The 72,089-nt window shown below is 41.3% G+C and overlaps 1 protein-coding gene and 1 non-coding gene across 2 annotated transcripts; one reads left to right on the top strand and one right to left on the bottom strand.

Annotated features, from left to right (window-relative positions):
• Positions 1–22,250: 22,250 nt before the first annotated feature.
• LOC108442723 (BTB/POZ domain-containing protein KCTD1) lies at positions 22,251–61,098 on the bottom strand. Its single transcript, XM_017722902.2, has 5 exons — positions 60,665–61,098; positions 43,378–43,556; positions 33,445–33,589; positions 29,916–30,221; positions 22,251–23,466 (listed from the first exon to the last, which is right to left on the bottom strand). Exons 1-5 carry the CDS (start codon positions 60,671–60,673, stop codon positions 23,308–23,310), a joined length of 798 nt encoding a protein of 265 aa, XP_017578391.1. The 5' UTR covers positions 60,674–61,098; the 3' UTR covers positions 22,251–23,307.
• A 10,310-nt stretch (positions 61,099–71,408) lies between these two features.
• LOC119262715 lies at positions 71,409–71,598 on the top strand. Its single transcript, XR_005129852.1, has one exon. It is a non-coding gene; the product is annotated as a U2 spliceosomal RNA (small nuclear RNA).
• Positions 71,599–72,089: the final 491 nt, after the last annotated feature.

Here is a 72,089-nt window from a genome sequence, read left to right as displayed (position 1 = left end):
CTTTACCCATGAAATGTGGCTTGTAGTTGTACATTCTTATGATTATGCAGGAATTACATTTCATGCATTTGCAACAAGTTCAACATGATGTGAGTTTGAGTGTTTTGACCACTGAGTACAAATACAGACCCCAACAAGTTCATTAACTTTCACACCCCCCAACACACACACACACACACACACACACACACACACACACACACGTATGCACTGACACTCTCAAACAGTGATAGCATTAGCACACGCTGATGCCCACGACTGTTCACATGACTGACTTTCACTGTTTCTGAGTCCACAGCTCACACACTACAAGCATGGCACATATGCTAATGTGCAAAATGTTTAGGCCTAATGTTTACCACACACACACCCACCCACCCACACACACACACACCCCACACACACACACACATGCACGCTCAACCCTCCTTGACTAAATATGACCGCAGGGGCTTACCAGAAAATGCTCCCTTCTCCCCTTGGCTGCTGTATAATTGGAACATTAAGTGTTTATGTGTCCATGTTCGTTTTATGTCAGAAATGATCTTTCAGGGCATTTCCATTCGCTGCCTGGATCTGGATGCAAAACAGATGCTTCAGAATGAATATTCAGCCTAAATGAACCAATTATATTTTACACCTTTAAAATATTACCATAGGATTCATTAAGACTTTGGATTGTAATATTTTTTATGCTTTTTTTTCAGAGAATAGGGCTACAGTATGGCCAATAAAGATAGTGGAATCAATATTGTTCATTTACACACAGGGGTGGGCAATCTGATGCTATTTGGATGATATATGAATAGTCGAATTAAAGTCATCGTATTCGTAGTTTTATAAAATGTGAACCAATGCTGGCTCTTTTTTGCCTTTTCATTCTCATCTAGCTTCAGAAAAACTAAAGCTTGTAATTCATATCTTATATTGAGGAAATGTCTCGAAGTATCTCGTAGTCTCTCAGCTCGGACGTTCTACAATATTTTTAATACCGTTTCTCCTGCTCCACTTTCTGCTGAGAAGAAAAACATGCAGATTTGTTTGTTTCTTTGGTTACTTCGCCACCAATTCCCAGTTCACCTTGTTGGTATGAGCGATTAGGAGAGCAAACTGTGCTCATGTTAAATATTCTGTATTGGTTTAATGTAATTCTTTTCTAATTCTTGGTTTATTCAATTTCAGCTGCTCAAGGCAGCTGGATATGGTAATAAGGCCCTTTTTCTTTTTTTCCTTCCCCTTCCTTGTGTAAATTGCAGCTATCACCTGGAGCCTTTTGAACAAGATTACCCAGATGGCCTAGCATTATGCGCCCCAAGTTTTATTTTTCCTCTCTTCCCCCTCCCTCCTTCCCTTCTTTTCCTCCTTGGCTGGAGGGAAGAAAGCAGTGGCAGGGCCCACTGAAGGCTTGGGGCTGGCCTGCGAGGCGACAGCTGTGGTGAAGGAGAGAGACAGAGAGAGAGAGAGAGAGAGAGAGAGAGAGTGGTGGTTAGGTTCAAACCTGAGCTGCCTCTTTAAGACACACACACACACACACACACACACACACACACACACACACACACACACACACACACACACCCCATCTTATAGTGCCGAAGGGTCTGGATTAATCATCCAAGTAGTGTCTACCATGTGTGGCGAGTTAGATAGAATTAAGACCCATTTACCAACAAACAGTCATGCTAAGGTAACATGGACTCCTGTATTTATAATACAATTGAGTCCCATATTAAAAACAGATTGAAACTTTATTAATCCTGAAGGAAATTATAGCAGCAAAATGTGTTAAAAGGAATGTGCCCAAGTTAGAGCTGTGCCCTGAGACGGTTAACCAGGTTACCGCTGTAAGAGTCCCCAGTGACAGTAAAAACGCCTTTATTGCTGGTTTAAAAAACATTGTTTTTTACCAAGTCACCAGTATTACCCCACATTAGCTTAACTGAACTGTAATACATGTTGTGTTTGATATGATATCCTATACTATTACCACACTTCTTGTACTTTACATAGACAAAACTATTCTAGAAACTGAGCTGTTGAGCTGCACTGGTTGAATGCACTCAGTGGGGAGACTGGCTGGAGGGAGGGGAATGTAGGCAAATGTCATCCCTGTACAAAATCATTCTACCAAACTGGTTCAAAGTCAGAGCTCAAAACACCTTTTGGCCTTTTAACTGACTTGGACTTCGGACTAAAATCATTTTGCTTTGTGTGGCCCTATGCAATATGTTTATTTTATTCAAATAAATAATCAATCAGTCCATTTTATCACTACTGATACAATAATAACACCTCCAAAACTTCACTGAATGTTCTGCTAGTGGCAATTTTAGCAAATTTTAAGCAAAACTAAAAAATCACTAGCCGGTACATGACTAGCAAACACAGCTTTCAGCAGTTATACACACATAAAATCATAATATTTTCATGAAAACACAAAAAAGTTTCCTTAATGGCAGAAAATCTGTGTTTCTGTTGTGACCGTTCTTAATGTTCCACACTGATTCTCAGACTTTTGGTCACGTTTACTTCAAAACATCTTACTGCTCACCATGTGGCCATGAGAGACAGGGATGCAGTCTCACTTCCTGCTCTCAAATGCAGGGGTGTTGCTGAAATAAGGCTCCAACTACAGACTAAACCTCTTTGTGTTTCAGAGGTGAGAAAAACATAGGACAAATTTTTTTCACTTTAAAAGAAAACAAAAAGATTTTTTTTATAAACAACATGCAAAAAGACGTGAATTTAGATGTTATGGGACATAAACCTCTCAATAAAAAGTACCCTATAAATTATACATTTAGCTTACTGTTTATGTTTTTAGGCCTGAATATGTAGCAGTTTTTAATAGTTTTGTTTTGTTGCCGTTGTATTGCAGTTTGAACCAATTCTGTAAAACAGTGCATAAACAATTTAGAACATCCTCAGACCACATCAGATAAAATGGCTTTGAGTCTTCGGAAAAACAGTGTCATGTCTCAGCTCTCGTACAACAACCTGCTTGCACTAAATAAAGTCATCCACTAACAACATGCACTAAATGTAGGTTTACTGATTTAGCTATCAGTGTTAAGAACAGTCTAAAGAACGAGGCTTGGCGCTGTATTTTACTAGCACTAATTATTGCCGTTGTAAACTCACATTTATTTCATAGCTTCAGCCTGTAGTGTTGCACACATAAAATATTGTATCTTTACAAGAAGTCAAAGTTTTATCATTTCATGTAGAGCTAACTACAGTGCTTTGTGTCACAGTTGACTGTATAGTCCAGGAGTTGGCAATACACGGCTATGGAGTCGCACGCTGCTCTTGTACTGCCCTGTTGCAGCTCCACAGCAGAATTACATTTTTAGGTAAAATTAAAATAAAATTGCAGAATAAAAAGCTCTGCTGGTCGTTCAACGCAGTTTAACGATAAAGTGTCTTAAACACTATGTATAACTGTTAAATCACCCTTTAACCCTGAAGGTAGGTACGCAGACTGCTGCTCCCACAGCAACACAGACAAACTCACCTAGCTAGTAATGAAAAAACAAAGAGAAAGATTTAAGAGAGACATTAATAATTTGAACATGAATGAACTTATTTGTGTTTATAATGACTCCAGACATTTTACAAGAATCTCTTCCACTTTTGGAAAACTTTTGGAATTTCCTGCTGGAGATGTGAGAAAAGCGGAGCTAAAGTTTAAAGCAGAGCAAAGTAAGTCAGCATTTTTGTTTATATTTCTTAGCCTTTACTTCACTTTACTGAGACATAAACGTTGTGATTCCCAAGGTGGTCTGATTTTTGTTGAAAGGACAAAATGACTTAACGTTTGTGTGGATAACCTCTGGTATAGTCTTTTCTACCGTGACTACACTCTGCCAATAGGAAGGTGCTGTTTCCACATTAACATTCACAATTGCCATGGTGGTGTGTGATACTGGTATAGGCTAGCTCTAACAGTGCTCTGTGGTCAGAAACCGGTCATTGAAATGCGGCACAAGCTGCGCATCAACAGATAAGCTTCAGTCTCAAACCCTACACCAGCAAGGTGCAGCAACATGAGACTGGTTTCAAAGCAAGGTGGGCTTCTAACAAAACGGCCAGTGAGCAATATGCTGTATCCAAATGTTACCTGTCATTGACGGATAGTGCTTCCTTTCTCATGACGTCCCAGTGCTCGACCATTTTGCAGCGTCTCATTCCCTTCAGCTATGCCGTTTGTGTCCCTCATATATTCCTGTATACGGCAGGCTTATTATAGGCAACCTCAAAATGCACAGTGGCACCGAGGCTGGCTGTCACCTTATCTCAGCTATAATTCCTCTTTACCTCCACAAGCTCCACAGCCCAGAGTCACATAACGTATATAAACACAAACACGCTGTTGTGTCTCGCAGTGCTGTTGCCACATTACGCAAGATGGCAACACTCACCTATTTAACATTCCCCCGTGCCGCATCACGCAGCTAATCTGCCCGGCAACAGATGCCGTGATTGGTGATCTTGGCCTGAGGGCCAGCGAGGGAGCAGACTCTCACCTGAGATAGGTGCTGTCGGAGGTGAGGAGAGCAGCCGCCGCTGCAGACGCGAGGAAGGCCAAACTCATCACTTTCCTCATTAAAGAGAAAGAAAAGGACAAGGTTGATTGTTAGCGTTAGCGTTTGTAAATGCTGTGAACGTACAGCCCTTGAGGTCCGATGAGTCAGTGAGTAAGATACACTCGCAGATAGAGGCTTAGGCCCAAGGTCCGCTCTGCTTTCATGCCAAAATAACACGGGTGTGAATTTATTCACGGCCTTCTGTAAACTTAGCATTAACAAACTGCTCCCGAACGAGCGGAGAGCAGATCATTTGGAGAGGTCTGGGATTAATGCTCCCAGAATAATCATAAATATAAGACTTAAACCGTGCACAATAATGTCTTTTGAAGTAATAATTACGAGTAGAATCTCATTTTTTTTCTCTCTGGACAAGATTTATGTACAGGTGTCGCATAAAATGTGCCTTGTTGCAACTGAAGTCTGCGTCCATCTAAATGTTTTCTGAATTGAATTCATTTAGTAAAACCGAGGCCCAGGGTTTATAGGCTCTGTGACATGTGGAGCCGTCAAGTAGCTGGAAACAAAACAGAAAACTAACGCTCACTGAAGAAGATACGACGTTACTAAATGAGGTTCTTTCCAAATAAAATATTAAACAGGAGTGGAACTCTACTCTCCTTTCTTGAGAAAAAGGAGAAGGTTTTTTTCACATGTGTGCATCTGGACCAGAGTCTAAACAGTGTTATCCTCTCTCAAACACATGTTTGAGGCTTTTGCCTCCGTCTCGCCACTGGTCTGCTGCCATTGTTAACAAAAGTCTCTCAACATCACATTCTTTGAGACACGAACACAAATTTACTCCTGGTTCTAAAAGGCAAAACAAACTCAAAAACACCAAGTTACTCTAACTTTAGTAAGCAGAGTAGTTCGAGTATGTAGGATTTCTCTACCGACTTCTTTGCATGACCCTCCCATGTTTTACCACCCCTTTCTCAGATGCTTACACAGAACAGAAGTGCATTATTGGGCATTTTTTCCACACACACAGCCTGTAAACTACACATTTAGCCCTATAGGCCATACATATCATGCATGCAGAATTAGTCAGAAGCTGGTGTAAAACGCTTGGATCATCAGGCCCTCAGTTTTCCTTAGCCCTTGCTCTTCTGTCAAGTCCACACTTTAGTGATGTCAACAATATGCAGACTTTCAGGGAAAGAGTCCTTGAGGGTATATTTTGGACAGACTTTGGGAAATAGAGGCAATGCAAATATCATACCTGGCAAAACTGCGATATCAATCAGTTGTACTAGTGTGTTAACCTCTTAAACTCCCAGGCTTTTTACGTACTTCTTCTTCTTCTTCTTCTTCTTCTTTCGGTTGCTCCCTTTAGGGGTCACCACAGTGGATCATCTGCCTCCATCTTGCCCTATCCACTGCCTCCTCTACTTTTACACCAACCATCTCCATGTCCACCTTCACTACATCCATAAACCTTCTTCTCCTTCTACCCGGCATCATCTCCAACATTCTTTGACCAATTAGCTTTTTACGTACTACAGATTATTATTCAGTAACTACAGGGACTTACGGTATCTCACAATACTTTGCGCACTTTGAGCACAATTTGGACATTTTCACTGTGAGGTGGACTCACTTGTGTTGCCAGATATTTAGACATTAATGTCTGTGTGTTGAGTTATTGTCAGAGGATAGTAAATCTATAGTGCTAGACAAGCTGCACACTGGCTACTTTAAGTTATAGCCAAGTTTCATTATCATAGTGTTGTCCTATGAAAACATATAATAAAATATTTGCAGAAATGTGAGGTCCTGTAAGTGCAAACCAGTTGAGCTATTCTTAAGTTATGAAAAAGTAATAAAACAGCAGCTCCTGACAATTTATGGGTTTAACCCCTTAACAAGCCATGAAAAATTCTTATTACACACTTCGATAACCTAAGAACAGCTCAACCAGTCTTTGCATGAATAAAACTGGAATGTTAAAGGGATAATTAGCTTGTTGTTCCATAGAGCAAGCACAATGCAGACGAATGACAAAATAAGTCATCTTCTTCTCTGGTGTCTTGGCCTGGAAACTGGAAACAACCTTGTTTGTTGCGATTGCTACTAGCCTGTATCTCAATGAATTCTGGGTAAGAGTCCACTGCTGAGTACACATTAACGAGCACGCTGCAAGGGTGCATAGAGAGTGCTCGAGAGCACACGATTGAGCTCCCAAATGAGAAATTGGACACTTAGAGCACTACTTTACTCATGGGCAGCTGAAAATTAGGACAGGGCCTCACTGAACTTTACACTTTCACCGTGGCAGGGAAAGGAGGGTCTCAGTGGTGTGTGGAGGCAATTTACTGGTTCCAGTCACAAATAAGGACATTGACACCTGCTTACAACTGATTACTGATATTTTTAGAGCGAGATGTTAGGATGATACCAGAATTGATCAGGCTAGTTAACAAGCTGAAAAGCACTTGGCTACCTAGACCTCCATGTTTCTACAAAGAGCTTAAGCAGAGCAACTGTGGAACTTGGCAAGTGGCAAATGTGCAGGGAAAGTGCTTACCTACATCACGGTTGCTGGTTGCAGTCAGACTAAATTCATATAACAGCAGAAAGACTGTAGTGTAGTGTAAAGATTACAAAGCAATGGATCTAGCAAACCCATGGCTTAGTGCTAGTCCAGCTTCACAGCACGTTTGTGAGGAGCTGGTTATCTAACGCAAAAGTCACAAACGCACAAAATGATGGTGAAAGTTTTATTTTATTAAATATATATGACTAGAGTACAAAGTGGACTTGAATTTAATGTATATCGGCCATTTTTTAAGCTTATTGGCAAATTTTCCTGTTTGCTTTTCTAGATTTTTCTCTGATCATGGATCTGGTGTCCATGTAGATCCACACGCTAGTCAACTCTGCCAGTATATATTGAATGGGCTACAGATGCACTCTCAGAAATTAAGACTAATTAAGCTAAACTGCCACTGGGGCAGTGCCCCTCTTGTCACTGTGGTGGTACCCTCATGGGAACATCTCAGCACCTTTAGTCGGGGAACATAACTGAACCAGAATCCATTGAAGTGAAATTTTCTAAGCTGTACTGACTCCACACACCCCATCTTTTTATTTAGTTGTTCTGTTTTAAAACATTCGGCTATGAAAAGGAACAAATACGTACTTTTCACCTGGGAAAAAAAACATATATAAGTCTCACAACTGGACCTCAGAGCCACTGTTGTACCTTAGAGGGTACATTTGCACTGATTGTTAATTGATGAATGAAAAATATACATGAACAGTATCTTTATTACTAACAGTGTGAGACAAAATGAAGGCAGGTAGGTATAACAAGAAGATTCATTCAGCTACTCTGAACCAGCCTTGACTGACCAACCCTGCCTCAATGACAAATCATCTATACAACACCGCATCCCGAAACCACATTCCCAAGGACCATCTGGCCCATAAGCGAAGGCAGTATAAGTCTGATGCTCTAGCCCCTTTTTTTCGGTTTTTGGGAAAACAGCCTCATCCCATTGGATGATGACATCCAATAATAAAAGTGAATCGTTAATGAAAAAGCAAGAGGCATGTTTACAGATCATACGGAGCCACAGCTCTGTCGCTGACTTTTTCGAGCCATTTTAGACGTTTGGGTGACACTGCAGCCATACGATGTCATGTGATCATTGTCTCCTGACTGTCAGGCACATTATTTTTGAAATTCTCCACATCATCACCAGACTGCTACACTCCCTCAGGACCTGTTGATGGTCAACAGCATTTCTGGCCTCTTCTAATTAGGTTGCTTGGTTATGGTTTTGCTTTCAATCATAATGAATAACCCTCCATCTCTCTTTTTCTCTGCCTCTGTTCTTTCCCCCTTCCATTCTCCTGATATTTAGTTATTCACATGACTAGGGGGAGAGAAGGGGAGAGAGAGAAGGAGAGAGAGAGAGAGAGAGAGAGAGAGAGGGAGAGAGCTGTGGTTTGATGAGAGGTTGAAATGAACTGAGCCTCAGCCATGGCCCCGAGCAGCTGAATATCTTAACATAAGTGATGGGCCGCCCGGGGCCCAAGCGTTAGCCGCCAGCGCCTGTGGGCGCGCCGCGCTGACAGATCATGTATTTATAGGTCTGTTGAAAGAGCGCCATTGTGTCCCACATAGCCTGGGACCATGTCTGTCCTCTGTATTAGAGGAAAGCCTCGGGGCCGGTGCTGCGCCGTGATGGATGGCTAGTCCCTTGGATGGCCAGCAACAGAATTATCCCAGCACACACAAAAACACGCCGGACAAGCAGGTTTGGGTGCGCCTGCACACCAGCTGCAGGGAGAGTCATTGACCAGGTGATCCAGTCCACTTACCCTCTCAGGTGAAGGACGAACACAGAGCAGGACGGTGGTGGGGAAATGGTGCGTTTACTGCACAGGATGTTATGAGTGTTTGTACTGTTTGGAATCACTTAATAAGCCATATTAACTGTTCTTCTACATGAAATGATAAATCATACAGAGTCAATCTAAATATCCCAAACTGGATATGAGAAGGCATTTTTAGATTTTTCCTTTTTTGTTGTATTTAATGTTTCAAGAATTTGGGGAAGAACAAGAGGTTATTTCATAATCAATCATTTTCTGTAATTTATCAATTTACAATACATTCTAGTGAAGATTCGATTACCACTTCTTATGTACACATCGCTGTTGTCGGAAGAAAACCTTGTATCTCCAAAATGATAACTCTACAGGAGAAGGAAAAAACATATTTTTCATGTAAGTCAATGGAACCAGACTTTTTTTCCAAGTCATTTTGGCTCATTTCTTTTGGTCTATTCATCATAAAATGTATATACAATGTAAAGGACAAAAGGTATTTTCAAAAACTGAAAAACATCAAAAAATGAAGATGCAATTATATCTGTACATGTTAGTTGCACGGGGCTAACAAATTTGAATCTGGAACCAAATCAGTTTAACATATTGAAAAAATTACATGCATACATTTGAAAGCTTATTCCAAAATTCTGAACAGTGCTGTACATGTGAGTATGTGCGTACATGTGAGTGTACGGGTGTGTTCTAGTGTTCTTGCAAGATTTTGCTGGAGGGTGCGGCTCAGACAAGGCATTCAAAAACACAGAGCCTGGGCCGCAAAGCTTTTATCCCATAAACACACATCCAAGTGAATGAGTAACTCCGCTGGAGCGCTTGCATCAGTTAGCCTTCTCATTACTATGAGGGGGCACCGCGCCTGGTTTTGAGGAGCAGCCAGACTTTCGGAATCTGTAATAAATAACTATTTTAATATTCTCCATAACATACCAGCTCCGCGGCCCTCAAGCGCCCGGGGCCGATTCGAAGTGGAGTTTCGACTGTCTCCCCAATCTCATGTTCCTCTCTAACCTCAAGAGTGGAATATAAATGATTCTCGGGAAAAAAGCACATGCCAAGCAGCCTGCAGCCAATGTGCTCCAGCCCGAAAATGTCTCAGCGAGATGGCGGCGAGACCCAAGGCAACGTTGATAAATAAACAATGCAAAATCCCTGCAAGTTGACTATTAGCCCTCTCCCAACTCCCCACCCCCCACCCTCTGCTTGGAACCCTGCCACGCATGTTGGAGCTATGGGTCACCTCGGGGATGGGCTTGGCCCCGGGTGCTTTCACGCCACGACCAAATAGCGCAGGGGCAGGTCTGGGTTTCTGAGCCTGACGATCTGATTGGCTCTCACCTGCATGCATTGTTTGTGCTCCAGGCAAACTATTGGCTGCAGGACTGGAAAAAGCCGCATGTGTGAAAACTGTAGTGCGCTTAACCTTTGTGTGATCAAAGTGTCCCTCTAAAGCCCTTCATACAGTATGCATACTTTTTATATCATCAGAAGTTTAGAGACACCATGCCCTCTTTTAAAAAACTGAGCATAACGTTCGATTTTCACCGTGTAGGTTGAAGGTGAAGGTGTTGCTAACATAAAACAGCTGTTTATACAAATATGCCAAGGCTTTAGGTCGACTTGACTTCAACTGCTTTATGTTTGGCACAATGTCTTACCTGTTATTCAGCTCATTTTTTTTGCTTAAACAAAGATTTGACTGCTTTCTTTTCCAAATGATTGTTTAAAGCACATATTAATACACTTTTGCATCAAAGGTGGTTTGAACACCTGAACGATTTGAGTGCTGATGAGTGCTGACATCACAACAAGGGACTAAAATGTGTGGCGTTTGGCTTTTTTCTCGTAGCACTGTCACAACTATAGTCTCAAATATTTACACATGTGTGTAAAATAAACCTGGTTAGTCTTTAATGTGTTAAAACTTAACCAATTTTCTGTGATTAAAACAATCTGTGATCTCTCAGCTATTTGGATTTGGACAGATGTTTCAAGTTATTGTCTTGCTCAAAAATCCAACCACAACCCAGTTTTGGATTTTGGCTGGAATTTTCACTCCAAAAAATCTCCTGATGCCATGGATTCCAACAAGGTTCGCAAAAGCCTGTGGAGGAAAAACAACCCCCAATACATCACATCCTCCACCATACCTAACAGTGGGGATGAGGTTCTTATCTGTACAGTCATCCTTCTTTTTTTTGCTATAAAACATGGTGTTTGTTGGCAGAAAGCTCTTATTATTGTCTTGTCTAACCACACAAGTTTCAGTCCCATCTAGCAAACTCCAGGCATTTACATTTGTGGTTAGATAAGAGGAAAGTCTTCTGGCATGTTTTTGGCATAGATTATTGGCATGGCGGTGGCATCCAATTGTAGTTTTGGGGACATGGTGATCATAAAAATGCTATGATCTTCTGCAAATGATCCTTGGAGAATGTTTGCCTCTCTAACCTTCCTCCTCACTGTCGGAGGGTGTACACTTTCAAGCAGGTCCAGTACAGCTGCGTTTGCTCTAAACATATGAATTATTGCCCTAACTTTTATAGATGTGAAGCAATTGCCTGATTCATGAATGTCAACAAAATGTTCTCTCATTTCATTTGCATGTTCTCTAATATCCTCCCTGTTGATGAATGAATGAAGGGATATGGCCTCTGTGTCACCTCATATACATACTCAACTGAAACAGGAGGCAGGGCTGGCTCTAGACTCCTACAGGTCTTAAGCACGATGTGATGATGTGATGTTAGAACTGATGTGCTGATAGAACATTACTAATAACAATGACTAACAGAGGCTGTCTACATATATACATTTAGAACTGGCTAATTTGTGTTCTGCTCAGTTATAGTAATTTACAGTTTAAATTACAGATACGATTCCTGATTATAATAATAATGATAAATTACAGATAACCAGGGTTCTGGCTCACCAAGCAGTATTTCTCACCTACTCAGCTCATTTTAAGCTTAGTCTGGAGTCTAACCCTGCAGGCCAGGCCACATTTTTAATCATTATAAATGCTTATACATTTTAAGTGATATGATTTTTTTCCTTCTTTGGTTCCTCCTCATGTTTCATGTGACTGGCTGTCATAAACATCATACTTTCATGTGCTTGCGCACAAGCATTAATAATTTACGATAACAGTTTGAGTATTTAAACCTGGCTTAATCACAACCTGAGTACCTGCACCTGGATTAACTGAGAAATTTGTTAACCATGTGTTAAAACTAAAACTCAGTCAGAAAGTCTAAACTGAACTGTTTTGGAGCTGCAAATTAGCTTATGCTTGATGACATATATACACATGTTGCATTTTATGTAACAGTGTTTATCTGCATTTTATCAGTATTGTCCATGTCAAAATATATAAGTTAATTAATTAATTAATTAGAGAGACCCCAGATCCAATAGCCAATACATTAATAGCAAAAATAACGAAACATACCTTTATCTTTAAGCTTTTCCTCCTTGTCTTCTCATTTTTTCAGTTCCAGATGTGTACATTTCTTTTTTAAACATCACTATCCTTCTTTCCCCTCACTTGAATGTCATAGACAACTTAACGATGCAGTAGTAACTCCAAAATGTGGCCCCTCTGGTGGCCTTGTCACCCTACATGGCTGCTTATGTCACTTATTAGGTAGAGTCAGCACAGCAGGAAGTGTTAAATGACCACCTAAGGGTTCCTTAACATTTGGGTGGACCTAAAGAAAAGTGAAAAATAAAAAGGAACATGCTTCAGCTTAAGTTAAGACTCAGATTTTTTTCTTATTTAATTGTAAGACTCAGCTCATTAACACATTTTTCTAATAACCTTTTTTTTTATATACCCATCTTTACCAAGGGTGCCAATAATTATGTAGATCTACTGTATGTATCTTGTCCCAGCCTTTTTGTATGTGAAGAATGATACTGGATGAACGAAGAAGGTCGATTTGTTGGAAATAGACACACAACTGCCACTCTAGTAGGATTGATTTTGACTTTGTGCTAATCTAAAGGAAAAACAGCATGATCTTAATATATCAGTAGGGATGGCCAACTCCATTTAGCACTATATTAGTCAGTGGGGCAATTATTGCTTGAGATGTGATCTCTTAATCTACTTTGTGGGGTTAAAAATGAGGTACTGTCTCGAGAAGGGCTGAATTTGGTTAAATATTCCAACAAATCACAATCTGACTTGGAGTGCTAGAAGGCCTTAGATGATCTGCCAATGCATTAATCAAGAAAATGAACAGGATGCCCTTGCCCTGATCCGCTGGAATAATGAATGGATATGCGGCCAATACATTCTCATCAAGGTATTTATGAAACCTCAACTTCTCTTCTTTCACAGCGTGGGGGCTTCTAAAAACCAACCTCCGCAGGCACATGCTTCGTCCGTGTGTTGAGGGGGATTACAAATCCAAGGAAAGTCAGTGGTAGATTTTTCAAGAAATATGTACACCTACTCAACACGAGTTGGGAAAATGAGTCAGAAAACATGGTGTGGAAGAACAGGGCAGATTTTCGGCTGAATTTAGATAAAAAAAGAAAGTTGTTTGCTGATTATCAGTTGGGGAAAGGCACTCCTCAGGGGTTTCCCATTTTAGCAAGTGGCAGTTCTGAGGAACATTCTCAAATTAGCCCTGCTCTTCAAGTCCACACATACTCTTTTCTCTTTGAAATGTGCTCACTGTCAGAGCAAAAGCTGGGTTTAAATATTCTCTCAGAGCTGTAGTCTCAGAGTGAGCTCCATTCACCGCGAGTCAATAGCTAATTCTGTTTCAACTCACTGCAAATCCTGGAAACATAGCCTAGCAGTGGACCTCCACTGATCTTTTTGATGAGCAAAATGCCCACAGTTAAAGATTCAGGGCGAAAGGGGCTGGGAGAGATACCCATCATTTAAGAGCATGGAAAAGTTTCCCCTGCTAAATGTTTCATGGCCTTAGAAAACTGGCCTGCTCACTGCCAAAAGGGCTGTTTTATAGCTCAGCACATTTGCAAAGTTCATATACGTTCTTCACCAAAAATAGCTCACCTGGAAGGCCTTTGTATTTTTTTCCTGCACGTGTCAAGCTCTGAAAGTCAAATCGATGCCAGCGATGCTGAAGAAAACAGCATCAAGAAGGAATCATCTGATGAAATGCCGGCTTCACTGAATGTGGTTCAAATCAGATCTGATTCCTGTTTTATTTTGTTGCTGCTCTTTGAGCGTCAAGAACATGATCAGACTTTGTATGTATCAGCTGTGTGTGTGTAAAAAAGAAAGCAGATTTGACTGCTTGTCTAACCGTAGCCCCAAGTGTCTCACAGCTCCTGCTTGCTTAGCACTGCCGGCAGAGTCTGTGTCGAGCTGAAATGGAGACAAATAGGAACTAACGTGAAGGGGGTCTAAGAAAGAGGAGATTCTGCCAAAAGCAATTAAAGACAGACAACGGGCCCCCGGGTGGGGTTTCACTTTGGATCGCCACACTGGACGGAGACGGCCGAAGCCATCTGACAGGGCTTGCGTGTAGCAGTGCTCCTTGTTCGTCAGGGCCACATAGAGACACGCCATGGTCGCTGATCAATCTGGCATCATAGACAGGCATTGCTGAGCTGAAGGTTTCACCTCAAACATCACCAAACATCAGCATTTGCAGATTAAACAGTATAGGCTATTGCAGTGGTTCCCAGTCCTGGTCGTGGAGGAACCCTGCGCTTTAGTGCTTTCCCTGCTCTAAATATGCATGAAATTTAGACTGGGTTTTAGATTTCACTCCATTGTGGTCATGATCAATTCCACTTGTTGGTTATATCTCCCCATATCACAAGATGCTGCCAAACTGGGAGCATAATGGTAGCATTTGATTCCTCTGAGACACATAAAGCTCCAGTGTATTTTTTTCAGACTATGATTGGATGAGAACGCTAACAACTAATGCTGTAATGTCAGCTAACAGATGCCAGGGGGCGTAACAGCATAACTGGTACTTAGCATTCAGAGAAGCAGAGTAATATGGGCTGTTAGCAGACACAACATATCCGGTAGTTAGCATTCTCCTCAGGGAACCAGAGTCATGGGTGCTGTTAGCTGACATAACTAGTAGTTAGCGCTCTGCTTAGCTAATGTAACATACTTGTTTGTGTTCTCCTAAGAGAACCAAGAATGATGAGAGCTGTCAGCTGATGTACTGGCGGTTAGCGTTCTGCTCAAAGAACCAGTGATGGGGACTGTTAGCGGATAACATAACTGGTAGTTTGCTTTCCCCTCCGAGAACCAGAGTGATGAAGGCTGTTAGCAGACATGACTGATAGTTAGCGTGATAGTTAGCTCTCTGCTTAAAGAAACACAAAAAAAGAAAGTGATGGGGACCGTTAGCGGACAACATAACTGGTAGTTTGCTTTCTCCTCAGAGAACCGTTAATGAGGGCTGTTAGCTGATGTAACATGACCAGAAGTTAGCGTTCTCCTCAGAGTCATGCGAGATGTTAGCTTAACTTGATACATAGCATAACTAGGAGTTAGCGCTCTGCTTAAAGAAACACAGTGATGGGGCCTGTGGTTAGCGTTCTCCTCAGAGAACAAAGAGTCATGGGAGATGTTAGCTGATGGCATAACTAGTAGTTAGTGCTCTGCTCAAGTAACCACAGTGATGAGAGCTGTTAGCCGATGTACTGGAAGTTCAGAGGAAGAGTGATGGCGGCTGTTGGCTAATCTAACGTACCTGGTAGTTTGCGTTCTTCTCAGAGCACCAGAGTGATTGACGGCTATTAGCTGACATAACATAACTGGTAGTTTGCGTTTTCCTCCAAAACCTGTGAAGCACCACTGCATCTTTTAGAACTGTTTGCTTGGAGGATAATGCGAACAGACACTCGCGCAATGGAGGACAGGGAGGTGAATCCTACCCACCCAAAGAGAGATAGAGAGAGAGAGGCCAAGTATGGTCTTTCAGGTAAACAGTAAAATGAGCTGGAGAGGGGTACTCTGGAACCAGAGTTGGGTAGCATTGGGCTAAGATTCAGTGAACACAACTAAGGCGGTGGTATGTACTTGGGCATCTGTTGTTTACAGATAACAATGTTGGTTCTTGGACTGAAGATGCCATATTGAGACGGCTTTTAGGGAGAATGGAAAACATGCAGGCCTAATATCGTAACATATATCGTAACGTAACATTTTGAGTTGGTGATTTAGGACATACACCAAGTCAGTTTCACACCAAAATCTGGTCAGAAAAAAATGGGTCTAACAATGTTACAAGCCGTTTTTTTGGAAATGTTTCTCATTTCGCTAACTGGTGTAGCACCTGTAAGGGTTAGGGCAGGGGTCAGCAACGGGTGGCTTTTGAGCTGCATGCGGCTCTTTTACTGCCCTGTTGTGGCTCCACAGCAGAATAAAATTTTAGGTAAAAATAAAATAATCCAGTATTGCTGTAAAACAAAGATCTGATCATTCTAACACAGTTTTAACACTAAATGGTTGTAAACGCTGAAGTTAATGTAGCCTATATCTGCTAATTCACCCTTTGACTCTGAAGGTTGGCACGCAGACTGCTGTTCACACAGCAACACAGACAACTATCTCTCCTAGCTAGTAGCTAACGAAAAGGTAAAGGGAACGATTTAAGATAAACATTGATAACTGAGATCAATGGACAGTTTTTTGCATTAACGAGCAATCTAGCTGGTTTTCTTAAACTGTCAAACACTAAAAAGTCACGAAGATGAAGTCAGCTTCTCATCCGCCAGCTTCGCGTTTGAATTTCCCGTTCCACCTTAAATGGTGCCTGAGAATATATATCAGAATATAAATGCAGCAGCATTTAAGGTGGAACGAGAAAATTTGAACGAGAAACTGACTTCATCTTCGCAACTCCCAGAAGCTAGCGAATGAGAAGCTGACTTCAGCCTTACAAAAAGCACAGTAAACTTATTTATTAAACTTAAATTTATTTACATTTCAGCCACATATTCGAGAGGACATAATCACTCTCTTGGATTACTCCCCTCAGCACCCTGTATACAACATTTCTCCACGGCTAATCATATACATGAACTGAACCACAACCAGCTTCAAACCACCTGTCCTCCGTCCCGGTGGGGCTTGGTCAAGTTGGGAAGAAGAGCATGGTGACCTCTCTGTATACCAGCTCCAGAAATAAAAAGTTCTTCTAATGGACAGGAAATTTAGCATAGTGGTCAAACTCCACAGCCTAGGCCCTGAAGCCCCTCCCAGCAGTGCTGTGCTGCTCTGAGGTACCAGCGCCCGGGGCAAGGGCGTCTAAAATAGAGCTCATCACCCAGTCTGCACAACAGGAGGGGCTGGAGGAGGGGACAGAGAGAGGGACAAAAAACAGAGAATAGCAATGTAAATTGTTTTGGTTTAGGGGTTTGTCTTGTGCTTTTTTTGGATAAGAGAGGGAAGTCATGAGATGGGGAGAAAGTGTGAAAGAAGATATGACCCTAAAGGTCAGTGTATCTCTCGTGAATCACTGTGTTAAATTAAAGAGAAAAAGAGAGTCTGACAATTACCTTTTCTCAAACTAGTGCAGACCATTTAAATTAGGAACAACTGAGTAACCACATGCACAAAAAGCAAACTGACATCCTTAATTCTTATGGTGGTCTTTTTTTGTTTACATTGACTTCTCGCCAGCAAACACTACACGGCCATAAGTATGTGGACACCTGACCATCACACCTAAATGAGCATGTTGGGCATCCCATTTCAAAACCATGGGCATTAATATGGAGTTGGACCCCTGTTGAAGCCCTCACAGCCTGCACTCTTCTGGGAATGCTTTCCACAAGATTTTGGAGTGTATCTGTGGTAATTTTTGCCAATTCATCCAGAACATTTCTGAATTCAGACACTGATGTTGGATGAGAGGGCCTGACTCACAGTCGACCTTGCAGTTCATCCCAAAGCTGTTCAGTGAGGTTGTGGTCAGGGCTCTGTGCAGACCGCTGGAGTTCCTCCACACCAAACTCATTAAACTATGTCTTTATGAAACTGGCTTTGTGCACAGGGGGCTCAGTCATGCTAGAAACCGGAAAAGGTCTTCTCCAAACTGTTGCCACAAAAGCATGTGTCTTTGTACACTGTAGCATAACTTTTCCCTATACTGGAACTAAGGGCAGGCCCAGGCCATTGTCCCTCCCCAGACGTTTCATTAAAGATGTGGGGTTGGATTCCTATTCGCCAACTGTTTTGTGGATTTTCTGTTCCACCTTAAATGGTGCCGCAGTCATTCTGGCACCTGTACAAGCAGTAGCATTTAAGGTAGAATGGAATATTCAATTAAGAAGCTGGCAAATAAGACACCACCTTCAGCCTCGTTTAAAGATGAATATCAGCCTTGCCCGTTGGGTTCGTCGTTCATACCCGTTGGGTATGAAAAGAACCAACATCAGTTTCACAATCTGGAATGGGAATCTTACATCTCTGTGCATAGTCCACCATTTTCCTTCCTGCTGCTATATTGTTTTATGTAAATTTTGAGGGCGTAAATTTTACAGAGTCAAGACTGTTACATAACAGCTTAGGGTTCTGGAATCAGCTCGTTTTACTTCCCTCTTTTGCAAAAGCAGGATTTGTTTTTGAAGGAGGAGACACCAGCGTTTGAGGTTCATGGTATGTCAGTTCTATGTACCAAACTCTCCTTATTCAAGTCTGTGAATGTAAATAAAGTTATCTGTCTTTGGCGCCTTCAGACAGATTTTTTGCTGATGTATCTTAATTCAGCTCAATTCATTTCAACTCCGTTCATCCTGTTCATTTCCTCTATGCTCCATTTATACCCAAGCATGACTGCATAACCGGTTTAAGATGTTTTTTGAACATTTCATTAACTTCCCATTCTTAAACTGCCCCGTTCCATTTTTTGGGATGTATTTCAGGCATCAATTTCAGAATAAATATATAAGACATAAATATTCAGCATTTTGTCTTTGTACTGTTTTTGTTCAAATTCAGTTCAAAGTAGATTTATAAATCCCTGCTTTTGTTTTTATTCACATTTTACCTACTGTGCCAACTTGAAATTGGATTTGTACACTCTTAAAAAGATGGTGTTGAAAATGGTTCCATACAGAACCATGAACACTCAGTGGACCCTTTGGATTTTTTTGCATCAAAAAAGGGTTCTTCAGACTGATGGAGAACATGCAGTAGATGAAAATTATTTGAAAATGGTTCTATTTAGCACCCTTAAGGGCTTTTATTGTTATGGTGTCAGGCTCGTAACAATAGAAGAACCCTTTGGGTGATGTATAGAACCCTTTTCAAAAAGGCTCTATATGGAACCATCTATAGCACATTCATGCACACCTTCCATCAATCTGAAGAACACTTTCATAATGCAAAGAACCCTTTAATCAGGAAAAGGGTTCTTTGAGTGTCCATGGGTCTATGTAGAACAATTTCCTGTACTAAAGAACCCTTGAAGAACCATCTTTTTAAGAGTATAATCTACTCTGAAAGTACTACAGAAACCTTCTATTTTTTATAGTATTATTACAGTTCTTCTTCGTAACCGTGAGCAAGCTGGCTTGTATGCTGGAAATCCCCACACCTGACAACCTGGTACCTTTAATGGCATTAAGCTAATGCAGAAGGAAACCAGGTTGCTATGGTGAGGCTGAATATCTTATTACAGTCAGAAAGCATTGCTTCCGGTTGTCAAATCATCATCACAATGGAGAGCATGGGGTACTCGTGCAACAGTAATAATTCATGAGACTTTTAGATAACTCAAAAATATCCAGCTATTACTTGTTCAAGACAGACTACGAGGTTAAACTATAAATTTTAAGTTAAGCTTCCTTAACCTACCACAGTTCAGTTCCCTTTCCCTGGCTACGACAGCAAGGAAACTGTTTCTATATGATCAAAATTTGGTCAATATCCCAGTAATTTGTCTTTCAAATCTCTTGTGTAGTCCTCTAGTTTGAAGGCCTACCTGCACACAAATAGATCTACATAGACTATATTTCAAAAGTATTCAGTCACCCATCCAAATCATTGAATTCAGCTGTTCCAATCACTTCCATGGCCACAGGTGTATAAAGCCAAACTCCTAGACCTGCAGACTGCTTCTACAGACATTAGTGAAAGAATGGGTCGCTCTCAGGAGCTCAGTGAATTCCAGCGTGGTACCTTGATCGGACCCCACCGGTGGAACAAGTCCAGTCATGAAATTTCCTCACTACTAAATATTCCACAGTCACCGGTCAGTGGTATCGTAACAAAGTGGAAGCGATTGGGAACGACAGCAACTCAGCCACGAAGTGGTAGGACATGTAAAATGACAGAGCAGGGTCAGCGGATGCTGAGGCCCATAGTGTGCAGAGGTTGGCAACTTTCTACAGAGTCAATCACTACAGACCTCCAAACTTCATGTGGCCTTCAGATCAGCTCAAGAACTGCGTAGAGAGCTTCATGGAATGAGTTTCCATGGCCGAGCAGCTGCATCCAAGTCTAAGTACTTGTCTAACTGCATTGTGCCAAGTGTAAAGTTTGGTGGAGGGGGGATTATGGTGTGGGGTTGTTTTTCAGGAGGTGGGCTCGGCCCCTTAGTTCCAGTGAAAGGAGCTCTTAATGCTTCAGCAGACCAAGCGTTTTGGACAATGTCATGCTCCCAAGTTTGTGGGAACAGTTTGGGGACGGCCCCTTCCTGTTCTAACATGACTGCGCACCAGTGCACAAAGCAGGTCCATAAAGACATGGATGAGCAAGGTGTGGAAGAACTTGACTGGCCTGCACAGAGTCCTGACCTCAACCCGATAGAACACCTTTGGGATGAATTAGAGTGGAGACTGCGAGCCAGACCTTCTCGTCCAACATCAGTGTCTGACCTCACAAATGTGCTTCTGGAAGAACGGTCAAAAATTCCCATAAACACACTCCTAAACATTGAGGAAAGCCTTCCCAGAAGAGATGACACTGTTATAGCTGCAAAGGGTGGGCCGACATCATATTAAACCGAATGGATTAAGAATGGGATGGCACTTAATTTCATATGCGTATGAAGGCAGACGAGCGAATACTTTTGGAAATATAGTGTACATTGTCTGTGCCACACTTACATCCTTTCCTAAGTGCATCTTTTTTGGTGTAATGGTGGGAAAACAACATTGTTAGCTTCACTCCATAAATGATTTCTCTGCAGGAATTTGTTAATTAAATTATGTTTCTGGCAAAAAAAATGATCTTGTTCCGTGACCGGTGTATCAGTGTATCACCAATGCTAATGCTAGCTAGCAGCATAATAGGATAATATATCAGGCTGGTCTACAGCATTAGGGACTCCCAATAGCTGTATAGTGTATTTGCAGGAAGTTTAGTGAGAGAACACTGATGGACCAAGATGAGAATGACGCATGAGACAAACAGACCTTTAATTCAGTGTTATCAAACTCCAGGCTTGGAGCCACTGCACTGTATAGCTTAGTGTTTTTCTCTGCTGTTCACACCTCGTTCAGCTCATGAAGGGATTAATTAGCTGATAATATCAGAAACCAGGGAAACCACAATCATGCAGTGCAGGGGTCGCAGGACTGGAGCTGAACTCTGCACTAACTGCACTAGCAAGCTTACAGAATCACGTCTGTCGAAACACGGCGTAGTTTTCCGACCTCGACAGCCAGTCTTATATTTCACGTTTCTGTTCCTCCATTCAAACGTCATGTAAATCTCCAGAAACAGAGAGTAAAGTTACACCGGCTGTTTGCAGCTCCGTTAGCGGGACGACTGTTCATCTCTCGACTGTGAACATTAGTTAAAGTTCTCTAAAGGCTTGCATTGTTCACATCTCTGTTAATTAGCTGATGTCGTTACCTTCCTATGATGACAGAGTGTTTTCTCCTCCTTAATCAGCACCATGGGATCCTTGACTCACCCTGACGTGAAGAGCCGGTGGGCTTCTGTGCTTTTAAATGCTTTGAGGGACACTTCAGAATAGGGAGAGGGGCTGTGTAGGAGATAAATATAAACGTCAGGAAACCACAAATTTGGTAGCTTTCTGCCTGTTTAAGTGGGAGGAGTTCAGGGGGAAACTATATAAGCATCGCAGCCCATTTTATCGGCTTAATCGAAGTAACATGACCAATTTTAGTCACCTTTAACCTCTAGTTATGTTCATGCGGAGCAGCGAAGACAGAAAAATGGCGTGACTGAAACCCGAGGATACTGGAAAGCAGTAAAACTGACCGCACTGAAAGTGTCCAAGTAATAATTAGTCATCAACATTGTCATCCTTCACATGCAAAGAACAACATTTAAGGGATCATTTTCCACTAGAATTCATTCAAGAACTTTAAGACCAATACTTGAATATAATTTGGACCAATTTATTTCACATTTTTTGCTACATTCTTCATTATTTCAGCAAGTTGGGCTTGTTGTGAAACCAACATAACTTTCTCAGTTTGAGAGATAGAGAAGAACCTGCATTTAATGCGGGCCGTTACAAATTCAGTCAGAAGGAGGTTCAATGCCAAAGAAAACACGTACATGTTCATGGACAATAAAAAGATATTGCAGCTTATGTATAAACATCATATGAAATCATAAATTAAAAATAAACGAGTGACGTTCGATGTGTTTTAAATCGGGGTTTACGTTACTGTGGATGTAAATCTCATAATCTTCATATTGAGTAAGCACAGTAAAGGTCTTATCTCCATTTTAAAATCTCACATATCGTAATCTGTAATGACACATTTCAGAAAATTGGTGGTAAATAAGTACACGGTCTTTGCTCGCACTTTCTAATATGTAAAAAAACAAGCAAAAAAAGCCAAATAATCTGCTAAGAGAAAAAAGTGCAGATTTAAAAGGAAACTTTGTCACCTTCTTGTGTTTGGATAGTCAACCAATCAGTATCAGATATCAAGAAACACCACCCACGATGTCGGCACCTTCTTTAAGGGGTTAGGAAGATTATCCATGAGTCAATTTTATATGAAATAGCAAAATATATACATATTTATATATACTGTATATAGCACTGCAAACAGAACACACTTTCTTTAAGGTTGTCTTAATGTTTGTTGTGGTTCACCTGCTGAAATTTCAAAGTTTTAAAACAAACTTAATGCGGATAAGGGACAATGCTTTCAACGAAGTCCTCAAGTGGACAGTCACAGTTGCCCCAGAGGTCATTAGGAGTTGTGGAATACGCTGAATCTTCTTCCAGGATTAACAAACCATAAAAGCTTGCCTCCTCTGGTTTCCCCTTGTTTTAAAAAAAAAATCAAGACTGACAAATGTCCGACCTTTGTGGAGAGCTTGGCAACTGCTAAAATGTCTGGTGCCTTCTGGGGCCCTTTGGGGCTATTTTTTGTTCTGTAGGCCTGTGGGGCAGTTTTTGGCCCTGCTAGGTCTCTAGTCCAGCTGCTCCTGTTTTATCCTGTTACTCTGGAGTCCACGCTGGGCCCGCCGGAGCTCGCGCCGCAGGACGTACTCGCTGAACTGAGACGAGTCCACACCTCCTCCACACGAGCCCACGATCTCAAAGCCGCGCTGCTGCAGCCGCTCCAGAACCTGCAGACATATGGACAGAGCGAGGAACACAGCTGCAGTCAGATGTTGAGAAGCTAGAAGTCTTAAAGAATCCAGACGCCGGGACCTCCACAGTGCTGGAGAGAACAGTTTCAGTGTGGAATTAACCCTTGAATGTCTAGAGTTTCTACAGAACTATGAGAGAAAAAGTGAGTTTCAATTATACGATTCAATTATTTATGCAATTATTTACATACTTAGCGGAGGTGCAACAATCAGGATTTCTGTTTCTTTTGGCTGACTTCATTATAGCCAAATTGGTTGATGGCTCACACTATATGGGCCAAACAAACACATTTGCAGTACTTTCTATTAGCTAAAGCCACAATAAAAACAAAATTATTTCCCTTTTAATGGGCCAAACTGGCATTTTAGCCCAAATTGCCAGATTTTTTGTCTTTTATTTCTTTCCTTCATGTGGTTTTATGTCCCATAAACAGTCATAATTCATTTGTACATGATCATTTTCCCGCCTCTTTTCCTTAGGCTGGCTTTACACAGTGAAACTTTTATGCTTAGTTACATGAAATTCAATTGCACTTGTGCTGCACGTCAGCTGCAACTGTCTCAACTTTATGGAACATGTTTCATGAAACATCTTGTGATATTGTTGAAGGACAGACTTTCAAAGCACTGATTTTTTTCCAGTGGACAGGAATCTGAAACAGAAGATGGTTTATCGGGCAGCTGAAAAAGAGACCTCAACAAAGGTTTCCTGACAACAAAGGTTTCTATAACCAGCTGTGTTAACAGCTCTTTGGTTGTTTTATTGTTTGGGTTATTTATTTATTTATTTATTTTACTTATTTTTTATTTTGATTGTTTGGTTGTTTATTTTACCATTTATTCTTTTTCTACTGTAATTTATGTGGCTGGATTTTTCATTTTCCCCTCTTTTCACAAAGAGATATTGTGGATCCAAAGAATGAAAAATGTTTCAGAAATGGAGATTGAGACATGGTCCCTATTCACTATAACTGACTATAACTGTTATGGCTACGTAAATATTCATTTTCAAAGGCTTAACACACGACAGATAATATATATTAAAGAACTCTAGGTAGGTATCTAGAAGAACAGCTGGAAAAACAGGAAAATGACACAAATTCTGTGTGAATATATGAATAACACCTCACAGACAACTCTATAGCGAGAGCCACGTAGTGTGTCTAAAAATATCTGCCAGTTTGGTAAACGAGTGGAGGAACTAAAAGTCGTGTACAACTGCTGTTGAGTTGCTTTGTCGGACAGAAGTCATACAGAAATGATGTTGTAGGCAACTCAAAACATGCAACTATAACAGTTTCACTGTGGAAAGCCAGCCTTAGAATGAAACACACCGTCTTTGTTACTGTACCTTTAGGCTGATATATGTAAAGGACCTCAGCAGGGATGCAGGAAGGTGTTTTAAGACGCTTTAAGCATCGTATGTGTGATGTGACTGATGATGTCATGCAAAATCAGCTTTTTTGTTGCTAATTTACGTCAACCAGAACCTGTCATTCAGTGCTACAATGAGGTGAGAGACGACAAAGTATACTGACAAAGTCTAGCTGACACATCAAACCACTGCTGCCTCATCTGGAAGAACTTCATGCAAATGAGCCGAGTGTCATCCAATCAGTTTGCTGATCGGCAGCACTGTAAACGTTTGTGTCACACCTACAATCACGCACTGAGATTTAACACTGGAACACACACAGAACGGGAGACATAACAGTTGATCACTTTATTATTATTATTACTACGTCAGATTATTTTTTTAAGTAAAAAAAAAAAACAGAATTAGGCTGCTTTGGGGTTTACAGCTAGCCTATAACTCCGCACAGACTTGCTCCCTTTTCATCTCAACCTGCGTGTGCTTGAGCAACGCGCCGGCAAAGCGGCCAGCTGTTGTCGGCTCACTGTAATGAAAACACTGAGTTCACTTAAACACAACAGCCACTGCAGATTCTGAAAATATAAATATACAAACTCTGCTCTAAAACAAGGACACATTGGTCTTTGTTTAACAGCTGAAATGCTGAAATCAGGGGGTGCAGCAAGACCCTCAGCACCCCCACTGTCTGCATCCCTGAACCTCAGTTCAGATCTGTATTATGCCTCGCTCAAAAAAAAAAACAGTCCAGGCTGAAACACTCCTTATAACTTCATTGTGAATGGGTGGAGCTTAAATTCTGCAGGCAGACTAGATTTATGTAAATATAATATATATATATATATATATATATATATATATATATATATAAAATGTAAAAAACTGGCTCTTTTTACAGTTTAGTTTCCTTGTACAGACTGCATAGCCTGGGAATGATGACACTTTAACAGTGTCTACATCAAAATAAAAAAAAAAGACTAGAATATTTAGTTTTCCATGAAATGGGCCCTTTAAATTCTTAAAAATTCAGATGCTTATTTATACAACAAGAAGTCAAATAAAGTGCTGCTATTTAGCCCAATGACTCATATATAATTATAAATATGTGTAGCACATTATTTACCTCAAAAACTGCAATGCAGTATAAAAACCAACATAAAAATAATACATGGGCTGATTGCTGATCATGCACGCTTCACCATGAGCTATTCACTATTAGTTACTTAATGAACAGGTTCTGGGCTACAAATATTGTTGCACAACACTTTTTCGTCAAAATTTAAATTGTAATAAAATTACACTTCTTCCATTTACAAACCCAAATGTGGTTTGAGCTTAGAGCTTAGAGCCTGCACTTCTGACAGAATTTCAATAAGCATTTCATAAGAATTTCAATAACATCAAACTGTCAGCTGACTGTGTGGTATACCTTACTATCTGTTGTCTACCCCTGGCTCTTTAACCACTTACTTCATACACTAAACTGGCCACTTTATTGGAAACCCCCTACAGTGTACTTTAACTGGCTGAACACAATGTCAGCACCACTTAACTAATAGATCTGGTATATAGGTGTCTATATATGTGCACAATTACAGCCCACATGGACAATAAATACAAGTAAAGTGTATCTGGTTGATGAATGTTTTTCTTGATGTACTTTAGTGTTTGGAACACATGCTCAAAATCAAGTAAGTATTTAATCTTTTCCTATTCTCTGTGATTGGGCTGCTTAATTATGGCTGTCACCCTGCAGATGTTTGGAAATGGTCTTGGAAGCAATGTACTTGTAATATATCACACATATATGAAAATACATGCTCATGTATTGTTTCCCAAATGGGAAACTGCAGACTGTTTAATGCTCAGTTCATCAGCCCCCATTTATCCCGTACGTCACTGAAAGGGTTAACTCTGCTCTAACTCTGCTCTAAGCAGACTTTGCAGCAAGCATAGCTACTGTCCTTGGCAGTTTGCACAAACAACTTGCTCCTCTTATTGGGACAACATTCTGTCCAGAACCATTTGTTCTCTTTTGTAGGTAAGATTGTCGTACACAGAGCAGAAGCCCCCCTCCCTTGGGCAGTTCCGGTGGTCCGTGAGTGTCAGCTTAGCATTTCATGACTGTTAGACAACTTATTTGGGTCCACCCTGTTTGCTTGTACGCAACAGGGCAGGAGGTGTTTGTATAAAAGAAGGAGTGCCCTTCTTTCTGTGTGCAGAAGACTTAATAAACTCTTTGATTGATTACGAGAGTGGTTCTGTCTTCCTGCACCGAGCGCGCTCGCTGAGACTGAGACTTTCCACAGGACAGGTGATCCACTCTCTGGTTCCTCTTCATAAACGGACCAAAAGCGGCCGGTCCTTTCAATCACGGGTCAGGCCAGAGGACCACTGTTGTCCAGATATTTTTTGGGTGGTGGATCATTCTCAGCACACCCGTGACACTGGCATGGTAGTGTGGGAGGTGCTGGTATGTCAGTGTTGTTACTGATAAATGAACATTGACCCAATGTAGAAATTAGAGCCAGAGTCGTATGCAAAAGTTTGGGCACCCTTGGTCAAATGGCATGTTTAGTTGATTTTCTAAGGGAAAGTAAGTTACACATCCTCCACCGAGAACACGTCTGCAAATTTTAATGCAAAATTACTGTTTATATGCTGAGTTTACATATTGGAAAAAAGTAAAACATAAAAAGTGGCCTGTACAAAAGTTACAGCACATTTCATGTTATGTTTTATTTGTCCAAATATGTTAAACTCAGCAAATAAATAGAAAATGTGCCCTAAAATTAGAAATAAAATGCCATTTTTAAGTTTGCTCCCTGATGTGTTAACTTAAAAACACTTAATTATAGGGTTAAAAAAGCAGATAAATGAATAGAAATACTGACATTTCAGTGCAGTAACCCAGTGTCCCCTAATCATTGTGCTTCTCTGAAGCAATATAAATACATCATCAAAGAACAGTTTAAAATATCAGGCAAATCTAAACATATCTGTTCAGTGCAGCTACCTTTTATGCAAATATTGGCTGATAGTGACTCCACTATCATCGTGCAACCCTATGTCTTAGATACATTTAGCTCATAGCCCCAGTACAAAACTAAAGATGTTAACCTTCAACTACAACAATCAACTACCATAAAAAGGCACATATTACAGTAGTGTGTATCTACATGCTCCACACACATTCGTGCATGTCTGTCGGGGGGGAGCAGAATCATCACATTCCATCAAAGACCCCCAGGGAGTAGAGTGTGTGCCACTTGGAAGCACAAAATCTCAGAGCTGAGCCCCCCACCCCTCAACCTCCAGACGCTTCGGGCTTCAACCCCCCACCAAAACTACAAAGGTCTCGCTCTGCTGACAGCCCCTCCCCTCTTCTGCCTCCAGACACACGCACACATCCTGACACCATTAGGCGCAGATACAGCATCCACTGCGGGCTCACTTTAATAACCAAACAGGATTAGGGGCCGTGCCTCAGGACTACCTGCCAGCGTCCGTGTGCGTGTGTCCTTATGTGCTAATGTGAAATCTCCCTCCCTTGGATACAGATGAAGGCAAGCCTTTTAGAAAATGGCTTAAACATTTGGTGGAAAGAAAGGGGAAAGAGTCCACGTTACAAAAACATGCTGCAAAAGAAAAGGTGAATTAAAATATAAGGTATATGATCACTCTGCGTTCGTTCTGTCGTGCCATGTCAAAACACATTTATGCTGGTGGAAGCAGTGCAAGAATGACATTAACCAGACACTTCGTTACAGAGAGAAATAAAGTTATAATTCTGCAAAACATGTAATGCGCACAATTTACACCCCTTAATCCAAATGTAGCTGTTACTCATAAACATAGGCAAATGTGTGTCACACACTGTCATATGAATACCTCCAGTCAATTGTGTACATGTTTTGTTGATTTGTAAGTGGAAAGACGTTCTACAGGGGACAAACTTAAATGCACCATTTATCAAATGCTGCATGAAATCTGAATGACAAAAAAAAACAAAACAAGAAATCATTAAATATTCTAATATTAGCAAAATCGCCACCATTCTCTGAACAGCTTTTTGAACCAAAATAATTAAAAGCCAACTACAAACTTAACTAGAAAATCCTTAAATGGTTTGTTATGACAGTAGTCACACTAGAATTAAAAATAGTCATCAAGTTTGAAGTATTTTTATCAGGTAGTAGTTAAGGACAGAGCAATTTTTATGCTGTGCACATATTTAGTCTGTAACTGGCTCTATACCAGAGTGGTTAACTCACTTTATATGCAGGAGACCAGGGCACTGCTCTAATATTAAACATGACTCATAATTATATATAACGTCTTAAAAGTCTCAGGCTTAGTATACTGTAAGCCTTATAATAATCACATGGAAAACAGTTCAAACTGTCTGCGTTATTCTTAAGTTATTGAAGCATGCAATTGAAGTCTGGAGATGCTTGCAGGTCCTGGCCATTTAAAATGACCAGACTTAAGTCTTATTACGCTGTAATTACATGGAAAACATTTGGCTGACTTATGCTTTGACTTGCAAATGGTTGACTTATTCTGAAGTCATGAGAGTGAAGAATCCTGGTATATAAAATAACAGAAAGTGTGAACGTCAAGCGATTTCAGCCACTCAAATGAAAGGAAGCTTAATTAAGGGGTTAATGAGGCAGTCGTGGGGTGGAGGTTAGGGATCTGGCCCTGTGACTGGAAGGTTGCCGGTTCAATCCCCAGGGCCGACAGTCCATGACTGAGGTGTCCTTGAACAAGACACCTAACCCCCAACTGCTCCCCGGCTGCCGTGGATAGGGCTGCCCACCGCTCCGGGCAAGTGTGCTCACTGCCCCCTAGTGTGTATGTGGTGTTTCACTTCACGGATGGGTTAAATGCGGAGGTGGAATTTCCCCGTTTGTGGGATTAAAAAAGTATCACTTAACTTAAAATCTCAAGAGAAAAAGTTACGGTCAATACACCCCTCATTACAAATGGCAGTCTATAAAAACACGGCTGAGAGGGCTGAGGGCTTTCACTACGAGGCAGTCTCTCTTACCTGTACGGAATTAAGGTGGCAGTAGCCGTTGAGGGGGAAGCGGATGACGTGTGTGGAGTCGTGGTTCCAGCCGGCGTTCACTGAATTACACATGACGTCTCCGATCTCGGGGAAGACGTCTTCAATCAGGGCCTTGTCCCCACTCAGCGTTATCCGCTCGCCCAGGTCCGGAGCCACACGAACCACCACGCACTCGCACGGCCGCGAGAGCCGGTTCAGCTCACGTTCGTGCCGCCAGCGCTCCAGCTCGGCCAGCAGCGGCTGCAGCTGAAAATACCTCGCTTCTTCATACAGCAGACTGTAGTCCTGCACACAAACACATACGCTGAGACACTTAGGGACACATTGATAATATCTGAGATGAGTGGACAAACTGCACAAGCGTAAGGGCCATACGAAAAGTGCCTGCTGCTTTCCTTTCTTGCATATTGAGTGCGTTTACATGCACTTAATAATACAATCATAATCAGATTTCTGCAGTTATCTGATTATTCAAATGATCCTGTAAACATCACACTCTGATTCCTTAGATCGGAGTAAGGTCTAGAAATCTGATTAAGAAATCTGATAAAGAGGCTGGATTTTAGCTCAGTAATCAGATTTCTCAGTGCATCTGATTTCTTTCCCATTTCTCAGTCTGAGCATGTGTGAAAACAGACAGCAGTACTGAAAATAAGCAGCAGTGCTGGCAGATGGCAGCACATCAATTTTGGAGCAATGCTGAAACCGACGACATGTTTGACAAAATGAATGATTTTAATGTTCTTCATCTTCTAGATGGTGTATGTTCATATTCTCAGGTAAAGTGATGTGATGTTTTAAAAAAAAGCCACATTACGTTTACGTCACGTCTTCTTCTGTGAATTTAGTGGCTGGTTGCAAAGCAGAAATGCAGACCTGGAGTTTCCCCATTATCTGATTACTCAAGTGCATGGAAGCGAACTCACTGTCACTGTCAGAACAAAACCTTGTATATCCAAACAAGTCATTTCACAGGAGAAGGGAAAAAAGCAGCTTCCTCATTTGTACATTTTCTACTTCTTCGTCTGTCTCCTTTTCTCAGTGAGGCTACTTGACAGCTACACATCGTTTCAGACCCATAGCACCGAGTCGTCTTCTCACAGTGGAAGGATGGACAGAAACACCTGTGGATGTTTTCAGATCTGATTTCCGTCTCTCTCGCAGTCTTCCGGGTCTTGCATGGTTGTTAGGAGTCCCGTTTTCTATCTTAATCATTTTTAAACTCTAGATTTTACCACTCCTGTTTTTTTTTCTTCTTTTTACTTTCTCCTCTCTAATCCAAGTGGATTATTTTATCTAATCTCATTAGAAATATCTTCTTAAAATGAACAGCATGTATTTCAAGGTTGTTTTGACTAAAATATGTCCTGAAATAAATGAATGGTGGTCTCTTATTTTGCACAGTACTGCATATCAGTCTTAAAGGCACAGTAACAAAGACAGCCCATTTCATTCTGAGAGGATGGGAAAACAGTCAGGTAAAACATTCACTATGATGTTTATGATGCATAAACAGCCACCAACGTAATAAGAACAACATATGCTAAAGCGGTTATTTTCAAAGTGCGTAAAGACCCAATCAGTGTTCCACGATAGTGTTCATCTGTGCAAAAGCGCCAAATGAAGCCTAACAGGGAAAAATGCGCGTTGATTTAAAAAGACTGGAAAAACTAAACCGTACTGCTCCCATAAACTCTCCAAGATTGTGAGTGTAGCCTTTCAGTGAACCAGGGCTACTCTTGAGTCTCTGCTTATTTTAGCTGACATACTTTCCTCACGGACAGACCATCAGATAATGGGATTATTTGTTTTCTCCCAAGGCAAATTTGTAATTAAGGGCTAAATGACACACAAGAGCTAGCCACTGGAATGCAAATGTGTCTCTTGGCCAGAATGAGGGCTGTGCGGGGTTTTTCTAAACGTTATTGCCAGATTGCATCATGTTTAATGCAAAGATGTGCAGTATGCCTTGTTTTGGATATTTACGGCGATCCACCAAGCCTGGGTCAACCACACTCTTAGAGTTATGGATGCTTATGTAGTGGTGTTCATTACCGAGAGCAGTTGCTTTAGTAAGCAGTTCCAGTGTTTCAAAACTCCTAAAGCCATGTCCATTAACAGGCTGTGAAAGGGAGATTTTGAGCCAAACTGCCATCAAGTTTTGAGTAAAGACCGATAAACTAACACTGAACCTGCAACCATCACTGTAATCTAGGCTTTAGAACAGCAGTTTAATAATAGTCTAATATTTTACATCCTCAACTTCTTCCTTAGGCTTTTTATGACTAATGGATGTTGCCTTTAACATCTTATAATCTATTAGTTTATCTAACACTACATCTTGTCTGTAGCTGTTGGACATGAATATTTGCCAGTTGTTTTTAATCATTGATCATGACAGTTTTATGAGCCTACAGTACTAATGTTAGCATTTAGCAACAATTCTACACTTTGTTTTAAATATCTCAGCGTAACCCAATTGTTACAAAGAAAACAAGCTTATTTAGAGTGGTCTGATGTTAAACTGTTCATTGTAGAGAAACTTACTGACTGTTTTCTTTACAGTGGTGTTGATAGGAACCAGGGGTTGTGATGTCTACAACACAAATCCAGCCATTTTATTTACTATCAAAAATGACCAGTGAACCTTCAGAGATCTTATATACGATGTTGATGATGGTTAAAAAGTGGTAAAAGTTTTTTTTGCCTTGAATGTAACTCTCAGCCAGGAATACATTAATAAGATATGGTTTAAGTCAAAACCTTATTGTAAAACTGTGCCTCAGGCATCAGGCAGCGTATTTCTGGGAAGTAGCCTTAGAGGCATTAAATGCTTCAGGCATTTGGTTTCTATTACCACCACTGTGAACATAGCTGAGCATTTCAGACAAACCACTCTGAATGACTTTGTTTACATTTCAGTCATTCAGTTACGTAGAGGTTTCTTTAAAAATGGTGGAAATTCCCTTTAAGGACACTATATCACTAATGTTAGCTTATGTTAAAGCTACAGCCTTGAGGCTCTCAAAGACACCCAATTACCTTTTCATGGCAAATTAAATGAATTCATTACATTTTGGGTTACTATTATTTATTTTGTCTTCATTTTTTTTATTTTTAGCTGAATGTTTGTTCATTTTCAGAAAACATAATTTACTAAATACTTGTAAATCACTAGTGTGGTCACTGGTTAGACTTAGGTTAGGTAATCTAGCCTGTTGCAGTCAGATATCGCTGTTGTCAGAAGAAAACCTCGTATCTCCAAAATGGTAATTTTACAGGAGAAGAAAAAACCTACTTTATTTTTAATGTAAGTCAATAGAACCAGACTTTTTTTCCTAGTAATTTTGGCCCGTTTCTTTTGGTCCATTCATCGTGAAATTTCCATAGAATGTAAAGGATACAAGGTTTTCTTCCTGTACATATATGTGTGGTACATGCAGATCCCATGCACTGAAAAGCTTTTTCTAAATGTTACACCACAGCCAGGCATCATTCTCCCACTCACTTTGAAGTCGTCAGGGATGAGGAGCTTGGACGTCCTGAGGAAGTTGAGGATGTAGCGGAACATGTGACCGTCCCTGTCGATGAAGTAGTGTTGCTTCAGGCTGTCCAAAACAATGGGCTCCGTGCCATCAAAAAGACGGCCAATTCTGTTCAGAGAGAGAGAGAGAGAGAGAGAGAGAGAGAGAGAGAGAGAGAGAGAGAGAGAGAGAGAGAGATTAAGATATATAGTCACACTACTATAGCAATGACCACGGCAGAAATGAGAAATTTCAATTCCATTTTCTAATTAAAACCACATTTTTCAACCCTTAGAAGCCGCAGTTAACAGCATCAGTGAAATACATGGAGAAATTATGACTTTACTTCCATACCACATTTGTGTGAGGAGATGTTATTGTATTATGATTTATATTTGATAAAAAGCTATTGTTGTGTTCACTCCTGTCTTCTGGAGCGAAAAATCATCTTTTACATTTTTGCCACAGAATAGTGTCAATGCAGAATTGAAATATAAGTGTTTACACTTAAATAGCTTAGCAAAATAACACTAATAACTCTAGACGTCTAGGAATTAATAAGGATGCTACCAATTGTTGAAAATTTCTACATGATGTGAACAGTCAGTAAACATTTGTGTTTTGATGGTGGTTTGATGCCAAATGATCCATTCAAGAGAAACTTATCGAGTCATAGTTCACAGTGGTAGTGATAGGAACCAGACGTCTGAAGAGATTTTACCATCATCAACACTGCACACTATAAGTCTACTGGAGGTTTTGAATACTAAATACAATGGCCATATATAAATGGCTAAAATGGCTCGAACGCTGGCTCCTATCACCACCGCTGTAGTGGAACCTGAGCTGTTAAGTTAATCTACAGTGAACCACTTCACATCAAAGCACTCTGAATCACTTTGTTTGTATATAAGTGACCAATACTGAAGAAATGATGAAACATCAGGAATTCTCCTTTAAGCACAGAGACAGACAGACGAAGAGACACATACATTTGTGAAATATTCCTGCGTGATATCAGGCTGACTGCTGCTATAGACTCTGCTCTAATTCATTTATCTTTACAATTCATTTCTGTAGGCTAATCCTAACGTCCACACTGAGCATATTTACACTGAAGAGAGGCTCGTTACCCGGCACGGACAAAAAGGACAGGGAACTGTGAAGTGGTTAAAAATGTGCGACCCTTGGTCTGAAGGCAGTTAAAGGGCCATCTGGAGGACAGTGTTCCCTGCTCTGCCCCAGGCCACGCCCCGCTGTCCTGGCTCTGAGCCTCCAGATGGGTCCCGGGCCCTGCGGCTCTGAAAGGCTGCTGGTACGAATGCACCCAAAATCATTTCGCTTAAATAAACAGTCCAGCAGAAATTTACACAGATTTCCCTTTTCCCCCAAACGCAGTCAATCAGCCACGACACGTTTGGTGTCTGGAGCTAGAAGTGTAATGTAGCTAACAAGTGACGGATGTTTACAGTATATGTGCCAATTAGCACCGTGCAAACTGCAGGACTAAATCATCGCACGCTTGCATCAAATGTTTGTGTGTTCAGCTGTTAAGTTATTCCAGCCTAAAACGTTATTTGTCATGTTATTTGCCATGTGCAACATTCTGTATCTCTCAAATTCAGTGATTTAATTCATTCATTTAACAAAATTCATGAATTTATATCGTTTTCATGTTTGAAAACCCAGGTTATTTCACTACAATACCCAGAATGCATGACGTGAATACATCATACAGCCACTGGGAATGACAGTGATCAACCAATCGTGACAGTCTATTAAATACAACCCACTTACCATTAGTGTGATTCTTACTCAGCTGTCAAACCAAGGTAAGGTCTCTAGGTAGCCAAGAGCCAACCTTGCCTACTATGGCTTTTAGCTAACCCTGAAGCAGTTGTAGTTTTCCAAAAGTTCTTATAAGCTACAACATAAATCGATCCTGCTTGAAAAATCAGTAAAACCAGCTTAGGTTGAATTTTAGATGCTGGTTTGCTGGTCAGCAGCAATGGAAGTCAATATATCACCAGCAAAACCAGCATATAATTAGTTTGGGATGTTGTTATGCTTAACCAGCACCAGACCAGCACTAGACCAGAACAAACCAGCTTGGAGCAGCATGCAGGTTTTTCAGTGGGGAACAGAAGGGGGTTTCTGGAAATCTCCCTCTGTAGACTACAGGGACACCACAAGCAGGCATGTTTACCACAGATATAGAGATTTTTCATTTTGGCCAGAGTGTCTGTTTAAATCATTTCAAATAGACTTGCGAATGTCTATGTGCCCTTTCGGACAGTGTTTATCATACTGTTATCTGTAAACACAGACAAAAGTAGGCACTTTCTGTAAATACAGTTCATTTTTGGCCTTGGGACCTCTTTAACCTCTAATTGACCAGGGTGTATTTTGGTTTGTCCATCTGAATTTACGTGACCAAATCGTAAAGCAAATTATTCAGTAACTGCATGAAATGAATGTATATTTTTAATTAATTTACTTATTTATTGTAAAAGCTCCCCTCACATGAACAGAACATGTGTTTTATGATCACGCATATTGCTATATGCTTACAATTTAAAGCCAAAAATCTCAGATACATTTTGTGTTATTTTATAATAATTTTGCAGAGCAGATCATTGAAGAGACGCCATGTGTTTTATAGTTCATAGCTCAGATTTGTGGAAAAATGTGGAAAAAAATGTGAGTTCAGCTTCTTTTATTATAAGAGTTTAAAACTGCATCACCATCTATTTGACTGGAAAGAAGAGTTACAGCCTCATATCACACCCACCTTCTGAATGTAGCTTATGAAATATGAACCAAACAACCTTGTATTTAAGGTGTTACTGGAATATTTTAATGAACATATTTCATGGAGTTCATATCACTGAGTTGGGGCAGCTCAAGGTTGATATAGACATATTTATTTTAGAAATATTTTTGCTATATTTCTTGAAATACACTTTGATTTATTGATTACTATTGGAATTCAAATGCTCTGGCAACACAAAGAAAAAAAAATATCTGCGGAGGTAACAGGGCTGTAGAATCCCCAGGCCAAACCAAATTATTAAATGGCCTACCTGCCTGTCTACCTACCCACCTCACAACCTTCCTACATGCATGTGCTCTGCATGTGCTTTCATATGTGCATGTGTGGAGTCTGTCATGCAGCTCTACACACGCACACACACACACACACACACACACACACACACACACACACACACACACACACACACACACGCACACACACAAACACACACACACACACACACACACATAAAGCAAGAGGTCAAGTCAGGTGGCTTTCCAACGGTGGCGAAAGCTGAGAGAGTTGAAAGGCCTGGAAAGTGACACCAAAGTTGTTTATTTTCTGTTGGACAGGTAATTACTGTGGTTAATCTGGTTTGTTTTGACTCTGGGGGAATTAGTTATTTTCCTGTATTATGTAGCCAACATGGCTAGCCAATAATGTAGCTATATCAGTCCAACACTAATATATAATATAATCTCTGTATGTATATGATAACGACGTCTGTATTGTAGTCAGACTGTGTGTGTTCAGGTGTTTTGGGGGAGTGGCTTTGGAAGGAGGGCTGAAAGTAGGTGGTGGCATTTTTTCAGCTGGATTTTTTTCAAAATCTGGCTTACATTTCTTGATTTCTACAAAATCACCTACTCCACCATTAAATGCAAAGCTTAATTATTTCATTTTAAGCTAAGGTCATTTAAATGTTCACAGAAATAAAAAAAAAAAGAAAAGAAAAAAAAAACACTTTATTGCTTTTAAGACATTTATGGGACATAAATTGAACCCTATTCAGAAGAAAGTGCCAGTATAGACAGAAGACAGGCTTCAAGATGGCCTCTCCTGTTTTTAACAAGGTGACATACTTTGTTTTTTTTTACCATAATTAACAAAAAATCATACAGAAACCGAATCCACACTGCAAATCTATTTGAGATTACTTAACAATTTAACACAGTTTGAGTGTGTGATGATTTAGGACGTATTTTTCTCAATGCTAACCTGGCCGTTAGAAGCTTCCATTGCTTGTTAGCTACATTAGCCCTGCAGCTCCAGCGCAAAAATAAAGAAGCAAACGTCAGAAACCAGACGTCTTGGCTGATCGACGACATTTGGGGAAAACTATTCAATTTTCAGTTCAATTTTCACTAAATTAATGCCTTAAAGCGCGGCTCATAAATGGAGATATTTCCAGTAACAATAGCGGTGCTTCCAAAACCTCAGTTCGGTCTGTTTTTAAGTAGGAGTGGGAATGATTTGCAAATGAGTACCACATTGCCTTAATAGCACTAATGGCGTGCTTGGGTAAGATCAGTCACTTAGCGCAGAACACAGTGCATATGCTCTTCTGCGCTTTCAGCCTTGCTGGGCTTTTAGCATTTGGGCTGCGACCAACGGCCTTTACCACATGAGCTGAGTGCGGCGGAGGAAAAGCCATCAGCCACTAATGAAGAACTGTTGATGCGAGTCATGGTGGTTTAAAATCCTGCACGGCTGAAGTGAAACGCTCCACATTCGGCTGCCCCACTTCACCCTGAGTGCAAGAAGTCAAGGCAGCATCTGTGCGCGTGAACAATGGTGGCCGCTGATAAATGCGCTTTGACACGGTGCTCCAGCGACATGGCGGGTGACATTACGCAGCCAGAGAGTTAATGAGAGCGACAGGCAGACACATCAGATCCATTTCACATATGATTCACCACACGTCCTTAAGAAGGTCTTCATCCACCCGCCTCAGTCACCATTTCCTCAATACTGACGTTTTCTTCTTAATCTGTCTGGTTTAAGTGATACTGGGGTGAATATCTCCCCCTTATCCCTGGTCATACAATAGAACAGCCAAGACATGTTTGGTGTCTGAAGTTTGCTCCTTTAATTTTACACTGGAACTATGAGGCAAATGTAGCGAACAGGTAATAAAAGCTTATTCTACCTATTAGCTTTGTGCAAACTCCATGTCTCCATGTCATGGTTGGTTGGTGTAGTGGGTAACACCTCTGACTTATATGCTGTAGGCTGGGGTTCAATCCCCTGCCTGGGTCAGCACCCTACGCTACACCAATAAGAGTCCTTGGGCAAGACTCCAAACACTTCCTTCGCCTCCCTGTGTAAAATGATCAAACTATAAGTTGCTTTGGATAAGAGCGTCTGACAAATGTAAAATGTCTACATCACCACCCTTTGCCTCAAACTGCCTTTTTAAATATGTAGAAGCCACATAAGCAAGTTTATTCGAGATTACATAACAACTCGAGACAGAAAGCAGGTGAAGAATGACAAGATTCCATTAACTGTTAGCTACGTTAACCTTGTAGCCAAGGTAATGCTGTGTTTTACGTGCTGGTATTGAAAAACGTGTCCTTCCACATCTGCGTTTGGTGTGTGAGTGATGATGTAATCCTGCTAGTAATCACTTTTCATCATGTACCTGTAATCTTGGCTGATACTTGGCTGAACTATATTTAGCTTGAGAGGAAAACTGTATGGATTTTTCGTCCAACCACTGCAGATTTCTGCATTTTTAATCTTTGCGTTCAGTCAGATTTCAGTCTTTTTTTGCTCATACAGTTGTCTATTTTTATAGATAGCAATATAAACCCAGTTCCAAAAAATCTGGGGCAGTAGGAAAAATGTATATAAAAACAGAAAGCCGTGATTTTTATATCATGTTTTTTTTTTTACTTAGTATTCTTACAAAACAATAGAAACTGTGCATTAAAATTAGCTGAAGTTTTTAAGTACTTAAGTTTTTTTTCCCAGCGAAGGACGTATTTACTTATTTTCACTTAGAAAATCAACAAAATGTGACCGGGGCGCTCAAACTGTAGATGGGGCAGCGTATTTTAAATCATCATAAAAAATGTTTTTAGCTACTTTTTCAAACACAACTGCAACTCATTCTGGCCTGTATTTAATTGAAAAAAGTACAAATACAAGATATCTTTTATTATTACTAAATACCTCAATTCTACAATGGTAACAGTACAAAGACTAAACTTTAAACACAACAACAAAGTGTGTTTACAGACAAGGGTTTTCCTAAGTATTCCTGAGCCCACGTGGTTATATCCGTTATGGAAGCATAGCAGTTTTTAATGCAGTGCTGTCTGAGGATATGAAGAGCAGGGGCATTCAGTATTGGTTTTTGGCCTTGCCCTTTACACTCACAGATTTCTCTGGATTCTCTGAATCTGTCAATAATGGTACAGACTGTACATGGTGAAATCCCTAAACTCCCGAATTCCTTAAACTACTGTACATGGAGTTTTTCTAGGGATGGCTTGAGTTTTTCTCATCCCATTCTTGCTCTTAAATGGCTGAGCCTTTCATGAATGCTCCTCTCAAACCCAATCATGATAGTATCACCTGTTCCCTATTCAACTGTTTACCTTTGGAAACAGTCCAAAACAGGTGTTCTTGATCATTCGACAAACCTCCTAGTCTTTCATTACCCCTGTGCCAGCTTGTTTGAAATGTGTTCCACGTGTTAAATGTGGAATTAGCACATAAACATCTCTTCTTTATGCTATTGTGAATTAAATACCTGTAAAAGACCGTTTATACATCACTGCTTTCTGGTCTTATTGGCATTTTACCTACTGCCCCAACTTTGCATATCATGCAGGAACTATTATCTAAGCACATCTGACACAAGCTGGCATTCAGTCCCAGTCCTTATAATCCCACAGCTGGGAATACAAAGGTTTAATAAAATTCACAATATGGTTAGATACGGTGAAGTGCTGCTCTGATTTGACCCATTTTATCAATACAACAAAAATAAAGCTATGTCTAAAAATGTAATATGTAAAAGTACAATGTTTTATAGTAATGCATTATCCACAAGCTGATATGCACTTACAAGGAGTATGATTTTCCTCCCTGCTCTTGATTTTGAGGTAAAGAGGAAGCCATACTTTCAGAGGAGGGAGGCCTCACTGTTGGCTTGCTTGTTTCACTTTTTTTGCTTCATGCAATATAATCAGTATTAAACTAAACTTCATTTGCTCCAGTTTGCTGAATGCACTGTGTGCATTCTATAAGAAGCTCACATTGAATATACTGTATTATTACACTGCTAGTTTTAACATGTCTATGCACACATATACAGTCATGTGCAAACGTTTGGCACAATTACTGTAAAAATGCATTTTATATTACATTTTTACATTTTATTTCCATGCATATGTTCTACTAACACAACAATAGAAACTGCGCACTAAAATTAGCAGAAAAGTGCCGTAGTTACTTTTTATTCTTGGACGTATTTACTTAATTTTCACTTCAAATCCAACAAAATGTAATTTCGCCAGGGGTGCTCAAACTTTTGCATACAAATGTAGATGGGGCAGCGTATTTTAAATCATCATAAAAAGTTTTTTCGACCACTTTTTCAAACAGAGACTCAGCGTGGGCTGAGGCACAAAAACACTTTTATAAGGAGAAACATGACTAAGCGTATAATTTGTGAATTAGTGAATCACCGGGGCTGTAAACGCAGCCCCTTGACTCACCAGTGCGACCCATCTATCCGAGGGTAAGTCAATATTCCATTAACCCCCCACTGAAAATGTCACTACTTTCTTGGCATGAGCTGAAGCCTTTCCACCAATACAATGATGGAATGATATATTAACACTTTAGACACTTCATGTACAAAAGGATTCAGACAGGCCCTAAAAATTAAGGTGCACCAATTGTTCACACAGCTTGTATTGTCTCCATAGAAAGGCACTGACCATTAGAAGGGGGGGTCAGCCATAAGTGAGCCTAAGCTCACCATGCCTGATGACAAGCGTTGGTTTAGGGGGTTTAATCTGCATTGAGCTGTGGAGCAGTGGAACTGCATTCTCTGGAGTGAAGGAGCTCCATCCAATAACTTTGAGATGAGCTGGAGTGGCATCTGTGATCCAGAACTAACCAACCAGCATCAGGACCTGACCTCAGTGCTATGACAGCACTAGCCAGGGCTTAGCTTCCCTTCCCTCTACAGATTTTACAGCTGTAAGATGATTTGTGAGAAACTGTCCAATGCAAAACAAATGGTCTTTTTGTAGATGCTAACACATCCTCTACAGAGAACACATTTCTGTGCAAGTTAATGCAAAATTTAGTGCAAAAATAATGGAATATTTCATATTTTATGTGTTTTTATGTTAAACTCAGCAAATAAATTGAACATTTTTGCACTAGAATTTGCAGGAAATGTCATATTGAAGTTTCCCGCAGAGGACATGTGAACTTATTTTCACACACAATAAGTTGATTGATTGTTCAAACGACTGCATAGGCTGTACGGCCTGAGAAGTGATTCATATCATTTGAAACTTTAACAGTATTAACACACTTTATTAAACCCTTATCTTAAAAGCAGGGTAAATGTACTTTTTCCATAATATGAGCCCTTTAATAATAAGTATTTTCAGTTTAATATTCAGTGTGCTCAGTTTTCATTAACATACACTCATCGGCCACTTTCTTCAGTTGGTTGTTAAGACAAATAGCTAATCAGCCAATCACAGGGCTGCAGCTCAGTGCATTTAGGCATGTAGAGGTGGTCAAGACAACTTGCTGAAGTGCAGACTGAGCATCAGAACGGGGAAGAAAGGGGATTTAAGGGGCTTTGAACGTGGCGTGGTTGTTGGTGCCAGACGGGCTGGTCTGAGTATTTCAGAAACTGCTGATCTGCTGGGATTTTCACTCAACCATCTCTAGGGTTTACAGAGAACGGTCCGAAAAAGAGGAAATATCCAGTGAGCGGTCAGTTGTGTGGATGAAAACGCCTTGTTGATGTGAGAGGTCAGAGGAGAATGGGCAGACTGGTTGGCTAGCTGCACTCAAAACTGTTCAATTATATTTCCCTGCAGAGCCGCAGAGTCACAGTTTCATGCCAGCGGGTTCAAGCCAGTGCGCTTTTCTTGGTTTTTCTTAGTAAGTTTTACGCCAATCGACATTTCAGTCATTTATGTGGGTTTTCAAAAAATTGTGATACATTTGTATTGTCAAATTATTAATTATTAAATTATTAAATGATTAATATTATTATTATTATAATTGTTCTCAAATTATCCTTCAAGCTTTAGGCTAAAGCAAATTTCTGTCTGAGTAAATACAGGGATTCACGGGGTGAATATTACACAGACTACAGCTTATATGGCCTCGGTGAACTATGGGTTATGGCTCAATTAACTTACCCTTAATACAGAGCTTTATGTATACATTTACATTACATGTAGAGGACTAAAACTTTACCCTAAGCAGCCGAAACTGACTATAATATTATGCTTTTGGCTGAAGATAAAATGTTTTTTGAACGGATCCTGGTTGAAAAAAATCCATAGAAACAATTAAGTGTTTCTTTTTGTTTCTGATGCTTTTGTAATGTGTTTTGTCTTATGGTTTAACCCGTTAGCAGCAGCTGATTCACACATGGGTGACGGTATCCCTTCCTGAATGGTAATATACATGGCAAAACATGCAACCAGCACAAATGGTCACTGTTTACATCAGAGACGTTATAAATGAGTAAACTTTGTTTTACATGGCACAATCGCACTGTCCTACTGCGCATGCGCTCCGCTGGCCTGAATCCGTTGGCGTGAAACTGCAGGTGTAAATCTGCAGCTCTGTGGCTTTGCAGTCAGATCCCCTACATGCAGTTTTGGTAATGTAGTTTGTGCAAGATGGTATCAGGATGGCTGCTACTTCTGTTTTAAGCCATGCAACTTAACCCTTGTCCAGTTTTGTAAATGTGTATGTGTGTGTTTTTTTCTTTACATCCTAAATCCTGGTACAATTATCTATACAACAGGTCATATTGTTGTAGATATAGACAGATAGCTTTTAAAACATAGACAGTTTAGATAAAAAGCAGTAGGATCCCCACCTGGACTCTGGGTACTTGGTTAGTGTGGCTAGGCTGCTGGTGTACATGTGTCCGCCCACATCGATGTGCACTGGAGCGTTGGACTTGGTGAGCTGGGCCGGGGTGGGGATGCCCTGATTACTGAGAGGAGACGCTGGGGACCTGGTGATCATCGGCCTGGACATACTTGAGCGGTTATCCTAATGGAAAACACAAAGATGGCACCCATTAGTGAAGGTACAAATGGTACTACAGTGCTGAGCAAAAGCGCTTTGCTTCCATTTGTATTTTATATCCCAAAAACAGTGAACCAGGTTTTGGAGACAGAAGAAGGACGAGAGAAGACCACAATCCAAAACCATGTGTTCTGCTTTCAGTGAAACCAGCGAAAGGTCTTTTTAAATATCTGGCGACTGGAATGTCACTTTGATTTCATATTAAACTCGCATCTGGTACTAAAATCACTGTCAGAAGCTCCCATTTACTTAAGAGCAGCTTTGCAGCACAGCTTAAAACAGTAGAAGGAGCAATCTTGAATTCTGTCTGTAAAACTATCAACTTTCATGCACAGTAAAAGCATCACAGCTGACCGGTCAATAGTGTTGGCTGTTTTAAAGCACCAACACCCGTACAACCCTCCACACAAAGAACTGCCACAATCTGAACTCAGATTTCTTTAAAGTGGTGGTGATGGGAGCCAGAGGTTGTGATGTCGACAGCACAAATATTACTATGCAAAACCACCAGTAAACCTATGAGCATCTTGGAGTTTTTATATTTAATGCTGATGAGGGTAAAACAGTGTTACATCTGTAAAAACACACCTTTGTCGGGGACTATTTTGTCTAACAACACCCCACATGTGCTTCTCTGCCTTCAAAGTATTTTTAAAAATATACATTTTATGCCAAGAACTATCCTAAAACAATGTATCGGGCATCATGCAATGCATTTATAACCATTTAATGTAATAAGGTTCTGTGTCTGGTTCCTATCTCTCCGATTCTATAAGGTGTCTCTCACATCAAACCACTCTGAATGACTTTACATGTTAACCAGTACATTATTTTGAAAACTCAGTGGATTCTCCTTTACATCATTGTCTGTTGTGTCGACTATTTGTCAATGAAATGCATTAAGAAGCTTGACTTGCCTCTTTTCAACCACAAGATGCCTTGAGTTCACTTCATGTTCACAAATATGTCATCTAAGCTAAATGTGACACGATGTAGGGTTAGATAGAGTTTGATGCTCATTGGTATCTCATAATCTTCCATTACTTGCTGGCTGCATTCGCCTCATAGCCTGAGCGGACATCTAAAGATGTTTTTGTTAATAAACTATACTCGGTGTGAGGTGACAGTGGCCTAAACTGAATTTTTGCCAAACTCCTCCTTTACTCCTCCTTTTCTCAATTGCATGGTGACATTCTGGTTAAAAGGCACCGTGTACTATGTTCATAAATGTGAAAGGAGAAGAAAGGAGACGACCCGCACGAGCACATCCTACTCAGTCACGTCACGTGAATCACGTGCATCATCAGCAAACAGACTAACGAGCAGAACGAGCTTCGCTGAAGATAATTAGCTCTGATCAGCTCTCAGCTTCATTATTAGAGCGAGATGAAGGTGAAAAGGTGAGATGTGTTCCTTTTCCACCATTTATTGGCTTTAACGTCTGTTTGGTGCTGCTGCCATGGCAACGCTGAATGATGGCACACGATCTGAGCGTCACATTAAGGTCATATGGCCGCAAATCAGATACACATCCGATCTGGGACCACATATGAAAGTGGTCAGATTTAAAAAGATCAGATCTGCGCGTCCACACAGCCCTGAAAACATCAGATCTGAGTCACATTAGGGCAAAAAAATCTGACTTGTGCCATCAGCCTGGTAACGTGAACGTAGCCTTTGTCTGTTTCAACTTACGAAACCTCAGAAAAACTTAGATATTGTGCATCTTGAAAATGTTTTAAAGAATCGTGAATTTGCCATAAAGACACCAACTCACCAACCACCAGCGCCTGTAAGCTCGAGAAAACTCAGGCCTACTTTACACACAGCAGATGATAAGAGCCCCCCTGAACGTCCCCTGGAAATGAAAAAATTATACCGCAGCCGCTGTCATAATAATTACTAGAAAAAAGAGGGGGAAAAAAAGAAGTTGGAGGTTTTCAAACCCATCCGTGTTTTCGCTCCTGGTTGCGAGTGTGGCTTTCACACCTAGATCCCAATTACCAATTAAGCCTGCCTCTGAGTGGCGGCCTGCGCCGAGCACGGCTCCATTTGCATGGCATTTGTGCTGCTGCTGATAAGAGGGCTCCGGCAGAAGCCATGCATAGTTTTTAAAAAATGTGATGTGTGCGTGTGAGATGAGGGGTGTTTGCCAGGGAGCCCTCGGGGGACAAACTGCTGCTCTTCAAAAGACAAACCTGGGTGAAACTGCATGGGGATCACACTCCCAGTGCAGGTAATTTGTTTCTTCACTAATTCGCACAGATTGCGCTCTCCCACACCGTGTGGGGGGGAGCAGGGAGGGAGCATTGTCACTTAAAGTTAGCGAGGAGGGCTTCACCAAATTGGCCTGCATGTGTGTGAGTCAGAGACGGAGCAGAGTTTGCACACGACGCGACTGCAGTTTCCTGCTTTCTAATTAACTTCAAGATAGTTACATTGGATTAGCTCATCAGGGGGGACTTCTGGACTCGTCTTCTCAGTGATAAAATTCTCGCAATAAAAGGACAGCAGGAGCGAGTTTCCAGCAGCCTGTATATCATTTTATCAGAATTTCCCTTATCAGACCAGAAACTGACAGTGATAAAAAACTAGTCATAGTTTCTAGAGAATTTGACCTTAAAAACTTTCTAAAAAAAAAAAGCTAAAAGAACGAGGTGTGTGTATGGATGAAACCAAAGTCTGAGCGCCACTGACTTTGGTGAAAAACAGTCAATGTGGCTTGAGAGAAAAACACTGGCATTGCAATAGCAAATAAAATCACAGAGGAGCTCCTTTAAATTTAAATTCTCAATCTACTGAAAACATGCTTGTTCCATTATATCCCTACTTAGGGGCAAGTCCAGCATCAGGGGCTCATTTAGTCACCAACCAGTCCGTATTCTTCATGGATCCACTAAACCCACTACTTTTATACACGCTTATACAGTGGCAGTCAGCAAAATCATAGTGAAACCAAACTTTGTGCTTCACACTGCTTGACACACGCACCCAGTATAGGGCTACATCACTCAACACAGCAGGGTTTGCGTGAATCACTTTGTTTTGCTTGTTTTTTATGGATTCACTGTACGATGTTAAACAACAAATCACATTTACATTGACGGCATTTGGCTGACGCTCTTATCCAGAGCGACTTACAATTTGATCATTTTACACAGGCAGGCGAAGGTGGTGTTAGGAGTCTTGCCCAAGGACTCTTATTGGTTTAGTGTAGGGTGCTGACCCAGGTGGGGGATTGAACCCCAGTCTACAGCGGAGAAGGCAGAGGTGTTAACCACTACACTAACCAACCACTAACCACCAAATTAGTAGATTTCTGGTTTATAAAACGGACAAACGTACATCACATAGCCGAACAGCAGTGCCAGCCATCTTTTAACTTGAACCTTGTCTGTTTTGTCTACTGGTATAGATCAAAGTGTGTCATACAGAGTCTGAAACCACAGAAGCAGGTCCATTTCAGATGACTTAACAACTCAACACAGTTTGAGGCAAGTGTGTGGTTCATGAATGTGGTTTGCACAGTGCTGTTTGGCTACAAGCTTCCAGCATTTGTGAGCTAGATCAGCCCCGTGGCTCCAGTGCAAAGCCAAAGAAGCAAACTCCAGACACCAAACAAGTCCTCAGTCCATTTGAAGGGGATAAAGAAAACGTGGGTAAATCTGATGTTTTGCCTGAAGTAGAACTTTACAGTGTTTCAGGTTTTAGGTTTCAGCTGAAATCATTATTGTAACACACAAATGCGTATAAATAGTTTAAAGAAAAGCCTCCAGTCATGCAATTCAGTAACAGAAAGAAATTAAACACAATTAAACAAAGACGGCATCTATCAATAACACTTGGTTTTCAAGACAGGCCACACATTTTTCGTTATTTTCCAGAAAGAAAGAGAGAAAGAAAGAAAGACTGGTTAATTCCTTAAACTATGGGGCTTTACGTATGGTCCACATGTCTATTCCTCAGTCTGATTGATAGGCCCGCATTTAAGAGGTCAGATTAGATGGGGGTAGCTTGTAGTCTAGTTAAGTCTGGAGACGATTTAATAATCTTATCTTCTTATGTCTATAGTCTAGATCAGGGGTGTCAAACTCAACCACTGAAAGGGCCATATTAAAAAAGCCTCAACAGGTCCATGGGCCAGCTGTTTTTATCTCATTCTTAAAATTTTGCCACTGTTTAATCAACATACGCCAAAACTGCAAGAGTAAAAAAAAGCCTTGAATATTCACAAATAATTCTAAGTCTTTTTATCTTTGACTGCCCATCTGAAATGGACACCAGGCATCTTTTCTTTTTTGTGTAACTGCTGGTCCATAGATTGTTGTTGGGGGTCAGAACGCACACGATGTTGCAATGCATGCTGGGGACTGTAGTGCATCTCAGGGTGAAATGGGCTAACAAATAAAAGAATTTTGCAGGCCAAATTGGACTGTGTGCCGGGCCTGACTTGGCCTGCGGGCCTTGTGTTTGACACATGGGGTCTAGATGTTAAAAGCCTGTTGTTCTATCTTCCTAAAGTCTAGGTGGAGGATATTTAACACTTTTATTGTCTAATATTTCCATTTGTCATTCCATGACTTTCCATTTTTCACAGTGTACATGGAACCATGATTAAAGGGTTCTTTGAATTGTGGAAGGGTTCTTCGGATTGATGGAGAATGTGCTGTAGATGGTCCTTTATAGCATCAAAAGGGTTTGTGTGTTGTTACAAGCTTGACATCCTAACAATAGCAGAAACATTTTTGGTGCTCTACAGGACACGTTTCGGAAAGATTCTATATAGAACCATCTACAGCACATCCTCCATCAGTCTGAAGAACCCTTAATACAAAGAAACTTTAATCATTTATTTTCTAAAGTCTAAAGGATGAAAGTCTTCTAACACCAAGTTTTGAAGTTTAAGTGACCCCTATTAGTCCCACATCAGGGATATTTCACCTCCGAATTTAGACCCAGTTGTGCAGTGAAACCAGTACTTGGAAGTTCTGAGAACATAAAGAACCATTTTTTAGGACCTAAAGGGGTTCCACTGTTGTTAGAAGTCTATATATATATATATATATATATATATATATATATATATATATATATATATATATATATATATATATATATATATATATATATATATATATATATATATATATATGTAAGTGTGTGTGTGTGTGTGTGTGTGTGTGTGTGTGTGTGTGTGTGTGTGTTAGTATTGACACTGTATAGATCCCCTTCTAGTGGGTAGTCATGGGCTGGAGGTTAGGGATCCAGCCTCGTGACCGGAAGGTCGCCGGTTCGATCCCCAGAGCTGACAGCACATGACTGAGGTGTCCTTGAGCAAGACACCTAACCCCCAACTGCTCCCCGGGCACCATGGATAGGGCTGCCCACCGCTCCGGGCAAGTGTGCTCACTGCCCCCTAGTGTGTGTGTTCACTAGTGTGCATGTGGTGTTTCACAGCACAGATGGGTCAAATGTGGAGGTGAAATTTCCCTGTTGTGGGACTAATAAGGGTCACTTAATCTTAATCTTCTACAAAAGGGGTAATTGCTACATTGCTGTGGAGATCTGGATGAAAGTGTGAATTATAGTCTCTCACTGCTCATCCATGCTCTTCTAAATGGACAAGGACAAATCAATGACGATGAACAGGGCAAGCAGGGAACTACAAGCACCACCCAGTCACTGCCGTTGATCTTCAAATACTCCTGAAACTGAATTAAAGCAACTTTTCAGCCAGATTTACACCCCCACCCCCAAATGTAGCTGACCAGCCAAAACATTTGGTATCCAAGGTTTGGCTTCTTTGCTTTTGCACTGGAGCTATGAGGCTTACAGTAGCAGCTAATCTCTCACCAATCAGCACTGTGCTAAAGCCACACCAGCCACAAATAGACCTGCTTGTGCTTCTGACACAGTATGATGTCTGTTACTGTTATCTAGACATATTCGCACCCCATCTCTGCACAGAAGTAATAAATGGAAAACTCTGCACATCAAACGTGGCTATAGTTTAAACTGCAAGCATTCCTGTATCGAAATCCTCCAGCATTGCGTTCATGAACGACACCAAGTTCCCAACGCTTACAGCAGCTTTGGGGCAAGTAGGCACAGTTCACTGAGAGGACATGTCTCCAGCTTCGCAGGGCAAAGGTTTTTAGCATCTCCACGAAACGGAGCGCTGTGAGGTGTTTTAGTGGGAGTTAAGCTGATGGTGCTCGGTTCACAACAGGGCAGCGATACAGTGCATTCAGGGCTTTGGTGAACAGAAGCAGCCCGTTTTAACCCTCATCTGCCCCAGTCTTAAAAATAAAGAAAGTGGCAAGAAAGTGTGACACACTTTCGGTTCCCTACGAAAACCTTTAATAGACGGTTCTGACGGTTCTATTAAATGTGTGAGAATAATAAAATAAACTTTAATACAAAATAAACTTAAATAAAAGATTAAAGGCCGTCAAATAGTGTGCAGCTGCTGTGTTCACTTACACACTTAAAAAAGATGGTTCTTCAAGGGTTCTTTGGTAAAGAAAATGGTTCTATGTAGGTTCTTTGCATCATGAAAGCATTCTTGAAATGGATGGAGAATGTGCTGTAGGTGGTTCTATATAGAACCTTTATGAAAAGGGTTCTATATGGCACTAAAAGGGTTCTTTTATTGCTGCGACGTCAAGCTTGTTACAATAGAAGAACCCTTTTTGGTGCTATATAGAATACTTTTCAATAAGGTTCTATATATAACCATTTACAGCACATTCTCCATCAGTACACTGTTAAAAAGATGGTTCCTCAGTTTTTACTGAGTAAAGAAAATGGTTCTATGTAGAGCCATAAACACTCAAAGTACCCTTTGTGAGATTAAAAGGGTTCTTTAGATCATGAAAGCATTCTTGAAATGGATGGAGAATGTGCTGTAGGTGGTTCTATATAGAACGTTTATGAAAAGGGTTCTATATGGCACTAAAAGGGTTCTTTTATTGCTGTGCCGTCAAGCTTGCTACAATAGAACAACCATTCTTGGTGCTATATAGAATACTCTTCAAAAAAGTTCTACAGAGAACCATTTACAGCACATTTTCCATCAGTGCATTCTTAAAAAGATGGGTCCTCAAGAATTCTTTAGTAAGTAAATGGTTCTATGTAGAACCAAGAACACTTAAAGAACCCTTTGTATGATTAAAGGGTTACTTGCATCATTAAAGGGTTCTTCTGTTTTTATATTTTACACAGTACAATATACACAGTAACAATAGCAGAACCCTTTTTGGTGCTATATAGAACACTTTTTTAAAAAAAAGGTTCTACATAGAATCATCTACAGCACATTTACCATCAATCTGAAGAACGCTTTCATGATGGAAAGAACTGCTGAATTTTGCAAAGGGTTCTTTGAGTGTTCTACATAGAACCCTTTCTAATAGAATCATATAAAGTCTTTGAAGGAGAAAGTGTTCTTTCAGTGTTCACTGTTCTGTATAGAACCGTTTTCTTTATTAAAGACCACTTGAAAAACCCTTTTTTAAGAGTGCACTAGCTAAGAACTATTTAGGAACCTTTACTTTTAAAATAGGGAGCAGAGAAATGCACAGAGAAGGTGCTAGAGCAGTAATAAGACGATAAATCTAGGTTCTAGTATGAACACTACGGTTAACAATCCTAAAGACGAGCTTGTCTTTTTTCCAAGCCAGGATTATTTAAGAACCTCCATTTTTCTGAGTGAAAACCAATTTGCAGTCCAGTCCTCACAGACCCTCAGCCATGAGGACATTCCCTTCCAGCTCCAAACACACCTGAGCCAGCTGATCAGGTGCTATAGAGGGATCCTGATTACCTGGCTCAGGTGTGTTTGAATGTAACCCAGAATTGCGGACTAGCTGAGGGTTCTCCAGGGGCCAAATGAAACCAAAAGGACGATCAATAAAGGTTTCTGTTCACTGGCAACAATGAAAAAAGCCTCCAATAATATTCAGAAGAAAAAGGGCCTGCTGCTCCAGAAAGAGTCCAAAACCACGGTTCTCTTCAAACAGTTAATGAAAAGAACCACATCTTCAGTCCCATTCAACTCCAGAGGCATGGAGGGGTGAGGCCTCTGATGCAGGTCAGTCAATTGAGATCCCTCACGGACGATGAACAGGTTTATTTACTGCGCTCGAAAATGAGAAAGGCATTAAAGTTCAACATTTCCTGAAGCTTTCATCTCCTTCATCTCCTGGGACGTTTGGAGATGACCACATGAGTACGTTGTTACAAAGGCAGTTAAGTAAACAGGCAAATCTGATACTTTCCACTGTAAATAAAGCCTCAAACGCAGCCGACGCAACCAGACTCCGCAAGCAACGATTCGGCTTTGGCTTCCCTTTGATATTTCACGCGTCAAGAAAACACTGCGAGGAACTCTGGTCTGCGTGGTAATGAAATGACAGGCAGTGAAACAGAAACTGTGTGAATCTGCAAGATGTTCATCGTCAAACGCTGAAAATTTACGGGTTGACTAGTTTGATGTGGTGGTCTGTTCATAAAGATCCACACATACTTAAATGCGTTTTACTACATATTTGGCTTGGAGGACACCTGCAGCGTGGTTTAGATAAATCTGTGAATAAAAGGCGTGGAGGGTGCACTTTAGTCAGGCTAGCCCTCACTGTGAGTTATGTGCATGCCTCAAAACAGCGCTACACACTTAAAACAATGGTTCTTCAAGGGTTCTTTCGTGAACAAAAATGGTTCTATATAGAACCATGAACACTCAAAGAACCTTCTGCGTGTTGAACTGGTTCTTTGCATGGTGAAAGGTCTTCAGGTTGATGGAGAATGTGCTGGAGATATCTGTATATAGAACCATTCTAAAAAATGGGCCTATATAATAGCACCAAAAGGGTTCTGCTATTGTTACGATGTCAAGCTTGTTATAATAGAAGAAACCATTCTGGTGCTCTGTAGAACTCTTTTCAGAAAGGTCATATATAGAACTGTGTACAGCACATTTGTGCACTTCTTCCACCAATCTGAAGAACCATTTCATGACCCAAAGAACCATTTAATCATGCAGAGCGTTCTTTGAGTGTTCATGGTTCTATATAGTTATTATATAAGTTAATATATAGTTATATAAAACTGTGGTTTTCTATCAGAAGGGTAGATAAAACAGTCTAGATGACAAACAGCCCAGTAATGAGAAACACCTCTGATGAAAGGACGTTACTTTCATGATACACCAGCACAGCTCAGGGTGAGTTTTGAGAAATATGTGTTCAATTATTGTCAAAATCTGCATAAAAGGTTATTATAATACGGGATGATGGCTAAAATACGATGACTGATAACTGCATGAATCTGCAATCTGTTCATCATCAAAAGCTGGATCTGTTCATCCACATAAAACATCTATGACACATTCTGCCCTGCATCAGATGGAGTCAGAGGAACACAGTGCACATGCTTTAAAAACGGTTCCTTCCAGGGTTCTTTAGTAAAGAAAATATGTCTGTATATAACCATGAACACTCAAAAGAACTCTTTTCATGACTAAAGGGTTCTTTGTATCACGAAAGGGTTCTTCAGCCTGATGGAGAATGCGCTGTAGATGGTTCTGTATAGACCCTTTCTGGTAAAAAAAGTTCTACACAGCACCAAAAAGGGTTCTTCTATTGTTACAAGCTTGACACTGCACGGATAGAAGAACCTATTTTGGTGCTATGTAGAACCCTTTTCAAAATAATTCTATATAGAACCATCTATATCGGCCTGAAGACCTATTTCACCATGCAAAGGATCCTTTAATCATGCCAAGGGCTCTCTGAGCGCTCATGGTTCTATGCAGAACTATTCTCCTTGCTAAAGAACCCTTGAAGAACCATCTTTTTGAATGGTGCAGTACAAAAGTGCCAGAATCAGTGTGCAGTGCATAGGAATAAAGCATGTATGTGGTGGTTGCATAGACTAGTCGACTAATAGTGCTGGTGTATTGGTCTATAAGCCTGTCAGCACATCTATAAATCATCATCATCATCATCATCATCATCATCATCATCTCCATAATCAATCCACACCTCAGTCTCACTCACTCAAACTCACTCTCAACTTACTGTAACTTCACTCCAGCAAATCCATACCTGCACATATAGATTGACATCTTGTACATGTTCTATCCATTTCCATGTCTGGGAAAATCTATTATGTACACCGACCAGGCATGACATTCTGACCACCTCCTTGTTTCTGCACCCATTGTCCATTTTATCAGCTCCACTTACTCTATAGGAGCACTTTGTAGTTCTACAGTTACAGACTGTAGTCCGTCTGTTTCTCTGCATACTTTGTTAGCCCCCTCTATCCCTGTTCTTCAGTGGCCTGGACCCCCATGGACCCTCACAGAGCAGGTGCTATTTGGGTGGTAGATCATAATGTTACGCCTGATCTGTGTATACCTCAGACTCACAAACTGCATATATGGAAATGTGTGTAACTGTATATATCATAGCTTTTATTTCCCAGCTTTCATATATTCCTGGTGCAATACTGGTGTATGTTCGTGTGTATATTGTGTATGTATTTACAGTCTAATCTGTATAAATATTTTTATCTCTTTTTTTGTTGCATATTTAAGTACTACACCAGAGCGGCACACCAAAGATTTTCACTCACCATCGCACCTGTGTAAATGTGACAAACGTGATTTGATTTGATTTAATAAGCTGCTAGTTGAGGACAGCGTCTGAAGTACAGCAACAGCACAAACACTGTGAACAGGCAGAAGGAGAGTTTTCCAACTAAACAAAAAAAACATATTTGTGTGAAAATACTACAGAAAATGAAACAAAATGCACGGCAAGCTGTGCGAGAAATACAGGCTCGTAAGGAAGACCGGGCAGGTTCTATGAACTGCCTGAAAGGGCCTTTTCTCTGACATGCGAAGTCACCGGTCACATAACATCGAGCACAAAGTGCAACAAAACAAACTTGTGTTAAATAAGGCGGCGGACCAGGCATCAACTCCACGAGGATATCTTGTTTCCTTGTGGCCTACGGCTTCAAACAAAATTCAAGAAAAAACGGGAAGGTGTGGGCAGAGTGCCTGAGGCTGAAACTTAAAGAAATACAACAAAAACTACTCAGAGTGCACATCTAACACCTCAGACTGCAGCATCCGCCCCACCCCGGCCCCCTACTAACAAGCTACTAACAGAATACTTCTGACAGGCGTCGGAACACTTTTTAATAAGGTAATGACACCTAGTCAACTACTCGACTGCTATTTTGACTTAAAATTAGTTGCGCAACCTCTACTAGTATGTAGTCTAGTACTAGTCTACTATGCATGTAGTATGAACTTCAATAAGTGCTCAGTATTGATTACAGACACACCGAATTAAAGAGAACATCTGCACAGTACTGACCACCCCGGGAAGAGAGGGAGCGTGGCCTGCTGCCCTTGTGTTGTCAAGACCACTCGATAGTCAGCAGTTATTTGCTTCTGATTAATCCTAAAAAAACAGATGAATTAAATAATCCATAAATCATTTGCATGGCCTCTAATTACAGCACTAGAAATCAATGGGAACTTGGAGAACAATGATGAGTGTAGTATATTGCAGAAGCAGATGGTGGTCCAGTCATGCAATGCAACGCAATGGAAATTGGGGAGGGGCGGTGGTTTGGGTGGGGGTGCACCAAACTGTCACAGTCTCTGCTAGTCTCTGCAAATACACCCACTTTTCTTGGAGAACACAGACCCTTAAATGCCCAGAGAGCTTGACCGGGTTTTCATTCACCCCAATACAGCAGCTGGTACAGCAACAACAGCGACCTCTAGCGGATTCGCCTTGTTTGGCCACGACTTGCCAACACACGTTCGACGGTCAGCACCCACTCTCGTGATTTTAACACGGAGTTGCTATAGGACACATCAGGACCACCACTAGTGCTTATTTAGACCTGGACAGAAACAGGCGCCCCTGGAACGACCTGGACACGGTCATTGTGCCCCATGTAGGCCGAAGTTGGCTTTCTTCGAATTTCCCGTTCCACCTTAAACGCTGCAGCAGCGCGGAGTCAGAGCGGGCGCCACCATGTAGCCGCCGCACCGTTTAAGGTGGAACGGAAAATTTGAAAAAGAGGCGGATGTTGAAAGTAATGTACCGCGATGAGAGAGTGCGCCCACAGCCTGGCACGGAGCCAGTGGGACCGATGCATTGCCACCTTATTGCTTTATTATATCAACTTGTTCTCTGCTCGTTCTCATCGCGAGAAAAGCAGCGAACTCGCGAGAGAAAGTCCAAGTGTTGTAGAAGTTTTTTTTCTACGTTAAAAGTCCCCCTTCGTCTGTTTTTCACTGTGCTGAGTGAACACAGCGCGTTTTACTCGCACCAGCCGTTTCGTTTGGACGTCTCCTGACCCGCGAGTGTGACTGTAGCTGCATTACGTCTCTAGATCAAGTTAAGGTCAGCAACCCGAAGACCTGGGCACGGCCAGGCCAGAGGACAGGCTCTGGTTTCAAAGCGCTGCTACAAAAGGGCCGATTCACTGAATCAGCACTGACGTGTGTGTGTGTGTGTGTGTGTGTGTCTGTGTGTGTGTGTGTGGAGAAAAAGGTGCCTCCTGTCTTCAGAAAAAGCCTTCAGGCACATTTACTCCACAATGGCGCCTTTCATTTGCAAAATCTGGGGCATCCAGGAACATGGAGCCGGTCTGGGTGAGCGAGGGAAGCTGGAAGTGGGTCAAAATGACCCGAAATGTGGCGGTTAGGAGCCGAAGCAGGGAAGCCACACAGCAGCGGCAGCAGCAGCTGCTACAAGCACCACAACGAGAGAGAGACTTAAAACACACAGAGAGACAGAGACACTTAAAACAGAGAGAGAGACAGAGACTTAAAACAGAGAGAGAGAGACAGAGAGACTTAAAACACACACACAGAGAGAGAGAGAGAGAGAGAGAGAGAGAGAGAGAGAGAGAGACTTAAAACAGAGAGAGAGAGAGAGACTTAAAACAGAGAGAGAGAGACAGAGAGACTTAAAACACAGAGAGAGAGAGAGAGAGAGAGACTTAAAACAGAGAGAGAGACAGAGACTTAAAACAGAGAGAGAGACAGAGAGACTTAAAACAGAGAGAGAGACAGAGAGACTTAAAACAGAGAGAGAAAACACAGAGAGAGACAGAGAGACTTAAAACAGAGAGAGAGAGAGAGACAGACAGAGAGACTTAAAACAGAGAGAGAGAGACTTAAAACAGAGAGAGACAGAGACTTAAAACAGAGAGAGAGACAGAGAGACTTAAAACAGAGAGAGAGACAGAGAGACTTAAAACAGAGAGAGAGACAGAGAGACTTAAAACAGAGAGAGAGACAGAGAGACTTAAAACAGAGAGAGAGACTTAAAACACAGAGAGACAGAGAGACAAAGACTTAAAACAGAGAGAGAGAGAGACTTAAAACAGAGAGAGAGACAGAGAGACTTAAAACAGAGAGAGAGACAGAGAGACTTAAAACAGAGAGAGAGACTTAAAACAGAGAGAGAGAGACAAAGACTTAAAACAGAGAATTAAAACACACACAGAGAGACTTAAAACACACAGAGAGAGAGAGAGAGACTTAAAACACACACACACAGAGAGAGAGAGAGAGACAGAGAGACTTAAAACACACAGAGAGAGAGAGACAGAGAGACAACACACACACACACACACAGAGAGGCAGAGAGACTTAAAACACACACACAGAGAGAGAGGCAGAGAGACTTAAAACACACAGAGAGAGAGAGACAGAGAGACTTAAAACACACACACACACAGAGAGGCAGAGAGACTTAAAACACACACACAGAGAGAGAGAGACAGAGAGACTTAAAACACACACACAGAGAGAGAGAGAGACAGAGAGACCTAAAACACAGAGAGAGAGAGAGACAGAGAGACTTAAAACACACACACACACAGAGAGGCAGAGAGACTTAAAACACAGAGAGAGAGAGAGAGACAGAGAGACTTAAAACACACACACAGAGAGAGAGAGAGACAGAGAGACCTAAAACACAGAGAGAGAGAGACAGAGAGACTTAAAACACACAGAGAGAGAGGCAGAGAGACTTAAAACACACACACAGAGATAGAGGCAGAGAGACTTAAAACACACAGAGAGAGAGAGAGAGACAGAGAGACTTAAAACACACACACAGAGAGAGAGAGACAGAGAGACCTAAAACACAGAGAGAGAGAGACAGAGAGACTTAAAACACACACACAGAGAGAGAGAGAGACAGAGAGACTTAAAACACACACACAGAGAGAGAGGCAGAGAGACTTAAAACACACACACAGAGAGAGAGGCAGAGAGACTTAAAACACACAGAGAGAGAGAGAGACAGAGAGACCTAAAACACACAGAGAGAGAGAGAGACAGAGAGACTTAAAACACAGAGAGAGAGAGAGAGAGAGACAGAGAGACCTAAAACACACACAGAGAGAGAGAGACAGAGAGACCTAAAACACACAGAGAGAGAGAGAGACAGAGAGACTTAAAACACAGAGAGAGAGAGAGAGACAGAGAGACCTAAAACACAGAGAGAGAGAGAGAGACAGAGAGACTTAAAACACAGAGAGAGAGAGAGAGACAGAGAGACTTAAAACACAGAGAGAGACAGAGAGACTTAAAACACAGAGAGAGAGAGACAGAGAGACTTAAAACACAGAGAGAGAGAGAGAGACAGAGAGACCTAAAACACACAGAGAGAGAGAGAGAGACAGAGAGACTTAAAACACAGAGAGAGAGAGACAGAGAGACTTAAAACACAGAGAGAGAGAGACAGAGAGACTTAAAACACACAGAGAGAGAGAGAGAGACAGAGAGACTTAAAACACAGAGAGAGAGAGACAGAGAGACTTAAAACACAGAGAGAGAGAGACAGAGAGACTTAAAACACACAGAGAGACAGAGAGACTTAAAACACAGAGAGAGAGAGACAGAGAGACTTAAAACACAGAGAGACAGAGAGACTTAAAACACAGAGAGAGAGAGACAGAGAGACTTAAAACACAGAGAGAGAGAGACAGAGAGACTTAACACACACACACAGAGAGAGAGGCAGAGAGACTTAAAACACACAGAGAGAGAGAGAGACAGAGAGACCTAAAACACACAGAGAGAGAGAGAGACAGAGAGACTTAAAACACAGAGAGAGAGAGAGACAGAGACTTAAAACACACAGAGAGAGAGAGAGACAGAGAGACTTAACACACACACACAGAGAGAGAGGCAGAGAGACTTAAAACACAGAGAGAGAGAGAGAGACAGAGAGACCTAAAACACACAGAGAGAGAGAGAGACAGAGAGACTTAAAACACAGAGAGAGAGAGAGACAGAGAGACTTAAAACACACAGAGAGAGAGAGAGACAGAGAGACTTAACACACACACACACACAGAGGCAGAGAGACTTAAAACACACACACACACAGAGAGAGAGAGAGAGACTTAAAACACAGAGAGAGAGAGAGAGAGAGAGAGAGAGAGAGCGAGAGAGAGACTTAAAACACACACAGAGAGAGAGAGACAGAGAGACTTAAAACACAGAGAGAGAGAGACAGAGAGACTTAAAACACAGAGAGACAGAGAGACTTAAAACACAGAGAGAGAGAGACAGAGAGACTTAAAACACAGAGAGAGAGAGACAGAGAGACTTAACACACACACACAGAGAGAGAGGCAGAGAGACTTAAAACACACAGAGAGAGAGAGAGACAGAGAGACCTAAAACACACAGAGAGAGAGAGAGACAGAGAGACTTAAAACACAGAGAGAGAGAGAGACAGAGACTTAAAACACACAGAGAGAGAGAGAGACAGAGAGACTTAACACACACACACAGAGAGAGAGGCAGAGAGACTTAAAACACAGAGAGAGAGAGAGAGACAGAGAGACCTAAAACACACAGAGAGAGAGAGAGACAGAGAGACTTAAAACACAGAGAGAGAGAGAGACAGAGAGACTTAAAACACACAGAGAGAGAGAGAGACAGAGAGACTTAACACACACACACACACAGAGGCAGAGAGACTTAAAACACACACACACACAGAGAGAGAGAGAGAGACTTAAAACACAGAGAGAGAGAGAGAGAGAGAGAGAGAGAGAGAGCGAGAGAGAGACTTAAAACACACACAGAGAGAGAGAGAGAGAGAGACTTAAAACACACACAGAGAGAGAGAGACTTAAAACACAGAGAGAGAGAGAGAGAGAGAGAGAGAGAGAGACTTAAAACACACACAGAGAGAGAGAGAGAGACTTAAAACACAGAGAGAGAGAGAGAGAGAGAGAGAGACTTAAAACACACACAGAGAGAGAGAGAGAGACTTAAAACACAGAGAGAGAGAGAGAGAGAGAGAGAGAGAGAGAGAGAGAGAGAGACTTAAAACACACAGAGAGAGAGAGAGACAGAGAGACTTAACACACACACACACACAGAGGCAGAGAGACTTAAAACACACACACACAGAGAGAGAGAGAGAGAGACTTAAAACACAGAGAGAGAGAGAGAGAGAGAGAGAGAGAGAGAGAGAGAGAGAGAGAGAGAGAGAGAGCGAGAGAGAGACTTAAAACACAGAGAGAGAGAGAGAGAGAGAGAGAGAGAGACTTAAAACACACACACAGAGAGAGAGAGAGACTTAAAACACAGAGAGAGAGAGAGAGAGACTTAAAACACACAGAGAGAGAGAGAGAGAGAGAGACTTAAAACACAGAGAGAGAGAGAGAGAGAGACTTAAAACACAGAGAGAGAGAGAGAGAGAGAGAGAGAGAGAGAGAGAGAGAGAGAGAGAGAGAGAGAGAGAGAGAGAGAGAGAGAGACGCCAAGCGGCCAGTTCAACATCAAACCCCACGACTTTTAAGTGCTCGGTTCGGGCGCCGAGGCGCTAAAAGAGTCTTTTAAAAGCCGCAGAGACGCGAGGTTTGCGGAAGTGCTTGAATATATAAGGGCTTTTCTCGGGTTCGGCTCTGTGGCGCGCAGCGCAGCACATGCGTGAAAGCGAGCAGTCAAACGGCGCAGCGCCGGAGCGCAAAACCGCACCAAAATCCCCCCTTTCTGCCCTTACCTGAAACATGGATGGACAGAAAAGTTGCCTCGTCTTCTTCTCTTCTTCCTGCTCCGCTCCTTCTCTCCCCCCGTGTTTTCCTCCCTTTTCGCCCTCGATCTGCCTCCCGCGCCACGCCAGAGAGAAATGCAATAGCTCGGCTGAGGTAGACGGAACAAAACCGAGAGGGAGACTCGCTCCGGGGCTTCGAGACCCCTCAAGGCAAAAAAGATCAGGATACAATTAGCTCATGTCTCCAGCCTAGCCCAGACCAAACCTGCTCCCCCCTCCGAGGAGAGAAGGGGAGGAAAAGGCGAACCAGCGGAGGATGGAGGAGAGCTATGTGCGCATTCCTCACTACACTTTAAGGACGTGCCTCGTTTCTGTCCCCCTTTCTTTTTCTTTTCTTTCCTCTTCTTCTTTTCTTTCACTCCCCCTGTGCTAAACTGCCTCAGCCCTGCCTGCAACTTGCCTCCTCTCTCTCTCTCTCTCTCTCTCTCTCTCTCTCTCTCTCTCTCTCTCTCTCTCCCCCCTTCAGAAGAAAAGAGAAAGCTGATTTTAATCGTTATGATTAGTTTTGATGTAACATTCCCCCAGGCCATGGCTGCAAAAAAAAAGAGAAAGGATGGAGTGCTCCGCTGCCAGAGAGGAAAAGAGGGGGTGGGGGGCAGCAGATGATGGTAATTATATAGATTGTAAGTCAGTTTGTGATTATTCTCTCTCTTTCTTTCCAGAACCTGGGAGTCTTTTAATGTGTACGAGCGCCACGAGCACCCAGGCAGGTCGCGCGACTTGTTGCAAATGATGAGTATATTTGTCTTTTTTTTTTTTTTTCTCCCATAAAATAAGGAATGCTTAAAGGACATGTGCAGTTGGTCTTCTTTTTTTCGTTTCTTTTCTTTTAGATTTTTTCCCCTCTCTCTCTCTCTCTCTCTCCCCCGTATGGCCAACCTCCAGCAATGACGTGAGTGTGTAAAATAAGCTCCTCTCTGCCTGCTTTGCCCCAATCAAGTGTGGATCAGCGCCCCGGGGCACCAGAGCAGCTCATTTCACATGTTCACCCATGCAGAATTACTCAAACACTGAGGCTCTTCAAGCTTTCAGTCTCGAACTGAGACCAGCCTGAAACTGGCTTTCTTCTTCCAATTTCCAGTTCCACCTTAAAACGCCGCAGCCGTTACATTCCGGCGCCCATTTTAAGGTGGAACGGGAAATTCAAAAAGCCAACTTCAGCTTCATGAAACGGCCCGGCACCACAACAGTAAAGGTTTGTTTCGAATATGCACACATGTGGTAAGATAATGTGCCATATTTGCAGGTGTTGAATTGTGTTCATTATTAGTGTTTATGGAGAAAAGCGCAGATGAATGAGGAGTGACAGAATGATAAGGAGTTCATGATCTCGCTTTCAGTCCATCAGACCCTTTTCAATAGATTTACCCCACCCTCCCGTGATTTAGCATCTGAGCCCTCTCTTTTGCCCCCTGCTGGTCAATGGCATTAGTCAAGAAGGAGCTGTTGAACTGATTTACACTCTGAACTAACAGGGTTTTTTTTTTACTATTGTTGCCAATAGGTTTAAACAAATATTATATCCTGGCTCATCATTGCTTATTGATGTCTTAAGTCTCCCACAGATGTTGAAGTGACTCTCCGGGCACAAGGAAAAATGGAACAGTCGCTACATCTGTTGTAAACATGTGTGCTTTCCTTCTACGGCAGTGCGCAGCAGTCTCTAGAGTGAGATATTAGAGTTTAAAGAGTAAGAAAACCCCTTTCTGATGATGCATCGTGAAGGTGGGAGGAGCTTCTGAAAGACTACAACTACTTGGGGGTGGATTTTTGGGAGGATGCTGGTCTGAAGTGAGTGCATGTTAAGGAAAGCAGAAGGCCAATGTCACTGCTAGGAAGCCAAATACACTGAGTGCCTTTAATGCAGAAAATCAGATTTTGTCAGTAATACGATCAACGTGTTTACATGCACTTGAGTAATCAGATAATGAGGAAACTCCAGGTCTATGTGAGTCAGACAGCAATCAGATTTCTGATTTGCTGCCAGCCAATAAACTCACAGAAGTCATAAATGTAAACTCAAACTTCATGCCGCAGCTTTTTTTTAAAAAAAAAAAAGTAGCATCACTTTACCTGAAAATATGAACCTAAATCATCTAGAAGATGGAGAATATTTAAATCCTTCATTTCATCAAGCGTGTAGTTGGTTTCAGCATCTCTCCACAAGTGTTTTGCTGCCTTCTTCTTGCTGTGTTAGACGCTCCGTGCTTATTTCTGGTACCGCAGTCTGTTTTCACACATGTGCAGACAGAGAAATCCAAAAGAAATCAGGGTAAGAGTTCACATGCACTGAGAAATCTGATTACCGAGCTAAAATCCCGCTCTCGTTATCCGCTTTCTTAATCGGATACTCCGATCTAAGAAATCAGAGTGTGCTGTTTACATGACCATTTGAATAATCGGATAACTGCAGAAATCTGATTAGGATTTGGTTACTGAGTGCATGTTAATACACTCATTGTTGCAGTCATACTTCAAATCATCCTTACAGTGGAGAGCATGTGTTACTCAAATGACAGAAATGTGTCGCCAGATACACATGATAGCAAGCTGAAAGCTAAGGTTTTAGCAAGGTAAGCTACCTGGCAGTCTGGACATCTTCAGTTTAGCTCCTTTTCTCTGACTGAAAGGATGAAAAACATGTCTGGTGCCCATTTTGTGCCCAATAAAGATCGAACCCCTACTTTTCTTCACATGAGCTGTGTTTGAAGTAGACGACTACGTACTGCTCTTGTAGTAATTGTGCCCAAAATTAGTAAATACAACATGAATTTCCTCTGGACACCAAAGATGCCCGGATGACGTGCAGCTCTGGACAAACGTTCCTCTATGCAGCCAGAGCTGCCTTAATCTTTCTAGCATTCCAAAATACAACACAGTCATTCCAGGAGGATGTAAATGCTGACGTAACCGCCTGGATATGTTTAATAGCCCTGGATTCAGCGTTTCTGTACATTAAAATTTAGTCGTCTCCAATTCCACCTGCTAGTCACGACTCCCTCAATCAGATGATACTATCAATGCTAGGAGGGTGAAGGCTCAGGCTTCCTCTGAGACCTGCAAAACCAACCACTGCTTCTTTTCGAACTGCTGCTCATGCAACGTCACAGGACAGATGAACCCGCTTGGATGAAAGCGCTAACCACCAGATCCGCTACGTCAGCTAACAGACGCCTGCCCTGACTCGCATTGTGTTGAGTGATGGGGGGAGAAGGGGGACCATCCTACCCACCCAGAGAGAGCAAGGCCAGGTGTGCTCTCTTGGACTCCTGGCTACGGATGGCTGTAGCATCACCAGGGTTCCAACTTGTGATCTCCTGATGACCGGGCCAACGCTTAGACGGTTGCGCCACTCGGGAGCCCAAGAAACACTTTTAATGTTTACGGAGATCCAGCTCCTCCTGAGTTTATTTGTGGCTTTGAAGATAGTTCTGATTGGCTCAGTCCCAGATGTTGGCAGTCTGGGCGCTCCCCTGTCCTGTAGTACAGCACACACTTTTGTAGTATGCTGGACACTGTTCAGTGGACTACTGATGAGGAGTATCAGGCAGTATACAGTATATACTGATGCAATATGCAGTATACACTATATAAGGAGGCAGTATACAGTACACGGTGGGCTACTTCAATCACAGCCAGTGGATGTTCGACAGCTTTTGAATTTATTAGCCTATAGCTCAGTGGTTAGGTTAGCAGTCAGGATTGGCTGACACTGCTGGGATTCCTAATGGTTGTATGCATTGTGCGAAATATCTCCTGATATACCCTCCTGGGTCCCATGTTAGCTGACTACTCCAGCATTAGCTGGCTTCTGATGCTCCAGTGGCAACAACATGTTTGGTCTTCTTTCACAAATGCTCTTTTCAAGTGTGCTAATGTGCTCTGCCACACATTAACCGAACTCTTACACATCTCCTTTGGTTTGAGAAATGAGTGAACATTCCCTCTTTCCACTAAACTCTTGCAAAATTGGGAAAGTTTTCAGGTTTACTAATACACTGTAGAATGTTGTGAAGTTTTGAGGTGTCCCAGGCATGGATGACATTGCTAGACTGTGAAGGACCAACTGGGTGAACCGCTGCATCTGTAGATAGTTAAGAATACCAAAGTTAGAAGCTCGCTGTTTTGTGGGTGAAGCAGGCTGAACAATGACATTTTCCTGAATTCGTATTCAAGAGTTCTGAATGAATAGCTTCACAGTAAGTTCATTTTTAGGGACCCCTCCAAGAACATGAAAATGATAGAAAATTGTGAATTTTGCCAAACCGATGAGGCCGTTGGGTGAAATTCTGCACTACAGCTAACATATTAGAATGAAATGGAAAAAAATGAAATACATGGTATGAATCACATTAGACAATATGTCTAATGTGTAAATCACATGTGTATGTGTATCATAAACCTATCTAAACCTGTACTCAAGTCAAGGCTTCGCTTCCAACTAGACAGGTATGCACTAGCCTTACTGGTGCACTTGCTGTTCTGCAAGGACCACCAGGCTGTTGGGAGTAGTGAGTGCCCACTATGCACCCTTAGTCCAGGCTTTGGTGAAGATCGCCTAGATGTAGGCTCTGCATCCGGCCTTACTCAAAAATTCCTTGACATACAGGCGCTGACCAATCAGAGTGGAGGTGTTTCTTTACAGCTGTCTGACCAACACGGCTGAGGGTAGAGAAGACATTCAAATGTTAAACCTTGCACCCTCTTTTAAAAGAAAAGACCTCTGTTTAGCCTCTAGGTTCATTGTTGACAATACCAAAGTGCGGACTTGGGGTGCCAGGTTTATCCCTTTTGGGATAGGCCCATTGTCTCCTATAAAATAGCTGGTGTGTGATTGAGTCCTGTGTGCATATCCTCAACGTTCACCCAGCAATGTGGTCTGGATCTGTTGCAAGTTGAATCCTTTTTATTGGAAATCTGGCTGCAAATAGCTTAGCTCAGCAACAACTTAATGGATCTTCTTCAATATCCATTTTGCTTTGCTTAATGGTTTCGCCAATAGCTCTACTCTTATCACTGCTAGAGGGTAAGTGATAGTTCAGCCAAAAAAAATCCAATGTACACAGTATCCTCCTTCCCCCAAATGTAGACGATCGGCCAAGACAAGTTTAGTGTCCAAAGTTCACTTCTTCAGGTTTGCACTAGAGCTACAAGGCTAATGTAGCTAAACATGTAAAGGCAGCTTTAATAAACCAACAGGCTTCTAAAGCTGTAGGCCATTCTGTAGTCGGCGTCACACCCATATTAGGAACTTTGGGTCTTGGCAGTTTTCTCTATGGGAAAACAATTTTTGTACCACCACTTTGCCATCCTTTGGTAAAATGTTCGAAACCTGATACATTTTTCCCCTGAATGCCACTAAATTCTTCACGTTAAGGAGTTGAAATATGAATATTGCTATAATTAAGCTAACCCTTCTGTGCATTGAAACCACATCTAATAAAAGTAAATCTGCTACTCCTACAAAATGTCGGCTACTAATGCCAAAGCAACTTGACTACCACGAATCTTGTTGGTTTGCTTTGGGTATTTTGGTGGTGTTATGAGTGTTATACAGTTCAATGCACAGCAGTGTAAGCTTTCATGTAGCTTTGTTAAACCGTGCAGGGTGATCAGCATCCGACATACAGTACTGTGAGAAAGTCTTGGGCACCCAAGACACATTTTCAAAATCAATTTATTTGTGTGTTATTGCGTTTATTTGCTGAGAAAAGTGTTAATAATTGAATAAACAAAATGTATAGAATATTGATTAATATAGAATATATATATATATACACACACACACACTCACCGGCCACTAGGTACAATTGTTTGTTCAGTTGCTTGTTAACACAAATAGCTAATCAGCCAATCACGTGGCTGCAACTCAATGCATTTAGGCATGTAGAGGCGGTCAAGACAACTTGCTGATCTACTGGGATTTTCATGCACAGCCATCTCTAGGGTTTACAGAGAACGGTCTGAAAAAGAGGAAATATCCAGTGAGCGGTCAGTTGTGTGGACGAAAATGCCTTGTTGATGTGAGAGGTCAGAGGAGAATGGGCAGACTGGTTCCAGATGATAGAAAGGCAACAGGAACTCAAATAACCAACCAACATCTCTGAGGAACGTTTCCAACACCTTGTTGAAAGTGCCACGAAGAATTAAGTCACTCCTGGAGGCAAAAGGGGGTCCAACCTTTTACTAGCAAGGTGTACCTAATAAAGTGGCTGGTGAGTGTATGTTGCATAGCTAAAACCGTAGTAGCAGCCTGAAGCCTGAATTTTGCCTGTGAATCTGTCCAATTTTATAGGTAATAGTAACAAGAAACCAGCTATGAAAGTCTGAGCTTACCCCACGTCTTGATGTGTGGGATGATTCATGCATGCAGTTTTCAGGATGCTAAGCATCCAATACTTGTTAGCTACATTAACCTCGTGGGTCCAGTGCAAAACTAAAGAAGCAAACTTCACCAAACATGTTTTGGCACTTATTTATTTTTGCCAAACTATTGCTGTAAACATGATGTGGGGTTTTAGTTCTGTCCCCAAAATGTTTAAGGATATTTTTAACAACCATGCTGGTCAGACTCTGCTGTATCCAGGGAAGCTGTACTGGATCCAGACATCTTGGTGGAAGGCATATGGTTGGAATCGAGGCTATGTTGGGAGCAGCATGTGAGCGAGTTTAATAACGTGCCACTGGCTGTGTAGGTTCAGCGGGTGTGTCATGAATCTTCTGCAGGCGGACAGAAAGTCTAATACCATGCGTTGGCATTTCTTCCCCTCTCCTGCAAACAGGTGCATGGGCTTTATTACAATCCCAATTAGCCTATTTATTTTCATAGCATTTTTATGAATTTGAAGGGTCATGGGAAGAAGCTTTGAAAAGCTGCTTTGTAAATAACAAAACGGGTGATAAATATTAGCCAGTGATTCCAACTGATTCGTAGGGTTGCATGATATATCATGTGAATTATTACTGTAACATATTTATGAAGGCCATACTGATATTATAGAAGGCTGCAAATTCGAAATACAAAACATCCTCCAAAACATTCCTTTTTGTTTGTGTGCTGAGCATTTTGACCAACCTCAGAGGTTCTGGATGTGGGTGCTGTCACGTATCAAGACATTTATGTGATTCGACAAATGCAAGCCAAACTTCAATTATGTCTCATGGGCTTGCTATGAGGCATATTGCAATCTCAGTATATATATATATATATATAGCAATATAAATGCAATATGGTATTTGTCCATATTATGCAGCCCTCCTGATTTGAGTATGACCTCTTAATGCTTTCCTAACAAAAAGCCACAACTGCCCCCCCCCTGCACCTTGAATACTGTTTTGCAGAATTTCGCCTCAAGGCAACATACCAGCCTGTGTTTACTAGACCTAAAAAGGGTTTAAACCAATAACAAATGTGTCTTGTTCTCTCTTTTTGAGGAAAGTTTATAAGAACAACAGAAAATCATAATAAAATGACCATTTTTAACATATGAAAATAAACACATTCCTGTAGTCCACTCTGGGAATACTCTTTTCCAGGTGCTGTGATAAACTGAACCACTGCAGCGGTTTACAAACTGGGGGGGTTTTGTCTGAAAGCAAAGCTGAGCTGGTATTACAAGAGTTAAACCCGGAGATCTGTGCAGTCTGTAATTTCCCCTTAAATACCCCCAATCAGGACTTTCCAATCAGCGCCACAGCCGCCTCAGGGCTTGCTCTGAGCTTGATAACAGAGAAGGCAGTAAACATGCAGTAGGCTACGCACTGAGCATTTTAATTGCTGCTGCTTGAAAACCTTTGTTGTTGTAGAACCTAAACCTAGCATGCCTGTGACAGATTCCTAGTGGGAATCAGTTCAACAAAGTCTTCAAGTCTTCTGTTCCTTTTGCTCCTTCCGTGGTATCATGGTTTTCATCTGTGAAGCATTAATTTTTCTGTTTCTTGTGATGTGCTGCAGTACATAAATATGACATAGATCATAAAACAAGTATTATTTTATTAGATTTTATTAGTATTATATTGCCAATTGATCTTGATCTTAGGTGTTTTGAGCATGTATTGGATACAAGTCTTAGTTTTAGATGTTCCAGCATATTACATGTGCTATGTGTGAAGGTTTCAGAAGTTTTTACTTGTTTTATTGGTCATGGGTTTTAGTTGTAGATGTCTGAACATGTTATATTGGAATGAATCTTGGTATTAGATGTCTGAACATGTTATATTGGAATGAATCTTGGTATTAGATGTTTGAACTGGCTTGTTATATTGGCTACGTGACTTGATTTCAGATGCTTTGATTACGTTGTATTGGAGCAAGTCTTGATTTTAGATGTTTCTGTATGTTATATTGGCTGTAAGTCCTAGTGGTAGATGTTTTGAGCATGTTATATTGGCTATGGGCCTTTATTTCTGGCAGGACTGATTAATGTAATGCTCTCCTAGATGGACTTCTAAAAAAAGACAATTAAACAGCTTCATATGACTCAAAATGCAGTTGCCAGAGTCTCACTAGGGGTAAAAGAAGGGAACACATCACCCCGTCCTTAAATCCTTACACTGTCTGCCGGTCTGTTACTGAATAGACTTTAAGATACTATTGCTAGTCTATAAATCGCTCAGCGGTGCAGGACCAGCACATTTATTTCATATGTTGCAGAGATATGATCCGAGCAGAACTCTCAGATCATTAGGAACTGGTTAGGTAGCCCTGCCGAAGGTGAAGACTAAACATGGAGAAGCAGCGTTTAGCTACTATGCACCTGGAGTATTAGAGAAACCCCAACACTGGACACTTAAATCCAGGCTCAAAACGTTCCTGTTTGGGAAGCTTTCAGCTCAGATTAAAACACTGGTAGCCCTTCTCCTCTGTATTATTATCCTTATCCTATTATCTTTTATTTATTTTTTATCTGATTTTTAATTTAATAATGTTCTCTTTTAAAATCTGTTTTAATCTTGTTTTAAACGGGTTTTTAATTTTTATTTTCCTTCACTTCATATTTTTTTATTCTCCTTTACTTTTTAAATGATTCAGTATTTTCTCATTTGTAAAGCATTTTGACAGCAGTGTATGGAAGGTGCTATACAAACCTGTCCTTGCCCAGATGTTTCAGCATATTATATTGGCTATGGGGATTGGTTTTAGATGTTTCAGCATATTATATCTGCTGTGAGTCTTGGCTGTAGATGTTTTGAGCACGCTATATTGGAGTGAGTCTTGACTTAGATGTTTCAGCATATTATATTGGCTATGAGTCCTGGTTTTAGATGTTTGGAGAGTCTTGGTTTTAGATGGTTGGACTTGTTACATTGAATATGACTCTTGAATCGTTAGATGTTTTAGCATGTTATATTGGCTATGAGTCATGATTTTAGATGTTTGAGCATGTATTATTGTCTATGAGTCTCAGTTTTCAATGTTTTGATCATGTTATATGAGAGTGAGTCTTGGTTTGAGATGTTTCACCATATTATATTGCCTGTGGGTCATGGGTTTCGATGTTTGAACATATTATATTGGCTATAAGTCTTGATTGTAGAGGTTTGAGCATGTTTTACTGGCTATAGGCATGTCACACCAGTTGAGTTCTGGTTTTATATCTTTGAGAATGTTCTATTGGCTGTGTTGTTTGGTTTTAGATATTTGAGAACATTTTATTGGATATAATGTATGGTTTCAGAAGTTCCAGTTGGCCAAATGTGCGACCTTGGTGACTTTCTGGTGGTTATTCTTAGTAAATAGATGGTATGAAAGGAACATGGTCTTACATTCTTCAGCCTGGCTTTCTAAACCACATTCTTGGCATCTGTAAAGCTTTGTTGCAGCTATTTGTCTCTATCTGTCCAACACCACATTTTTCCCACTCTAATTAAGCCGCGAAAAAAGAAGGGATAACTATCTTAGGATCAGGCTGTACTGCCTCCGATCTTGAGTGTCTTGTTTTTAGAGATGCGGTGTGTTCTTTTGTCTTGGACAGCAAGGCCTGTTTTCCTTGGATTGGCGCTGCATTGTTGTGGCAACAGCCAAGAGAGAACTCCATCAGAAAAATGTTTTGGTGGACGAATGGGTCAAATGGCTTGCAGATGTGGATTGCCCTGAACAGCAGGGCTGTGGTTTCAAAGGTAGATGAAGTCATGCAGACAGCTGTGGAATCAGTGTGGCTTTTCTTGGCTTTTGTGATGTTATTCCAACCTCCTTTTGTATGCAATGTTGACTGCCTTTGAGAGATTCTAGAGTTTATATGTATGACTAGCTGTAAATATGTATTTTGGTAAATGATTGTAGACCTGTGCTGTGCTGTTAAAAAGATTTGTGTTCATTTTACAGGATGAAGTTTTCAAAACTTCCGTATGATTACATCTTTAAAATGTAAACAACATCATTCAGAGTGGTTTGATGCATACTGCACCCTTCTCGAAAAACTTGCAGTCAGAATGGTGATACACTGGAGGTGATAGGAACCAGACGTCCGAAAAAGTTGAATGCTTCTAAAAGTTACCTCACAGGAACTTTTACATTACGTAGTTAGGAAAAACCTCTCTGACGCCTAAGGCATTGTTTTATGATAGCTTTGAAAAGGTTTAGCCTGAAACATATTTTAGGTCCATTCATGGTTTTTCATTTCTTCAGCTTTTACCTCTATTTTACCATCATCAACATTACATATGAAACTCAAAATATTCCTATCAACACCACATCGCTTCTCTGCCTTTTGGCTAAGATCAAGTGTAGTATCTGTTCTCATCAGTTTAATATCTGATACGTCCTCTATACAAGGACTACATATTAAATAGATTTTTAGAACAGGGAGACGGAAGAGGGGCTTACTCCTTCCACCTTACGCATTGACCTGGTATTGCAGTACCTCCAGGCAGCCGCAGGCTGGAGGTTAGGGAACTGGCCCTGTGACCGGAATGTTGCTGGTTTGATCCCCAAAGCCGACAGTCCTCACTGAGGTGTCCTTGAACAAGACATCTAACCCCCAAATGCTCCCCAGGCTTCCCACTGCTCTGGGCAAGTGTGCTCACTGCCCCCTAGTGTGTGTGTATTCACTAGTGTGTATGTGGTGTTTCACTTCAGGGATGGGTTAAATGCGGAGGTGGAATTTCCCCAGTTGTGGGATTAAAAAAGTATCACTTAACTTAAGAAGTCGGAGTCAGTATGATTCTCTACAGTTTCACATTAAAACACTCTGAATGACTTTGTTTAAATCTCAACCTCAAATTCAATGGATATTGTTACGACCCCCAGTCATAACTGCCCTTCTTTGCGCCTGTTTGTGGACATTTTGTGTGCTTTTAGCATTGTTATTTTGTGTGCAGATGCATAATTGGCCACTTGGGGGCGCCTGGCAGTATAAGAGGTTGCTGAGCCACC

Source organism: Pygocentrus nattereri, chromosome 2 (genome assembly GCF_015220715.1).
Source record: "Pygocentrus nattereri isolate fPygNat1 chromosome 2, fPygNat1.pri, whole genome shotgun sequence".
In the NCBI taxonomy this organism is placed as follows: Eukaryota; Metazoa; Chordata; class Actinopteri; order Characiformes; family Serrasalmidae; genus Pygocentrus; species Pygocentrus nattereri.
Note: the sequence above shows the minus strand (reverse complement) of the source record. Positions and strands in the feature narration are given on the sequence as shown.

What these genes read in the sequence shown, in the direction of transcription:
- LOC108442723 (XM_017722902.2), bottom strand. An exon ending in ACCAAGTACCCAGAGTCCAG is followed by an intron (nt 33,590 to 43,377) that starts GTGGGGATCCTA and finishes CTCTCTGAACAG; the next exon opens with AATTGGCCGTCTTTTTGATG. An exon ending in TCATCCCTGACGACTTCAAA is followed by an intron (nt 30,222 to 33,444) that starts GTGAGTGGGAGA and finishes GTTTGTGTGCAG; the next exon opens with GACTACAGTCTGCTGTATGA.